This window comes from Diadema antillarum, unplaced genomic scaffold, assembly GCF_040938485.1.
Source record: "Diadema antillarum isolate AM-2024a unplaced genomic scaffold, OU_Dant_1.0 seq00000897_RagTag, whole genome shotgun sequence".
In the NCBI taxonomy this organism is placed as follows: Eukaryota; Metazoa; Echinodermata; class Echinoidea; order Diadematoida; family Diadematidae; genus Diadema; species Diadema antillarum.
In genome coordinates, this window is record NW_027271758.1 from 118,662 (window position 1) to 190,750 (window position 72,089).

Genomic DNA, 72,089 nt, shown 5'->3' on the forward strand with positions numbered 1-72,089 from the left:
CCTCTTGTTGTGCTCCAATATTTTTCAGAGAGTGCTGCAACAATTTCCTCCAACTTTGCCATGTCAGAAACACTACAAAAAATTTTGCTGAAAGTATTCCTTCGATACTGTTATAACCACGGGGATGCGAAAATTTAGGCAAAGACAAGGTACTCTTCCTGGCAAGTTGCGAAACATCTCTGCCATACTGGAAGAGACATTTGTCTTTTTTGCTGAGAAGTTTATCTATGGGTATATATCTGGAAATTTAATCTATGTGGGTCACGCTTGGTCCTCAAGATTTGCAACATCTTCTACCAAACTTTGCAAGCGATCAAGTAGGTCATTAAGAAGATCTACCAAGAGACCATTTGGAATTAAATACCGGGGATTGCCGGTTGTTTGCAGGATATTATTGATCATTAAAGATATTTGGAGGGAAAAATAATCCCCAAAAAAACTTTGTTTTATCTTGTATGTGCATATGTGAGAACATCATGCCATTCACTGAGCAATTACGTATGGCAAACCGAGCCCAAGAGAAATCCTCTCTGTATGAGAGTATTGATGTCTTACAATAAAATACATAGCATATTCGTGTACCAACAATTTTCGTCTTTCCCATTCAAGTGTCATTCCATGTCTTGACTGGTTATACAAAATGGCTTCTTGTTTACAGCACGATATTGCACAGTTCCAAATGAAGTTGTGGTATGCTCGTTAGCAGACCACGTAATTGTATATCATCCCTGGGAGCATCTGTTCTTGACTTCGGTTTGGGGTTTGGGTGAGTAAGCTGTGAGTATAGCGAGTGCAATAGAAATATTAGCCCCCTTCTTTATTTCTCAAACCATCATAACTTACGCTTGTTGGAGTAACATCGTACATACTGCTTAAGGGTACCATTAATTGAGGAACATTATGCTGGGTTCCCTGTAATATAATCAACATGTATAACCTGTTCCCAACTCGCAATGGTAGGTGCTTTTTTAAGAGGCTTGCATAAGAAAAACGCATGATGAATGTTAACCTTTGAACACCAAGGCAACATTCCATGCTGCACGTAATACTTGCTCTGACAGCATTAACTCTTGATTGTTACAGTTACAGTATACAGCTAACACGGCACGGCCATGGCCTTTAAATTACAGAACTCGACAAGTTGATCCAAGACCTTATTATGCACTTTACAAGCATGATTGAATATCACCTGCAAATTCATCCGATGAGATAACAAACACTCTTTTAACACTTCTTTTTTTCTTTCCAGTCACATGAGTATCCAAGATGGCCTCTCCCGAGGGTGGCAACAAGTGTGACGATTTACAAACGCTGACGACGATGCTTTACTGACGAGCGAACAAAGTGGTTTCTCTTTCAATGTTCCATTCCTATACACGGAGAACCAGCACATTTCAAAGTTTGGCCAGGAGAGCTTAGAGCAACGGTCACAGAGGCTAATATTCTCGGGAGTTGGCGGTGACAGGGGTGGTGGTGGTGGTAGTGGTGAGGTGTCTTTTTACGAGACGTCTGGACTAGGGGCGGTGCCCGCAACACCTTTCTTGACTCGGGTCATCCTGTCCAGTTCTGCTGCGGCGTCGTTTCTCACTGCCTTGTCCCCTCCTGCGGGTGCGACAGTAGGAAGATGTAAAGAAATCATAACAATTCTGACATTGACCATTGTGCTTCCCTGCTCACAATTCTTAAATTCTTTACTGCACTGTTGTTTTTTGTGTTTGTTTGTGTTTGTTTGTTTGTTTGTTTGTTTGTTTGTTTGTTTTTTTGGGGGGGCGCTTCAAAGGAATATCTCTAGGTCTCTTTCATTTATGTGTGTATGTATATATATATATAAGAGTATATATATATTTCTTTCTTCCTTTATGCCCCCCCCCAAAAAAAAAAACAAAAAACAAACAAACAAAAAATCAACATCCCACTACACCGAGGTGGCAATAGGCACAGCGGTAAAGTCCTGTAAAGACTAGAACATTGATATTTCCCCCATAGTTTGCGCGATTGTCCAGCAATTCTACAAGTACAGTAACTGATGGATTTCAAGCCATCCTGAACTGATGTTTGCAATAACAAGTCAATCTTGCATCTCCAGCTGAAGAGCTCTGATATTGAAGTGATCTTTGTCATCTACATGAGAATTTCTGTGATTGTCTCTCTCCCTCCTCGTTACAAATGTAAGAACGAGTTTGATATACTCAAACTGCTGGATTCGTCAATTGACAGCTCCATCTGGAGTGCTCCACTACTGTGAGAAAATAAGTTCAATCTGACATGAGAGCTCTTTGAGGAAAGGGAAAGCAGGTTCGCAGAAATGCCAATCTCATACACAGCATTGCAAGTACAAGCACTGCAGTATTCTGAGGGGTGAATAGGGGGTATTTTTGGTAGAAAAACTGTGACTTTACCTTTCCTACAATAGACTTATAGTAAAACAATATGCAAAAAACAGTATTTTCCACAAAAACTGCAGTATTTAGGGCAACAAAAAAAATGACGAAACAAAATACTGCAATAAAAAGGAACAGTTAGCATCTCTGGGTTCCACTTCCATTCACACCTCCGCTATTTCACGCAAACCTCTCTGTCAATCAGTAGTACATATATTCACATAATATTAATCACTGATGTACTACAATAAAGTCCCTCCTGATTCCCTGCCCACACTGGCACAGTGAACTTTTTGCTAGGTCCACACACTGAAAAGGGGCTGCAGCTTTCTTCCTAACATCCTCAGCTACACAAGGCTGCCTGATACAACACTTAACTAGAAAGTGTTAATCTAGAAAGATGAACACTTACCTGTCTTTGGGCCACCAGGCGAGGGCGAGCCAACGCTCTTCTTACTGAGTAGACTGTTGAAGAAGTTTGCTAGCACACCTTCATTGGCGGAGCCTGGCTTTCCTGGATCGATCTGCCACATTCCGGAAATAATCACAAGATGAATGACATGAACATGAGTGTAAGGAATTTGACAAGTTTAACATCATTCCCGCCACAAGTCAGGGTATTTAACTCACTGCAGAGCAAATCTGAGGGTCTTTTGAAACATCAATGGAAAATGAGCAACTACTTGTATCACACCTGCTCATAATGGCAGGAGTGAATGCATCTCAGTGATTGAAAGAACCATTAGCATGAGGATTGATGGGCGGTCTGAATGAATCAATCTTTATTTAATAGTGGTCCACCAAGGTACATTTTGAAAAACATAAATGGAGCCCATTGGCAACTATGTGCATCAAAGCGTATGCTAAGCAGTAACATCCGACTCCAGTCGAAATTCTTCTGCTGTGGTGTGTGTACTTACAAAGATATCAGTGATAAAGCTGCACACATTTCATTTCAGGGATTCTCGCAAATAACTGAACCGGACTGCCTTCCCACTCCGTGTCATTCCCACGCTATAGATCAGGTCTTCAAGAGTATACAGAGCAACATTGCACATGGCACGTGTACTCACTGAACCGATTCAGTGGCATCTCTGATTGAAACAAATACCGTACAGCCTCTACTTTACGCAGGCCACGAGAATTGGGTAAACAAATGAATGGCATACAATGTATCTTACACCTAAATTTGATAGGGCAATCAAACCAACCGGTTTCTTGCCTGTCACAAAACATCAGGCAGATTTTTCCAGCAACTGCACAACAGAAACTTGTTTGTTGACGTTCAAGACTTGGAATGTTAATGCAGTGCAATGACGAACTCACTTTCGTCTTTCCCTGTGGGGTGATCGGCGACACGTTGGCTACATTTTGGACGTTTCTCTTCTCTGGAGTCCTCATGCCCCTGTCTGGTGGTCTCTGTCCTGCTTCCTGTGAATGTAACGAAGAGTTGTGGTGACTTATTACATACCTCAGAGCCCACTGTATGTACTCATGCATAATATGGTTAGTCTGCCTTTCTAATACTAGTAGTACAGCATAGGAGAGAGAGTCTGTGGATCCATAACCCCTTCCATTCCGCTCAGACAAATGAGATTTGACACTAATGGATATTTGAGAAAAATCAGACAAGCAGTACAAAGAAATCTTTGTTACCACACAAACATCTCTCCAGTGCCAAATCATGGTGTCTTCCAGCGCCGTTTCATGAAAGGCGTTAGGATGGCATCTCTTGCTGGAATAGCAACTTTCTGTAGACACAGTCAATCAGGAAGCTAGATTCTTGTTGTTACCATGACAACTACCATTCCAGCAAGAGTTGCTATCATAGCAACTTTTTACGAAATGGGGCCCAGGTCTTCACAAACAACAAAAGGTTGACTGTGACATCGACAACTACTACCACCACTACCACTACCACTGCCACTACCACTACCACTACCCCTACTAATTCCACATTTTCTTGCATTAGTTTTCAGCTTAAAATATAATACAAAACATAAAAAGACAACAGAACAAGAGACCCGCGGGTCTAGCGCTCACCTGAGTATCGCAAGTTCACCTTTCACGCAGTCACTAATCTAAATTATTCACAGCTCTACCAAAATTTGACGAGGCATTCTCAAGTGGAAGATGAAAATGTACAATAAGGGCCCAATTTTTTCAAGATTCCTTAATTTGGGGGAATTGGGGCCCCCTGGGGCCCTCTGGGTGGGGCATGGTGCCCAGTTTGATAAATTGAGATCCTGACCACCTAGGAATGCTACCTGCCAAGTTTGACAAAAATCCATCATGAGGTTTTCAGGAAGAAGATGAAAATGTACAATTCAGGCCCCCATTTGGACCCTTCCAACCACCCCCCTCCCCCTACCCCCAAGAGGGGCACCCCTGGATCTCCTATGAACAAACTTGAAACTACAGTCATTAATGTACTCACTCATAGTATTATCTCAGCTCTATAACTTCTGATTCTAGAGAAGATTTTTAAAGATTCCTTCATTTGGGGGGTTTGGGCCCCCTGGGGGCCCCTTGGGCGGGGCATGGTGCCCATTTTAACAAATTGAGATCCTAACCCCCTAGGAATGCTACCTGCCAAGTTTGGTGAAAATGGGTCATGGGGTTCTCAAGAAGAAGATAAAAATGTACAATTTAGGCCCCATTAGGACCCCTCCTCACCCCCCCCCCCCCCCCCCCCCCCCCCGGGTCCCAAGGGGGGCACCCCTGATTCTGCCATGAACAAACTTGAAACTACAGTCATCAATGTGCTAACTCATAGTATTAACCTAGCTCTATCACTTCTGGTTCTAGAGAAGAAGGTTTTTGCGGATTCCTTAATTTTGGGGGGTTTGGGCCCCCTGGGGGCCCCCTGGGTGGGTCATGGTGCCCATTTTAATAAATGGAGTTCCTAACCCCCTAGGGATGCTACTTGCCAAGTTTGGTGAAAATGGGTCATGGAGTTCTCAAGAAGAAGATGAAAATGTACAATTTAGGCCCCATTAGAACCCTTCCCCACCCCCCTCCCCTGGGTCCCATGGGGGGCACCCCTGATTCTGCCATGAACAAACTTGAAACTACAGTCATCAATGTACTAACTCATAGTATTAACTTCGCTCTATCACTTCTGGTTCTAGAGAAGAAGATTTTTACAGATTCCTTAATTTTGGGGGGTTTGGGCCCCCCTGGGGGCCCCCTGGGTGGGGCATGGTGCCCATTTTAACAAATTGAGTTCCTAACCCCCTAGGGATGCTACCTGCCAAGTTTGATGAAAATCGGTCATGGGGTTTTCAAGAAGAAGATGAAAATGTAAAAAGTTTACGCACGACGCACGACGGACGACGGACGACGGACGACGGACGACGGACGACGGACGACGGACGAAGGGCGATCGCAATAGCTCACTTGAGCCTTTGGCTCAGGTGAGCTAAAAAGCCAGTTTTCTATAACAAACAATCCAAAACAACAACAAACTTACTTGTAATATGTAAAAAAAAAAAATAGACCACTCATATTTGGCATACAGTGTTGTAATGCAAAGCTGGAATGTGATTGGGGAAGTGACATCGGTGGTACCACAACTACTTACCCCAGCTTTCCCCTGAGCGACGTTTCTGAGTGCTGCCTGCTGTTTCATCAAGAAGACTTGCTCATCCTCCGCCACCACTTCTTTGTTGTCTTGAAGCAACTAAAAGTAAAAGCAGGGGAAAAAGCTAACACGGAATGCTTAGAAATATTGTAAAATACGATATATTCGTGGCATGAAAATTTCGTAAATTGGAGCCGATGACCTTTCTTGCGGCATGAAATTTTCTCAAATTGCCACTGGTGTCCAACGCATATTGTGTAGGCAAGAACTTTTGCAAGCATTTTAATTTCGCGAATGTTGGCGCTCATGAAATTTGTGAAATTAAAATGCACGCAAACATTCCTTGTTTTACAGTATTAATTTATAGGGAGCACGACTCTTACAAGTATTTTAACAAATTACATCCTTTTCAACTTGTTTCCATTGGTTGAACTGCTTTCGTGCCACTTAATGATCTCAAATAATTTGTAATGCCCTCCTGGTAGACATAATACATTGCTTTTTAACTAGTTTTAACCTAAAATGTAAGGATGGCTTGCTAAATTCTAAATGCAATAAAAATATACAGTATATCAAACTATAAAAATAAATAGATACACAGGAACAACTCAGCAAGTAAATAAAAACACAGGTGTATACATGTGAATGAACAAATGATAAATACAGCATATGAAATATAAAGATAAGCAGAAATCCATTCAGAAGACATTAAGAGTTCATTTGGTATTCAACAATGATTCTTTACAGTCTACAGGCTTCAGACGTACATGCCTTATCCCTCCTAAATGTCTTCATTACTGTCCAACTACTGGTAATGGCCAGCCCCAACCTGTTAAAAGACAAACACAGTATGTGTCTCTGCGACACTCTCAAGTCACCAACACAAATCAGGAGGCACTTAATAAGTGGGCATTTGGCCAAATAACAGGAAATTGGCACACTTTACAGCTCCCGGTTAACAAGGTGGAAAGCCACAAATAAGAAAAAGTGAAGTGAGTAAACGGGTGGAATAGAGAAAAAAATGAGAAGATTTTGGCTACTCACCCGCCTGACTACCGGTTTGACGATGACTTCATCGAAGGGCTTCTCTGGGTCTATGTTGGACATGTTTTCATACAATATACTGATCTTCTGTAGGTTGTCCCACCCTGAAGGCCTGTAAAGACAAATATTTCAACAAACCTATTTGTAGTAAACACATTACGGAAATATCTCTCGTCAAAAAGTACATCATAAACAGACAGGCAAGCACACATAAAAGAAAAAAAGCACAAGTTTTTACCTCATGGAAGGTAATGCAAGGGGAATGGGTTAAGTTGTTTAATGAATATGAACACCGCTCCCAAAATAGGTTCTCTTTTCTGAGCAGATGTAACATAAAACAGGCACAAGCCAATATTAAAATCAATTCCAGTCTATGCTCTTTAACCCTTGCTTGTGCACATGCACCTTTTTATATATTGCTGGGCTATTTCACTGGCATTAAAGGTAGTCAGTTCCCCTAAAAAAAAAAAAAAAATTTTTAAATTTGGCCTTCAATAAAAATGCTGAGGTAAAACAGAGTGATAGTCTAAATATAAAGACTGTGATGTGATGGGGATTAATTGGATTAGGCAATTCCTCTTTAAAGTGACAGTCAGATTCAAGATGTTCCTGTATACTTGTGAAGGAAGCAGCCATCAGGAATACTGATGGTAAACAGAACCCAGTGATGTTAAGCAGCAGCCTTCAAGGAGCACCCTTCACTTCAGTGATTTGGATAAGAATCCTTTCAGCTGCGCTCCTCTGCATTAATTGTAGGAATATGCAAAATAAAATCACATACTGCAGCACCCCTCAATTTGATTCGACAGACGGTGAAAAATGAAATGATAACTTTTGCTCCAATAAGCTTTGTTTACTGAACACCCAAGTATTGCTGAAATGAGCCAAAAACTTGAGGTGATGCAAAGTGTGAGGGATGAAGGTCTTCAATGATATTTCTGGCCCTCATTAAGGAAGACTTGGTAACCTCTAAACGAAAATTTGGAGGAAACCCTTCCAACTCTTGGCATACTTACACAAACAGGGCATCCTTTTCTACAACTAATGCTGACGTGCTGAAGGGGAAATCATATAACCTATGCAGTAGATACTTGTTTAAGAGATCACAGTTCTTGTTCTCCTTCACTGAAACATAAAATAAAGCTGCACCATCTGGAGATACAATTAATGTTAAGGGAAAAACAGAGTGAAATTTCAGGCTACCATGCAAACACCTTGTAAGCAGATAAATTTGATCAGGCACATAAGGTGCAAACATGCAAACGAAATTACAAGACCATAAACATGGCATGTATTACAGTGAGACCATTTTTTTTTTTTTATCTTGGGCTCTACAGTACCAGCATATATCTAAAATTGGGTAAATACAATTTTTTTTTTTGCTGTATTTTGTCCATAAAAACTAAACCATCTTGTGTAACATGTCAATAGTCAGTGAAACGAACAACTTGCAAAAAATCATCTTACGTGTAAGAGCATGAAAAATTGATCATGCAAAAATGAGGGTGACTACTTTCATAACAGAAGCTAAAAAAATTCCACCTCAGAATTGCCATGTGTGAAACAATTGTACATATTGCTTTCTGATGAGTTGGGGTATAATCAAAGTTGTAACTTCAATAAAAAAACTAGTATGTTGTTTCTCAATAACAGCAAATCTTTGTCTTCCTGATGAAATGATAGACACTTAGCTGTCCAAGATCTGTCTACAACCCAATACTGACCAGAGGGTCTGATACAGTTTTAACACCAGAAGTATCAAATTGACAATTCTCAGCAAATCCCCTCCACCTAACAATGGTAACTATATCCAGTAAACTCACTGCTAAGTGGGGAATTGTAGCATAGTGGATAAGACTCCTGACAATCGATAGGATGTCCCAATTTTGAATCCCTTCAAGTGCCTACATCCCTTAGACGAGGTCTTTTTACCCACCATGTCCCTCTTCACCCGGGTGTATCAATGGGTACCCGGCAATGCTCGGGTAATAATTATGACAGGGCACTCTGGTAGAGAAGTGGTAACACTGAAGAGGCTACCCTGGATAAATAAGACCATATCATTATTACCATCATTATAACATTATGGCAAATAAATGTGCAACACTGCATATCAAACTTTACGAGAATTTTCCATTTCTCAGAGGCACCGCGTTACACAGTGTGGGACCAGACAAAGAAAGGATACAATTGAGACAAAATTTGCGAATGTGTTGCTGCAGGAAGTCTAAATGCTCATCCCTATAGTCCTGTTCCTTCTCCAGACTGCTCACAGCATCACTCTGTACAAATAAGGCAAAAGTAGTAGAGACAATGGTGTACATTTGTAAGGCACAAAGAAGACGACGGGTCTCACAAAGTGTAGTCACACTTTCTACCATCGTAGTTCCTACCGTCGTAAGCTATGCACACTTTTCCAAGTGACTGGCAAACACTAAATATATGCAAGTTTGTTCTATTGCATAACCATATTTCTACACACAACCACATATCTTTTTTGTGTGTCATTCAAAACAATGCATCTTTTAATGAAATTATAGAACTTGCATAGAACTTTGCAACAACTGAACTCCTTGATTTGCCTAAGCTGGGGTAATGGCTCTCTGGGAGAACAGCATTAAAACACATTCATTAGCACAGAAGATGATATCCGTGGTGAACAGGACATGGTTTGTAGTTAATCATTCCCGCAGAAGTAGAAATTTTTGCGCATTTCGCGCAAAAAGAAACTAGCGCAAAAATAAAAGCACGCGAATAGTTTTTGCTCGCATATGTTCCAATTGTTGATGTCTTGATTCCGCGGAATTAAAAACATGTGAAACTCTTCTTACCCGGCCGAGCGCGAAAAATCATTCGTGCGAAAATATCCACTTTTACAGTAAACTATCATTGTCATTAAATGTCATCTTCATCCTTATCATCATTATTATCTTCATCATATTGTGACTCAATGCATGACGACCAATACTTCAATGCATCTTCCAACCACCCTCAAATGCTACAGCCTTGGAAATGAGCTTCGTAATGGTAACTTCCTAATAGCAAAAGAGCAAATGGAAATTGCATGGGTACCTTACACAATGTTATGAAATGCACTACAAACTGCATACTGAAAGGCAGCATTTATCAACATATCAAATGTGTGAGAGTGTGTGTGCATGCATGTGTGAGGCAGATCTGTTCAAATGAAATATCAGCTCTCCCATCAGTAATGACATTCATACAAAATTCAACTGACTATCAATCAAATGTAATGGTCGTAGCACAGTGCAAGAATAAAATCAATAACATATGTATGACTACACACGCAATTAATTTTCTCTTCAAAATGATTCACAGTCTGTATGTGACAGCATGCATGTTTCATTGCTTCAATACACTGATAGCTCTTTGTTTCTCTCTTTTTAATATCATGAGGTTCATAGGTAGACACATGGGTCTGATTGATATTTGGTCAGCTGAATATCTGGGTGAAACAAAAAAAAAACATAAACCTCTAGACACTAAATTATAAAGGTTCATCATCATCAGGTCTTTCAGAAAATCACTGAAATAATTGTATTGAAAAGGATCATTCTCAACAAGCCTCTTGTGTGCTCTTTATGATCCGATAAATTATTTTGAAATTTGTACACGCTGTTATTATGCATCAACATGGAAATGAAAGAAAAAAAGAAAGAAAGAATGAATGAATGCATGCATGAAGGAATGAAGGAATGGAAATAAGAAACAAGTGAAAGACGAGAATATATCATAACAATCTTTGTCATAAGTGCAGAAACCATGTTTTCCAGGACTATAATGGACATTTATTGCAGATACAAGGTATCATAAGTTTTCTCATCTTTCTTTGCATGGTAGAAACAACCTCAAAATCAAACACAGCTAGTCACATGTACCAGACCAGCATATATGAAAATCAAGAATCGAACCATTTCATATAAAGGGTTCTTAAAAAATCATGAAGTTGACAAATTATGCATCAAAGTCTCTCCTTTATTGTATTTGTACACTCCCTGGCAAGTGCGATACATCTTCAAAGGCTCCATGGTAACAAGTTTCACACAAGTATTACATTACACTTTGCAGCAATAAGGAGATACTGCAACAAAAATTATTATATTAGAGTTGTTCCAAAGCCACATACCTTGGTCACAACCACTACGATAGGTACACCAAGGTTATGCGTGAGTGTGGTTTCGCCCAGCGGTAGGACGACTGTCTCTTCATCCCCTGTCGCCGCGCTCTGCGCTGCCGTGGATGTTCTTCTCGTGGCCGACTGGTCCTGGCCGGACTCTGGCTCTGTGTACGCTTGGAATTGTTGGACCACTGTGGGAACGAAAGACAGAAAAGTAGGGGGAAATATCAAGTTAAAAATGAGAAAATCAAACTTGGTATTAGCAACATCTACATGGTAAGGCATGATGCAGCAAAAACAACATTTACACATCACTCAGTATGTTGCATCTGCTCATCATCAGGGGGCATTTCATCAAGCCTTTCTTCAAATATTTCTTTCTGACAAAATTTGCTCTCAGCCAGTCAGATGCAAGGATTTCAGTAGTTTATCGAAAAAATGCTTGATGAAATGCCCCTCCCCCCCCCCCCCCCAGCAAAGTAACACACATACATTGATTACGTGTTCTTGTACACATACATGTACATTCAGACACATTTAAGACATGACCATTTTCATTTCTTGCCCAGCTATTGTTTACACAATTGACCTTATGGAATATTCACTTGCCCCACATTAGTTTTCTAAGATTAGAGGGTCACACTAGACAAATCAATCTACACACACTGTCACATGATATTTTGACATTACTCAACGCTTCACACTCGTACTGGTCCGACGATTCAGGCCAGTAAAAATCACTGTCAGACCAGTAACTTTTTCAAGAATGGACCATCAAAAAATGAAAAAAACTGGGTACACTGGACACACAGGGACAGGTTGGACCAGTACAAAAAATGGGTTAGTGTGCTGCCCTGTATTACTAAAAGTTTTTTGTTTGTGTTTTTAAAAACGAAAGCAATAATGCAATATTACTGAATATTGTAAGTACCAGCAATTGACAACGAGCACACACCGCCTCAAACAAATCATGTGTGAACCTTCAGTTTCTATTCTCAGAATGTTGCTTCCTAACTACAGTATGTGATTTAAAAGTATTCATTGGGGGGGGGGGGGGGGACTATGAATCCAAGAGGCATAACCTTCACTTTTTAATTTAATGTTGCTTGCAGTGAACAACAAAATGTTTTGATTCATTTGTGTGCTCTTGCTTCTTCCTAATTCCGTTTCATAAGAGCATGACTAGTTGAGAGCCCTGGAAGATATGTGATTAAGCTACACAGGTCTGATAAACCCTATTAAGTTCCGAAAATGACGGCAGATCCATTGTAAATTGCTCTGTGAAAATATTGTTTGGAGTTACTGTACACCATACTTGCAAGTACAGATTGACTACACACCCTGTGATACACAGTCAATACCATGAAATATTCTGTGTACCCATTCATGCACATGTGTTTGCACGCCAACACGCTCACACATGTGTGTACCACAGTCACACCACAAACATCTGCAGCCCAATTACCAGTACACAGCAGCTTCTTTATTAAAGAAAAGTCAGGTGGCAACTGGTAGACTAATTAATTTCACCCTTCATGGGAGACAAAGCTGATGACTAGAGCTTGTAGTCAACTTTTGGCACGATTTGCATTTTATCCTGGAAATCCTTCTCTACTGAACTTACTGCTTTCCACTATTTGTGTATTCAAAGGGTTACCTCCACTCCATGAAAATGGTCACATTTACAAAATACCAGCATGCAAATAAGCTATGGTGTCAATACCTCATGGCTTTGACTTAATATTTTACAAAATATAAATAATATCAGTGCTTTTTTCCTGATTGATAAGATACCTTTACCAAGCCACCCCCACCACCCAAAAAAGAAACTCATTACTTTACCATTTTGAAGTGGAATGATTAAATGCACATAATCTAATTTTGCCCTACTTTAATTCTCGTTAAAAACAACTGACAAACAAACAATCAGTGACGATAAATTGTACGTGCACAAGAGAAGGACTTGTGAGCCAACAACATCATGATGTCATCTGATTTGCAAAAACATATTTTTTGTCTGTTACAATTGCTTTGTGAAGACAAATAAGATTTCAAAATTACCTCATTAATAGTTCACCTGATTTTAAGAAGTCTTCACTGTTCTGTTTCTTTGATTCTACACTATATCCATTCAAAGTATCTAATTCATATGGTATAGGCTACGTATGCAATGAAGTTTCCATTCAAGCGCTGCAGCTCATGCAGTTAACATATCCCACAAGTTTTTCCCATATCAAAAATCAAGTCTATATTTAGAGTCCGCCTTCACATAATACGCCAGACTCATCTCTTTTCTGCGGTCGGAGAGCGGCATTACACGTTGGAAGGATTTACACGGTGGGTCAGCCTTCATACAGAACCATATATAGGGCAGATTTCATTACATGCTTCTGGAGTGTGGTTTTTCAATTGTGCTGTAACGTGACCATGCAGCTTACAAGGCACAGACGACGATACATCCTGTCACCTCCTATCTACTGTAAATCTTCAGCACAGTTTGTGAATTCTGTCTCTTCTTTTCTCTGCTTACTGATATTTAACACATTTTACTTGTGTTCCTACACAACATATTACAATGCACATGTTTCCCATCTTACATCTTCTAATTTTGTACTTCACACCTCTAAGAGCTGCTGAAATGAGTAATCAACAAGCTGGTCTGACAAGTTCTATTGAAACTAATATATTATGACTCTCTTCCTTTCTTGCCCTGTCTTGATAAAATGGACCTGCATGAATTGCCTGACTACAAAAGTTTGAATTGTTGTAAATACAGCTATACTATTGTATTTTTTTTTACATGACTACCAGAAGAAATAACATGGCATTTGATAAGAATATGTAGAAGGGTTATATGGGTTTCTATTTTGTTATAATGCTCATTTGATTTTTGTACATGACATTTTTTTTTGTAGAGAAAATATTCTGGAGCAGTCCTGAAATTAATGGCCCGCATTACTAGTACACTAGTATTTCAAATCAAATCCTTGGTTTAACAAATTCAGTCCATGAACTTAAACATGTGTAAAATAGGCATTTTTTGCCCTTGGATGCATACAACCATACTTAATATCTGTGGGCATTCATTATTTGATATTGGTTGTTCAATGCTGTACAAGATGTATGTGATGTTATGATTTATGCTGTCAAATTTGTATCATCCACGGACTATATTTAGACAACCTTTGTGAATTCCTGTCATTGATACTTCCTCACACCGTGTTTTTCTTTCGACACAGTGTACCATTTAGATACAAGGGGGAATACAGCATAATCAGTGAGGTGCCCCTGTTTTGGTAACCAGCCAGCCAGCCAATTTAGTTTTCATTTTGACTAGCTTGCCAAATCACAAGTGGTTGCCTCATCTACGTGTACTTCACAGCTACCATATCAAGCAAGTGTGGAGACCAGCAATTTATGTATCTATGCAAACATGAGGAGAGTATTAGTATGCACAAGACTTTCTCAAATATTTCAAATATCATGATATAACAAAAATAAACAGAAGGGAGTTTATATCATTACAAGTCAGCAGAACTGCAATTTGCAGCAGTACATACAATTTTTCAATTATCAATTGACAGTTTAAATGGCAAGCCAAATTTGTTCAGAGTATTTTGGATCATTCTGCAGTCTTTATGACTAAAATTAACAAAAACATCAGACTACAGACTGTATACAAAACACTCTATGCCTACTGTATGACATCAGTATGAAGTAGAAACATTTAAACAACCAATGAAAATACAGGTCTACGTTGCTTTGAAAAAAAAAAAAGAAGATGATGACAATGTCTACTTTGTCTCTAATATGCTCATCCTGATACTGGGTTGCCAACCTCTGCCAGATCAAAAAAAAAAAAAAAAAAAAAAAAAAAAAGGAAAGAAAACCAAGACCAAAACAAAAAATTACTTGAAATGCATAGAAATGTACATATTTTGAAGGCAATTAATACACTTTTGCTCCAACTGAAAAAAAAAAAATGCACATACCAAGATATTTTGAAATAACATGCTTTTGCCGTTAGAAAACATGTTTCTTAATGAAGAAAAAAAATACATATCATTAAAATCTACTACTGTACATTGTAGTTGGCCACCCTATTACCAGTCTAGCCAAGTGAATGAATTTCATAGAATTTCAGCATGTCTGTCAATTTTTGAAGAAACATGGCCTACGATATAAACTTTATGTCTGACTCATAAAGCCCCAGGCTATATGATCTCAATGAGAAACACCCATCATTCATACAGAACTGTTCATTTGCTTTCATCAAGTTGACACAATGAAGCAATACAGCAGGTTCAACCATAGATTGAGAATTCACCCATCACATCATACCATGTTGACGTCAAGTACAGTACACACATTATTGATCTCACGGAGCAATTGTGCCTGAAATGGGTTGTTCTTCTGCCTGTGGTGCACTTCCACACATCTGCTTCTATGCAACCTGCAGACACACCAGGGAGGCAGGGGGAGCATTTGGACAAATCCAAGGTCTGCCGGGTCAGGCAAACAGGGGCCCTTGATAAACATGCCAGCTGTTCAGGTTTCACCCTGCAATTCAACCCATTCAGTATTCATGGCAATGTGAACACACACAATCACACACCCATCTGCACCAGGCCATGGCATGTTTCCACTCATCAAGGCCCTGGTGAATAAAGTGTATCTACTAGTACTACATTGGGTAAAGATAAAAGGTTGCTAGTACACTCTCCAGTACCACAAACCAAAATCTATTTCTCCTACATTGTACATACATGGTAAAAAAGAGAAGAAAAGCTGTACATGTATTTCAACCATCAACACCACCTTTACCTACATGTAGGTCTACAATTGTATACTACACAAACCTGCATGCAGCATGACATGCATTTGTTCTACATGTAGAAAAACTTCTCAATTAAATCACAATCTGTAGCCACAGTTACTCTCTGTATCATTCCAACTATTTGAACAGTATATGATCTAAAGATCCTCGAGACTATAATCGCATTCACACCTGTTTCATAAAATACATGTGGGGTGATGAATAACCACCTGCCCTTACAAACCAACTGACTTGATGCCCTTCAAACCAGCTATTCATACCTCATGTGTGTGTGTGTGTGAGAGAGTATGGGTACCCTGTCTTCAAAGGTCACCCCTTCCATTTGCACGTAACGGTATTCTTTGTTTTGCTTTTTTTTTAAATAATGTACAGAAGGTTTGACTGGAGTGTAGTGGTGATGAGCAAACCATTACAGGACCAACTAAACAGACTATCAAACAACTACGGGCAGGATAATGGCTGATAAAGAAGGAGTTTCAGGTCTAGAAATGACCTGTATCAATGAACACAGACATCATGCAATCATGCCATGAATACTGTGCATACAACATGTACATTAATTCAAGGAATTGTGACTGCAGGCTAGAGGTGTTCGCCAAAAGCTTGCTTGCTCTAATTCACACATACACACACACACACACACACACACACACATACACACACGCATACATATTCGTACAATAAAAGCTGTTCGGATCTACAGTATAATGACTCAATACTTGGCACCTTGGTCCCCTTACAAATCACACATCAGAGCATGACAGCTGTACAGAAATGAACATAAACATGTAGGCAACCTCTGATGTTGCTGTCATCCACTTGTTACAAAACAGCAACTCATCTTTGTTGTTGTTCAAGAGTTACATGAGCAAATTCAGCACTTCAACAGTTATTTAAGACGGACTTTGATCCTGACGAGTTGCATTTCTTATATATCAAGTTCAACTCAGTTATATTCAAACAAAATTTAAGTTCCCCACCCTCATTATAGTTTGCAACATTTGACGTAAATTTTGGAAGTTTATGAATAGCAAATGATCAACATTCAGATTAATCATGGACTCTCAATTACTGTTTCTGTGAAGATGATGTTTGAGTGTGCATACTTGAATGCAACTCCTCAGGATCAAAGTCCATCTTAAATAAACTGTCAAATTCAACACATAAAAGTACATGGTAATGCAATACATGGTTTGTAAAGTCTTGTAGTCACTGCTAACAGTCAGTTTGTTTGGTCATAAAATTGTCCTTCCTTGCTATTAAAACACCTGCCAAGATTTATGTACCTAAGCCAGCATGTTGTTTATGAGGGTGCATACCACCCATCCCCCATACATGCAGGTTGAACTCTCAACTGAATATGATGAGCATGCCTGCACAATACCCTCATTCCCTCATTTTTTTTTTTCAAGAATACTACATCTGGATATCAACTGCAGATACGTGTATACAATGTGACTTGTAACAAATTTCCCAAAAGAAAAGAGATTGAATTATGATCATTCTACATTTCCTTGGGCTTTGCATTTCATTCCTGTCACCGTCCTGTTGTGCTCACACAGAATGGAAACACAATTTCTGTATTGATGACTCATAGCTTTGGGGTTTCAGGGAGTGCTGCATTGATGAGCACACTTTCACAGTGCGTCAAAACGGTGCACTGTGTGCATGTGTGTTTGCTGTGTGTTTGCTGTGTGTCTGCATACAATGCAATTATGCCTGCTCCACTGACTTTTAATAAAGGATTCTGATGCAGCTACTTATTACATATTTACCAGCATGCCTGCAACATAATTGTCAGTTAGGCCAATAAGTATTGTGTTTTTCAATGTACTTTACATTACCATGCAGCACACAAACTAAATGTCATGTATGAGCCGGCAATATAAAGAGAATCATTATACAGTATGTAGGCCTAATACTTGCGTACAATATATCCTCATTTTGCAAAAATAAGGAAAAAAACACCTTGACTTGGTAATACAAGTCTTTTTCAGAGGCAGAGAGAATACTGTTAAAGGGACATTTCAGACGATTTTCATAATTTCACATCATGTAGTTCATAAATCGACAACTCCCTGTATAGATTTGTGGAATTTATTGTGGTTCTTGAGCAGAGAAACAATACTTTGAAAAACCTTAAACAAATTACACTGAACAAGGATGATGACATAGAAGGTTCACATATTTCAGAAATGATAGCAGTGTAAACAATACCACTTGCTTGCGAGTTCACCTGTCTATAATCTATGCATGCCTTCTTCTTTTGTTCTGCTTCATTGAGCCCCAACTCATACATTTTTATGGTGACTCTGCCATGTCATCATCCTTGTTCATTGCAATTTGTTCTATTTTTTGAAAATATTCTTATTCTTCATCCCAATTATCACAAATCTGAAACTCTGTCCTCAGTATAACTAATTTATAGTTGTACTAACGTAAAAATCTGAGAATCACCTGGAGGTCTCCTTTAAACATCAACTTCACTGATGTGTACAATGTCTGTACAACTAATATTTCTACATTCACTGAATCCACATGTATTTGGGGTAAATTCCCAGTAACTAAACTTGGTCATTCATATGCACCCTACAGACATGTAAGAACAATATTGTTTTAAACAACATAAGTGGGGAATTACCATTAGCACTTTGCTAACCTGCACACAGGTCTCTTGTATGAGCAGTCCTTTATTTTATGCAGTACTGATGTGGACTCACAGTGTTTGGGAAAGCATCTTAAATGTACCAAATGTCAGGCTATGCAGTAAATATCAAAATGTGCAAGAAGAATTACTCCTTTCCAAAGCGGACATGACAAGCGTGCTTGAGCATTTCAATACATTGCTGTTGTTTGGTAGATTGTAGTAAATCCCATTGGGAAAAAACAAAACAAAACAAAACTAATGCTGAATGTAGGCACTCATCTGTGTTTCAAAAATTACAAATGTACACTATCTATCCAAGCCACTAGAAGACAAGTGTTGACTCTAAAGGTGCCAGTTTCATTATGAATATTACAATAATAAGGACGTACATTACATGCTAGGTACATGTAATATTCAATAACCCGGCCTTTAACACAATCACACAGTATCAGTTTACGCACTGTGTGGATTGGGGGCCGCTACATGAAGGGATACTACTTGAATATAATGCACAGTTCTTGTAGCAATCCCAACTCAAGCACTGTAATCCAGTAATCAGACTTTAATCATGAGCTTCCTCACATAGTTGGTAATATCACCTAGAGGAGGAATCTGCCTCTGGCATATACAGGAAAATTCAGGAAAATAACAGGAAAAAGGTTTTTCTAAAATCATGATTAGCTAGTATCAAGTAAAGGTTAATTGAATATGGTGTGATACAATAGGATCATTTCAAGATATAAAATCATTCCTCTAGTGTTTCAAACACATTCAATGTGACTAAATTAATTCCTTATCTGTTTGATAGAAATATTTGCCCACAGTGTCAGTCTATTTTTCTTTATGGCTTCTCAAAATATACTGGCATTGCCATATTATCAAATACATCAACTACAATATACAGGGCAGGTTGAAGTATAAGTCCATTCCATGTTTTTATTTATTTCAATAACTAGAGGGCATGAAACACAAAGAGTGATAGATGATTGTTGAATTTGGAACATAAACTAGAAAAGTTATAAAAATCATAGTGTCAAATGTTTTTTATTTAATGAAAGTGATATTGCTCAAAATCACATATACACAATGTAGTACGGCATATGCACATACATTGTATGAGATAATGTCATCACCTACAAACTCTTCCACTGACCACTATACAAATTTTCACTGTCTTTCAAATTTTAAAACGCATTTGCTGTTCCAGTCTGATTAAAAAAAAAAAAAAAAAAAAAAAAAAAAAAACTCTTTTTGAACAAATTCCACTGTTAGAGTCAATTCAATTCAGAAGTAAATGAAATGCCATTTGACACTACATTGTAGCACACACTTCTGAATGATACATGTACGGCATTCTTTCTGCATGCCTTACATGAACACATTATTCTCTGATCAATTATCTTTTTGGATTTAAAGGCCCGAATTCATGAAGGTGGTACAATTGAAACCATGGTTTAAACCATGGTTTCAATTGTACCACCTTTGTGAATTTGGGCCAAATTGTCTAAAAAGGATTCCTTACCATTCATTCACTAGTCGAAGTCTAGTTTTAAAATGTTTCAGTTATTTGTATACATCTGACCACACAAGTCAAGTACACGTTGTAACACATGCTCAGTCCTTGTAAATGACACATTAACATTTCATTGAATAACATACCATTGACTCTCCCCATTCACATTTATTTTGTTCTTTTCCTGTGGACATGTCATTTTGTTTGTCCTTCAATTGGTTGCAAACTGGGTGCAATCTGGGAGATTAACATCTTCCTTTCCATCGTACAATTTGTTACCCATACAGCAAGTATGTGATGGCAATTTTGGGCAAGTCGGGGTAGTAAAACTTGTTATCTTGACCGAAACAATTTCATTTTTAATAATTCCAACATTGAATAACTAAACATTTCAAGCTATGAACTGATCATATATTCATTTGCATTGCACAATGCCAGTTACAGTTACAGTGCTCTTATCAAAGTGAATCTAGGTGAATAGACATGTCAAAAGAATGAATTACAGTATTACCACCTTTAAATTTCTTTCCAACAATCAGCTGGTCCTTCATTCTGCACCCAGTGAGTAGTACACAACATACACTAGAATCTCAAATACTGTGATTTTGATATATAGTTCACTTTCAAGAATAGATTGATGATGCATTAGAGGAATGCCTAACAATGTCACTTATTATGCAAAATAAATTTTGAATGATTGATTCATAAAATGTACAAAGCTTGAGGCAACTTCTGCTCATGGGACTGTGCCTTGTGATTGATGATCTGTATGTTTCAGACTTTCAAGTAGAAAAACAGTACATGGTCAAGTGTTATGCGTGCTGAAGTGTCATACGTCACAATGTGCTGCTTTGGTACCAAATTTGTCAACTATTGCTAATCACATAAGGTGAACAACAACAGGTCAACATCATTATAAAAGGGGGTATCTCACAGAGCAGCGAATGTTTGAAAATGAAACAAATTTTAGGTTTCCTCAGGGTTCGTAAATAGTTGCAATCATATTCGCAGTTGTCAACATTGCAGTTTTTCTTGTCACAAACAAATAACAAGACAGTCTGTTTGCGACAATGAAAACTGTTGGCGAATATGATTGCAACTGTTTACAAACCCCGATGAACCCTTAAATCTGCTAAAAGAGTCAAAGAATGCTACATTATTCAGCAGCAATGTGATGTGATGACAAAGCCAGTTACAGGTTTCCATAAAACACTTTGTTAAAACAATCACCAGTATTCAAACTCTCCACAGACTTCATTTTTTCCTCCCAATTTTCTGTTTACTAATCAGTGACTTCACATTCTCTTTCAGGGCTCTCACTTAACTTTTTTCCTTGGTTGCCAGCCAGGCAACCTGTAGAGTTTTTTAGGTTGCCAAATGGCAGTTTTAGGTTGCCACAGTGATAATGTTCGAAGAGTATTGCGTAATGCGTAATATTATCTGCAAGGTTATAATTATGACGATAATAAAGAGGGCTGTTTACACTGCTGTTTACACTGCTGTTTACAGTGCTGTCTACAAATTATGAAAAATACAAAGTGAAAAAGCAATTCTAAGTCTCTGATTCTCAACTAGTAACTTACTAGTCAAGTGTTTTTATTCCTTTAGAAGTTTCAAACAGAATACATGATAATCAGTTTAATAAGCAGTGTTGATAAACACTCGATCTTTGTTCAGTCAATAATCCAGTTAATCATGCCGTGCAACATTACACATTTGTGTATCAGTAGGGCCTACTAACTATCACTATCAAAGCCTGGCCTGCAGTATCAACAACTATACTTGACTAGCTAGTCAAGTGATTTCCTACTTTTTAGTCAAGTCTTTTCATTCCTTCAGAAGGTCTAAACAGATAAAAACTTCAGCACTAAAGGAAAATCTATCTATCTTTATTCAGTCAATAATCCAGAAAAGAACTAGTACTCATTTCAATCCAATCTTTCCCCACCCTGGCCTCGATCCCATAGGGAAAAAAAAAGTACCGGTAGAAGAAACGAGGAAAAAAATACACACCCATATTGCAACACACAATAAAAATCTCTCCCCTACACCTCCCTCCGATTTCCGTGTTTCTATCAGGTGAAACAGGGAGGTGGGACCTGTTTGAATACAGCTCTACAAGAATAAAACAACAGTAGATGTTGATTGAAACTCGACACCCATTCATGCCAGCCAGGCCAGGCTGCCATGTACCGTAACTTCAAAGCACATTCCGACAATTGGCTGGCAAAACCACATGGCAGAGAAATTTGCGTGCACGTGTTCATTGCTCGATGGGTGGAGGGCTTGGGAAACAAGGGTGATTTAATAGTCTGTGAGTTATCAACAGCAGACCTTTTGAACAATTGCAAATGTCATGATACCAATTTGTGTTCCTGTTGGACTGAAAGAAAAACATCTCAATGACGAGTTGAGTATCACAATTTTTTACATAGTCATGCAAAAGGATTATTACACTCATGTCATGGCAAGAAATGAATCAATATTCCAAGACAATAAAAAGCAGCCTCGGGTACCTATAAGACGGTGACATCGAGATGCCATGCATTCAACCTTGCGTTGGGGAACAACATGTTGGAGTTGGCAAGGGAGGGGTGATCCTGGAGTTTGTGAGAACTTTCCAATAGCGATACTCAGACAACATGATTGTGACAATCTCAAAACATCACGCCCAGCAAATCTGCGTGCTAGTTCGAAGGAACTTTATATCTGATTTGTTGAGTTGTTTTTGCCGATTCTTAGGAGTTTTTCATGCCTAAGTTCAAATGGTTGGTTGCCAAAAATTTCATGATTCACAAATCTTCAGAATTTACTAAAACATTGCCTACTATATTCATTTGAAATGTCAAATTTAGAGGGTACAAATCAATGTGGATGGCCATGATCATCATCCACATCCGATGATCTTCCACATAGATTTGCATCCTCTAAATTTGACATTTCAAATGCATTTACACAGTCTTTCAGTAATTAATTTTAGGATGTTGATGCTGCAGTAAAAGCATCAGAAATTTCATATGAACTTGGAAGTGTTAGGATAAAGACAAAAAAAGAAAAATGTCTCCGCAAAACAAAGCCTTTTTTTATTGTCACTGGTAGTCACATTCGTGTTTTACAGATTATTGAATCAATAGGTACAAGTGTAGAGTATTGTATTACACGTATTGCAGTAGTTAAATTTGACATTCTAACACCTTTTTTGGCTCCTCAAATATCGCAGGAGAGTGATTTTAAGGAGCTTAAATGAAAGAAATAAAGAATCATTACATTTGTAATTCTCAATTTTCGCCCTGGGGCTTCGACTTGAGCTATCTTTTAATTAACATTCTTTCCCTGTTCATCTCCAACACCCCAGACAGTTCATGACCTCCAAGAATGCGCCAGTGTAAGCGCGGTTTCTTCTGTTGATTGGTCTCTCTCTCTCCACCCCTCCCCATTCCCCAGTCTGGCACCTTGGTATCGTGGGAATTTTCTCTTTTCTGTGAATCATGCACTGTGCTCTATTCTACACAGTCATGTGGAGCATGCACGATGCATAGCAAGTCACCACTCGACTCACCTGCTGGCAGCTTACCGCGAGCAGAAAACGGCAGGCAGTTTCTTCTGTTTTACTGCCAAAATACAGTCTTGATCATCGCGCATTTTTCGGCGAGACACACGTTGTGCTTTGGAATATAAATGGACTTTCTTCAATATGACTGCTGGTGTGGCATTGAGTAAGTGTTCGACAGTTATTGAAATCGTGACATCGCTAGACAGTCCTGTTTTGGTTGCCCGCCGGGAAACCAAAATGGGACTTTTGGGTTGCCCGCTGGCATTTTAGGTTGCCATTGGCACCCGGGCACCCGCTAATTTCGAGCCCTGTCTTAGGGAAACACTATACTTGACGTGGAGTGTCATACCCTGCTTGATTTCAGCTCCACTTCAGGCCTCAATCAATGACCAGCATACAAATGAAAGCGCTTGTACAACACAATCGCCATCATCACCACAACACAACCCAAAACAGTGACAAAACAAGATTTTTGGGTACTCACATCTTTGTTCCAGTTCTCTCAACTGCTCTGGTGGGATTCTGAGGGAGTCCACGTGCCTCCTGATGACCTGTGTCCACTTCTGTAGCGAGTCCATCACCTGCCACGGCCTGGACATGTCCACTGCGATAATGACCAGTGTGTGTTCTAGATTGTCTGCCCGCAGGGCGTACCGTAATAGGTCTTCATGCTCATTCTCCCCTGAGAGAATCCATACACCGCAACGAGTTGTATCTGAAGGGATGTACGAAAACACAACACATATTTAATATCTACTGTCTTTTGCAAACAGAATTAATCTCACATTTTTATCTCACTTCACATTCAATGATTTCGGTTACTTACAATAATTTATGTCTTCACAATTTTCATAAGTGACTGTTTACTCACGGTCAAAATCAAGCTTGTTGCACATACACTGCACACACTTGATTTTCCTGTGGAACATTGTGGGGACAATTCCGGTTTGCAGCACATACTATGTCAAATCAAATCATGATAATGTAGCAGAAAACTTTCATCAGTTGGGGAGATCATACAATAGGAGATTCAGGATGAAAGCTAGCCAGCAATGAGCAAATCACTAAAGGTTGGTAGAAGGCTGAATCTCCTATTGCATGCTAATGTTTTACTTGAAACAAAGTGAAAATACATCTTGCTTGATAGAGAAGAGAACCTTTGGTATTGTGAATGAGGTGTTTGGCTCAAGGGAACAAGTGCTATTGCTGGGCTCAACCATGGACCTTTACAGTAAGGGTGCATGACAAAATCCACTACACCACAACACGATAGGTTATGACCAAGATTACATTTGAGCTTTCTCACTCAAACTACCATTGATTTGCTGTCTTCGTTCTCTGCTTTTATTCCAACACAGCTTACTACTTCACAAGAAATAACCTCAAAAATAAATCTTACCATCTCTGTCTTCATCCCTGACATCAAGATAAAGATACTCCAGTCCATAGCCTTTCTTTGGGTCTTCAATACCTTGTAACCTTGACAGCAGTGTTGTCTTCCCAGTCTCATCCTCACCTTCACAGTGAAAGAAAAAAACAATTTTCTTAATTCATGCTTTTTTAGTGCAGGCAAACGTAGGATTCCAAATAGAAACAAGTTCAGTGCATACTGGGACTGCGCCAGTAGGTTATGCAGCATATTGCTGCAACTCTAAAACATCACATTTGTGGTGGTAACAAAGCTATTCCAGCAAGTGAAATTAGAGTATGTCTGTGTATCGTCTCATGGTCTGCTTTTTACATTCCATCCATATGTGGTTCAATATACACCAATTCTATTGATTATCAAATTGAGCAAAGGGGCAATGAGTTATTTTTTTTCTTTGAAATGCCCTTGGCCTTGGCACAAATATTAGTTTGCCAGTGCAGCTTTGTAATGCAACCTTAATTTGGTGAAATGCCCTTGAGTCAACTCCTTGCAGTATTGAAGAAGGGAAAAAAATGCATGCATGTGTAATGTATATCACAATCATGTCCGGTTAAGAGTTCATGTTTTTGCGTGTTTTTAAATTTGTGAATAGCATGCGACTCATGAACTTCGGGAAAATAAAAAAACGATGTCAAGTAGACGTTCTAGACTATCAAAACTCAGCGCGATCTCCATGTTCTGGGACTTCATGTACTGGGACTGCGCCAGTAGGTTATGCAGCATATTGCTGCAACTCTAAAACATCACATTTGTGGTGGTAACAAAGCTATTCCAGCAAGTGAAATTAGAGTATGTCTGTGTATCGTCTCATGGTCTGCTTTTTACATTCCATCCATATGTGGTTCAATATACACCAATTCTATTGATTATCAAATTGAGCAAAGGGGCAATGAGTTATTTTTTTTCTTTGAAACGCCCTTGGCCTTGGCACAAATATTAGTTTGCCAGTGCAGCTTTGTAATGCAACCTTAATTTGGTGAAATGCCCTTGAGTCAACTCCTTGCAGTATTGAAGAAGGAAAAAAAAATGCATGCATGTGTAATGTATATCACAATCATGTCCGGTTAAGAGTTCATGTTTTTGCGTGTTTTTAAATTTGTGAATAGCATGCGACTCATGAACTTCGGGAAAATAAACAAGAGACCCGCGGGTCTAGCGCTCACCTGAGTATCGCAAGTTCACCTTTCACGCAGTCACTAATCTAAATTATTCACAGCTCTACCAAAATTTGACCAGGCATTCTGAAGTAGAAGATGAAAATGTACAATAAGGGCCCAAATTTTTAAAGATTCCTTAATTTGGGGAATTGGGGGCCCCCTGGGGCCCTCTGGGTGGGGCATGGTGCCCATTTTGATAAATTGAGATCCTGACCCCCTAAGGATGCTTCCTGCCAAGTTTGACAAAAATCTATCATGAGGTTTTCAGGAAGAAGATGACAATGTACGATTCAGGCCCCCATTTGGACCTTCCTAACCAACCCCCCCACCCCTGCCCCCAAGAGGGGCACCCCTGGATCTCCTATGAACAAACTCGAAACTACAGTCATTAATGTACTCACTCATAGTATTATCTTAGCTCTATAACTTCTGATTCTAGAGAAAATTTTTAACGATTCCTTCATTTGGGGGGTTTGGGCCCCCCTGGGGGCCCCCTGGGTGGGACATGGTGCCCATTTTAACAAATTGAGATCCTAACCCCTTAGGGATGCTACCTGCCAAGTTTGGTGAAAATGGGTCATGGGGTTCTAAAAAAGAAGATAAAAATGTACAATTTAGGCCCCATTAGGACCCCTCCTCACCTCCCTCCCCTGGGTCCCAAGGGGGGCACCCCTGATTCTGCCATGAACAAACTTGAAACTGCAGTCATCAATGTACTAACTCATAGTATTAACTTAGCTCCATCACTTCTGGTTCTAGAGAAGAAGATTTTTAAAGATTCCTTAATTTTGGGGGATTTGGGCCCCCTGGGGGTCCCCTGGGGGCCCCCTGGGTGGGGCATGGTGCCCATTTTAACAAATTGAGTTACTAACCCCCTAGGGATGCTACCTGCCAAGTTTGGTGAAAATGGGTCATGGGGTTCTCAAGAAGAAGATGAAAATGTACAATTTAGGCCCCATTAGAACCCCTCCCCACCCCCCTCCCCTGGGTCCCAAGGGGGGCATCCCTGATTCTGCCATGAACAAACTTGAAACTACAGTCATCAATGAACTAACTCATAGTATTAACTTAGCTCTATCACTTCTGGTTCTAGAGAAGAAGATTTTTAAAGATTCCTTAATTTTGGGGGGTTTGGGCCCCCCTGGGGGCCCCCTGGGTGGGTCATGGTGCCCATTTTAACAAATTGAGTTCCTAACCCCCTAGGGATGCTACCTGCCAAGTTTGATGAAAATCGGTCTTGGGGTTTTCAAGAAGAAGATGAAAATGTAAAAAGTTTACGCACGACGCACGACGGACGACGCACGACGGACGACGGACGACGGACGACGGACGACGGACGACGCACGACGCACGACGCACGACGGACGCCGGACGAAGGGCGATCGCAATAGCTCACTTGAGCCTTTGGCTCAGGTGAGCTAAAAAACGATGTCAAGTAGACGTTCTAGACTATCAAAACTCAGCGCGATCTCCATGTTCGCTCTGTTGTTGTGCACCACCATGGTACAGCCCTGTCGCTCTTTTATAGCGACTGGGCTGTGTATGGTCTAGTAGGCCTACTGTTACTGTTGTACTGTTACTGTTACTGTTGGGCATTGTCAGAAGTTTAGTGAATAGAACATTAGATGGGAGCTTTGTTTACTAGATTTTAACGCGCGGACGTTTGAGACGACGCTTGCGCTGGACATTCTCCTCTCCCCTGCGTCGTGTAGAAAAGTAGCTTTAGATTACGCTGGGATGCAACACATAAAAAATAAAATGGCGCCCCCATATGATCGATGCATGAAGTAGTTCTCTACGTTGCAAACTGTGCGGACGTAAAAATAGCCCAGAACGCGTACGGTAGTGAAAAACTCAGGTGACGCAAATCGACTTGACGCGCGCTTCTGCGCATGTTCAGAACATTTTTTTTTCCCTCAGAACGTCCACAAGTCAAAATCTAAAGTTCTCTAACAGTAAACGTTTTGATCTTAAACTACTGACCATTCTATTTCTAATCATCATGATCACTAACGTTATGTTTCACAGTCACACACTGTCAGGAATTTTAGAGTTAGACTGCTGGCAGTGCTGCATGCTGTTCATATCATTTAATTTACAACCTAGCGCTGTTAGGGAGTTTACTTGCTCTACAATCATCAACGAATCACTGCAAAAATGTAGCTTTTTGAAACTGTGGAGTCCCATAACATTTTAAAGAGTTAAACCCTGTTAGTGTCAAAGTGAATGAATGATAAACGGGGACAAATGGGAGGGCAACTTACCCAACACCAATATGGATTTACACGACGGTAACTTCGAGCTCGAATGTGAGGAGACTTCGCTCAATATGGTGGACCTGAAAGAATAAAAGATAACAATTAGATCCAAATTTCACACCATAGAAGCTTGGAATCGGTCTTACGGAATCGTACTCACCATAAATTCTGGGATTCGTCGTCATCATTTTCCCTTTCCGCTGACGCTGCCATCGCCGATTTCTCCCCTATGGGCGCCATGTTGGAAGAATAGAGACGCATGCTCAGAAACAGTTCTCAGCTCATCATCAGGCTTCTGATGCCGTGACGTCACGGGCCCTGCCTTATGTTGTATCGAATACAGTGTGTACTACTCGGTATCCCTTGATATCGGTTAGGGAATGTGTAAGCCATTGAACTAAAATGATAGGCTCCTACGCCTTCAGATTTTTCAGCAGACTGCGTTGGTTATTGATTGATCCGCTATACCGGTTTTGGCATTTAGAATGAATCTCTGTGCTTTTGTATCGATAACTGGTTACATAGGAGGGTAGAAATCAGAAAGGGGGATGGAAAAGGAAAACTAGGGGTATAGGGAAGAGGGAAGAATCGAAGGTATTTCTCTGGCTGGCTGTGTAATAAATTCCGTTTTTTATCAGTGTATACATTGTTTCATTTTTTTCATTTCATTTATTTATTTCATTTCCAACAACATTTTCATACACGAAATAACACAACATCAATACAATGTAGTAACAAAGACAAATACGTGAAGTTAACAATACTATAAACGCATCAAAAAAGCAAATGAAAATTGAATTAAAACTAAAGTTGCAGGAAATGGAGGAGACATGCTAAAAAGCTAAGCTTGTATTTTGCAGTCTCCTCGTGGGCAAAAAGACTAACATCAAAAAGCAATTAGCTAGACTTAATATAAACGGTGCACAACACATACAGACCTACACAAACAAACAAACAAATAAACAAACAAACAGACGGACAAACAAACACAAGCAACCTCTCTTGTAAAGAGAAAGATAGGCCCTAGAGAGAGAAAAACAAAACACAGTGTAGGAAAAAGAGGAAAAGAGGAAATCATTTTGAAAGAAGAAACAGAAAGAGACAAGAGGACAGGAAAAAGGCGAGAAAGGAGAAGAGATGAAGGGTCTGTACCAGCACACGCGAGGCACATGCGATGGATCACCGAGGTATATGTACATATAATGTAGGAAAGTTAAGAATAGATAAAAGAAAAAATGAGTGTAACGAATTAAAAAGAAAGCACAAAATTAAGGGTAACTAAAATATAACTCATTCAACTATATAAGAATTTATGAACAACTCCTTCAGTTTGAATGTGAATGTATTTAAACTTAGAACTTGTTTCATACTATTATCTAGAGAGTTCCAAAATTTGGGGCCAGTAAAAGAAAATATAGATTTAGCAAACATAGTCCTAGTTAATGGCAAATGAAATGAGTTGGATTGCCGGGTAGGATAAAGATGAACAGATCTATTTTTAGTGTCTCAAGTCAACCAAACACTTTGTATGTAACTTTCCTTTGGATATATCAGGCTGTGTACTTTTTACTTGTTTGATTCAACTATTTTCATAGAGGCCGACTTGAACATGGTGTAAAATTGCACTTGATTCCCTGAACAGTTGAGTTTTTTTTTTTCTTATTTCTTATCGACAAAGATATGCCAGGGTTAAAGACTGAGAGCGGGAGCGAAGCGACCACGCGGGGAAACGGGAGTGCATGGAATGATGGGAGGGATGTCTTTTCAAGCTTGTAAAATTGTGCGATCTATCTGGTGTGTGACACACCAAATGTAACATTCTGAACTTCAAATGAAAATAGATTATTATTGTGTTAAAGTTATAAATGTGATTATAGAGGTTGGAAAGTCATGTTTTTGTGTTTTGGGGGTAACGGTTTTGTCAGGCGTGTAAGCGTGAGAAGTCGGACCCCTGAGGAGTGAGAACTTGGGAACTGCATGTGCTTAGAATAAGGTGCACTTAGAATTAGTTAAGGCAACTACAGACAGGAGTTTTGTGCGGCAGCAGAGTATAGCCTACTAATGTATGCATAAGTAGCTGCGCTATAGAAATGCACATTATTAGATCATTATTTCAGGCCCTATTTATTCGAGTTAACTGATTAAGCGACTAAGGACATTTAAATACGTGTAGGCCTTATATACCTTTTGTTGTTCTTTAAAACTGATGAGGAATGGTGGAAAATGAGAAAACGCATAACAAGTATATAAAAGGCCACTTCTGAATGTATCAATGAATCTGCAACAGTGCAAGCTCACGCCCCTCTCTCCCTCCCCCTCTATTATTATACACGAATTATTAACACTTACACACACTAGAAACACGCGCGCGCACACACACACACACACACATAAAGATATATCCTATTATGTGTGTGTGTGAAGAGTCTAAATATTAAAAAAAAACAAATATCAATTTTTATCAGCGACGATTTGAGATGTTTTAAATGGAAGCATCGAAAAAACAAAGGAAATCATTATCTATAGAACCTAAACTATAGTTCGAATCGGCATATTCAAAAATATTTCTCGTTATGAAACGAGTGTAATATCTGTTTTGTTTTCAACTCTTCATGTTATGATATTCATAGTCCGAATTACATGAACATAATTAAGTATAGCTGATTAATGTTTCGTCTGTGACAATAAAGCATATGCATATCGATACTTAATCACGATATCAATTTATTCCACACAATGTTCAAGAAGACTTCAATGAATAAAGTCAGACGAGCAGAATGACACAATGTCATATGACAATCAGTTTTCACAAAACACAATGTTTTGAAATCTACATGTTATTTGGGGTCGATGATTGAGCAACTTCCACCTCTATCCCTTTGGAGTACTGTTTATCATAAAGACCACAATAACTGATGTGTATAGGCCTATACTTCGTTTTGATTCCAAAATCAAAACAAACAGATTAATTGAGAATTTTTGCAAAAGTGAATCTCAAAATTTCCATAAGTTTACAAAGACCGCATGCACTTCACGTCCCGACATCTCTTATGATGTACCAATCTATCTTACTATTTGATTTTGCTACCTGAAAATGTGAAATTGAAATGATATTACTGCAGGTATACCCCCCCCCCCCCCTAAAAAAAAAAAAAAAAAAAAAAAAAAAGAGAGAGAAAAAAAAAATTGCGATTGCATGCACGCACTATCTCCGGAAGACATCTATATGTCTGATGTGATATCAATCGAACACAGCTTGATTGGGACAAAGTGATATAACTAGTTATAGTCTGCTGCTGCAGGGTGACAAAGCATCCCAGGGTCCAGAAAACATAAATCTTTCCTCGGAGGAGTATTTATACCAACCACTCGTAGAACGCATTCTCAGTATAACCTCCCAGACTATGAAATAGACAGAAAGGCCGTCTGTTGAATTTTAGATCTTATTTTCATTTTTTTTTTCTTTTTTGTTGTTGTAACAATCTGTTCTCCTCCTAAACATGATAGGAAATTGAAGCAATATGTTTATAGTCTCCGTGGAACATCCTGGTGGCCGACGATATAACGTGATTTTTTTCGGCCATTTTTTCGGGTGTGTGACTGAGATGTATAGGCCTTTATTGGTTAGAGAACTTATGAAGTTCGAGGGACGAACCATCATGTTCTCGACAGGATGGGCGTTACCTTTCCAGCAACATAAAAGAAACAAAAAGTGTATTGCACTCTCTGGAGATAAACTACGTAAACAATAAGCCCTCGAAAACTGAGTATTGAAATTATAAAGCATGATTTTCGCGGCGTGAAACTGCCCGGCCTTTTTCGCTGCATGAAATTTTCGCAATGCTTAAAGGAAACCAAACCCAAAGAGAAATGTGGCTTAAGTGAAAGCAGCAGCATTAGCAAAACACATTAGTGAAAGTTTGAGGAAAATCGACCGATGCAAAAGTTATGAATTTCTATAGTTTTGGTGTTGGAACCGCCGGATGAGGAGACTACTAGAGGTTATGACGTCATTGTGGACAACAACATAAAGAAAATAATTATAAAAGGGAATTCCACAAAAAATATTTTTTCATGAAAATTATACATTCCATCAATTTGATACTGACATAATATGTTAAGGGTAGTAATTATTTCCCCTGCTTTCTGAAAGCGGTTAGTCACGTGCTCTTTCATTATGATATAGAAAAGTGAAAGCATGTTGAATTTTCTTTGTATTTTCTGAACAATTTTTGTCAACACATTATGTCATAAACTTAAGTAGTCTCCTCATCCAGCGGTTCCAACACCAAAACTTTGAAATTAATTCCTATTATTTTGCATCGATTGTCCGATTTTCCTCAAACTTTCACTGATGTTTCTACTAATGTTGTTATTTCACTCAATCCACATTTCTCTTTGGGTTTGGGTTTCCTTTAAAGTGTATATAGACAACTTTCGCTGGGAGCGTGCTTTCTAATTTTGCGAATCTTGGCTCTCGCGAAATTCACGAAATTAAAATGCACGCGAACGTTTTCCAGTGGTTCCATGCAGTGTGTAATAAGTCTATTCATGATACTTGTACATAGTGAGGATGGGAAGCTCAACAATTCGTTTCTGCACGAGGAAGGGGTCTTCAGTCTACGTGAGGTGTTGACGTCATCACCGTCATTCAGTTTGCATAAAGATTGTTACCGATATCACGGTTTTGTCAGTTATGTAAAACGTACAAATTCTGTTACTTCTCTTGTTGCAATTTATCCTCTATCCACCATCGAGTCAATAGAATTTCTATTCCACAGTTTCATTTTACCATATCTTTACGTGGAGTAGACAGGAGTTTCCTTTCAGAAAAAAAAATAACAAAACAAAACGTGACAAACAAAAACTGTCAATAGTAAGTGCAGCAGCAGCAGCAGCAGCAGCAGCGGGAGCGTATAGTGGCATAATCCATTTGGTGGACATTTAGGAGTTACTGGCAAACAGTGGCATATAATATTATGACATCCCTCGATCTACCAGTAAAGCCCCTGTCACACTTTGCCGGATAGTCCCATACACCGTAATCGATATTTCGCTCATTCGTTTTTCAAATTGTCAATCCCGTGGACAAAGTGTAGATTATTCCGTTTTAGAGGAGCGTATAATGGTCTAGGGCCCAAAGAAAACGCACCTGGGGAGATGGTGTAAGGGACAGTGGAACGTGCGCAAACGCATGAGAAACGAATATGAACCGCATGCCCACAGGACAAAACGCACGTCGAGGAACAAAGGGGCGACGTTTGAGACGTACATCGAACGTCAGAGAACCGTGCGTATGGGTTTGATGTGATACATAGCCGTTCCATCAGTTCCATATCTTGATGCAGCAACGAACTTTACAGGAGGCCTAGCGGATGAAATGTGTATATAGAAAACGCCAAAGTACGATGCAGATACAGGAGAAAACGTACAACTATCGGACAATAAGGACAAGATCGCGCTATCCGTTTTTGGCGAGAAAAAAAACAACTTTGTGTATGCACAAAGTTTTCTAGCCGCTCTGACGGAAATCACCGGAAGATAAAACGTCCATTGAAAGGTTACAAAGGACATGAAACGCATTTTAACGGATATCAACGGATGCCAAAAATGGACATTCGTGTCTCATACGTTTGCCTTATTCGGCAAAGTGTGACAGGGGCATTTAAAGAAGTTTAGTGATACAGACGCCGCGCAACTCATCCAGTGACTGCAAATCAAACCATTACCAAAAGATGGCGCTCTTTCACCAATGAACACAGTGCACGGAAGGAACGCAACGGTGAAGGACAATGCTCTCTATTATTAGATCAATCATGACCTTTTCGACACGGGATTTCGAAGGCATTTATGCTGAATGAGAGGATTAGCTTACGAAATTTAAATGTCTTTTTTTTTTCTTATTCTCAAGGCTATAGAGGCTACGTTATCCTGTCACATTTGAAACAATGAGATATGTTGTTGTGCGGTCAGGATGAGCAGTAACAAAAAATAATAGTTTTCTTCGCAGACTGGAAATGGGAAAATTAATGATAAATGATGCAATCAGAAATACAACCGACTACCCTAAATCTTATAATTATGTAGATAGCATAGTACCTGGTATATTGTATACACTTCTATTGTCAATAAGGGCAAAATTGTAAGCATAAGACAATATTGATTGACATCTCAACGTTTCGTTGACACTATTGTGTCAGTATTATAAAGGCAATTGATTTCAATATGAAATATTGAGTATTGCCCGATAAACGAGGTTTACTCAACCACGACACTTTCTAGCAAGTTGTGTTGGGATATACATAAGGCATTGTTAGTATACTACAACGATTCACATGATACTCGCATATTTCACAATTCAGAAAATGGGGACATGGATTGAAGCAATTATGAGCATAATTAGTATTCTTGTTTGTCATTGTTTCTTTGAGTTTGCGGACAAGCAATAATTTAACCTTGGAGGAAATATCTCCACCCCACCCCCCCCCCCCTTCTCTCTCTCTCTCATCTCTCGTCAGACGGGCGTCAGACTTTTCCTTTTGGATCACAGCATGCATTTGGGTTCGCATTATGAATAATCAATTGTATCAGGGTGATCTGAAGTCTCGACTTTCTTATTGCCTATAAAATGTTTGTTTTGTATTTGGTTTCAGTAAACTTTCTCACTGACAACTCGTGAAAACGCAAAGGTGATCCTGCGAGATCCCATAATTGCGATATTTTGTAGCTGGATAAAGTACCGTAGTAGTAGAAGCTGTTATACGTGTACTAGTAATTGACATAATATAATATGGCAAATGAGTTTTGCCTAGAATCTTGAGACTAGTATACACCTCACTTCTCTCCCTTCCCCTCTCTCCTTAACCTCACACACACTTTTTCCCCTTGATATTTATTGATTTCATTCAAATCATTCATGAATCAACCAATTCTGGATGTAAAACATGAAAAAACAACAATACAAATACAATTCAAAACACAAACAAATCCATTTTTCAACACACACACACACACACACACACTTTTTTTGTTTTTGTCAATCTTTTATTTTTCTTTCTTTTTCATACAAACAATATACCAATTAATTCATGACAAGATATCACAGATTTCATTTTAACAACATAAATTCCACATTTGTCAATATTACGAATGAAAAAGGAAAAGTTTTGTATGTAAAAAACCAAGAAAAAAAAAGGACAAGAAAACACACACACACACACACACACACACACACACACACACACACACACACACACACACAAACACACACACACACACACACACACACACACACACTTGTCCATCTATCACCTACCCTTGTCCAACGTTCCACGAGTGTCTTTAAAAACGTTTTATTCCTCCATGCAATCTGCATACTGAACATGCCGAATATTGACAGTGATAATGATGACTTGAATCGTTTTGGAAGTACGCCATCTTTTGATCAGTTTCTTACATGGGGGGGGGGGGGGGGGGGGGGGTTGACAGCGGCCTGCTGCAGCACTGACTATGAAAAAAATATATATACATGTATTATGTAGAGATCTGTTCAGAGAGCGAACAACGCATAATATGCTGCACAGTTTAATGGGAATAATAAATGTTTATTTTTTTCCTCTTCCTTCTTCTCTTTTTGAAGTTGTCTGTCATTGTTTCCGAAGACTGAACAGAAAAATAAAAATGTGGTCACGCCATTCTGTATTTGGTAAAACTTGTTTACTGCATGTAATGTCATTTAGTTTATCTATCATGTCATGCAGTGAAATTCATGGATATTTTCCCCTCTTAGGACCAACAAGCTATTTCATATTCAATGCAACTGTACAAACGCAATAGTTTGTACATGAATTACTCGTAATCAAAGTGACATTCATTGTGTGTTGTCATGTAGGGTAGGTTTTTCTGGTTGTGAGGAACTATCACTATGAGTGTGTGCATAAAATTTGAATGGTAATTACAGAGAGCTATTACTATCATTATTATTATTATTATCATTATTATTATCATTATTATTATTATTATTATTATTATTATTATTATTATTATTATTATCATTATTATTATTATTATTGTCAGAGAACTATCTCCCCCCCCCCTTCTTTCCATATACAGATTCATGAATAGCATACTGGTCCTGTAAAAACAAGTGTTGTCTGTTGCGTGATTTTGTTATTTTTTGCTTGTTTGTATTTTTGTTTGTTGCTGTAGTTTTTTTTTTTTTTTTTTTTTTTTGTAAACGAACAAGGTTTCCTGGGGCGTATTTTCCCTTCAAACTGTTCAGAAATGTGTATACAAATATAGTTAATTGCATTATTTCTGTGCGCTGTTTTGTCTTCAATCCTGGAAGAGTGAAACTTTCCATTTTTTTTTCCCTCGCCTTAATGCGTTATCTCTACGAAGTATTCGTCATGTTCTCTATCTTTCTTGCGTATGTTATTATGCTCCAACATATTGTTCCGGTATACATACTGCCATTTGTACGTTTCATCGCTCATTTACGCGGTCTTTGAGATGTTGAACATTTCAGGGTAATCACAATCAGGGCCCATTCCATAAAAAGTTGATACCATAGCAGTTCTTGTTGGTATGGCAAATGTCATGGTACCAACAGGAATCCAGCTTCCTAATTGGCTGTTGCTGTTAGTTGCCATTCCAGCCAGTAAGAGTTGCTATCCCAACATGATCTTTTATGAAATGGGGCAAAGATCTGCTTCGATTAGATCGTATCCGGGCAATTACCCTCAGAGGGCAATTACCCCCCGGCTAAATACTAGTTAGTGGTAAGGTTAGAGTTAAGATTAGGGTTTGGGTTAGGGTTAGGGTTAGGATTAGGATTAGGATTAAGGCCAGGGGAAGGGTCCAGGGTAATTGCCCAGGGGGTAATTGCCCTAGACCCCGATCGGATATGTAACTCACATGGCATGTTCCAGTTAGTGTTTGCATACATCTGGAATAGAATTATCACTTGAATATACCAATGTGTGAAATTGTACCGGTTGTTGATATTGTAGTTGCAATGCACAAACGCACACACACACACATACACAGGACCATTCTACTCATAGAATATTCATACGAGTATCTTTTGTAACTGTAATACATGTATACACTGTACAGTCATTTCAGTGTATATTTACACATGTATGAAGAATTTGAATGCAAAAACAGACATCAAATAAAGAGGAATATCTTTTCAACGATATTTCACTCGTTAAATAACTAGAAATATTTGTGAAGATATATCATCAAAATTATGTTCATTATTTCATTTCCTTGTTCTTCAGCAGCTTCAATCTCATAGATCCAAGTTGATCACAAATTGATACATCTGTTTTTGCATCTTAAATGTTCATCAACAAATTATATAATATATACATACTGTATGTATATATATATATATATATATATATATATATATATATATATATACATACACACACACACACAGTACCTGTATATACATAATCGAACAGAAGTATGAACGAGATGAAGTGTGAGATGAGCGTTGCTCTCAAATTCTGCTCCCTATGCAATGTATTCAATCAGGCCCTTGTCCCATGGTCTTCGTCAGGATCTAAGAATGTAGTGCTAGTGACAGTTTTTTGCGGAACAGCAATAATTGTCAGATATTGAAATGATGTAATATTTCTTCTGAAAATTTTTTTTTTTGCCATAAGGATGCAATTTATGTGTGCGTGGTTGTGGTGGTCTTTTTTGTTTTACGAGTGGGACAGGACAACGGGAGAAGAAAACTTATTCTCAGTCCACAAACACATCTCAATCGTGTTCAACCATACACAGACACATCTATCCACTCACCAGACTTGTCAGATATTGATGGTAAACCTTATACAAGGACTGTAATTGTATTTGTTGTGAATTTCATTCTGCAATGTACTAGATGTGCTTTCCGGGATCAAAGACACTGCTGGTTTGCTGACACCCTACAACTGGATACTCGCAACATTGGAGACAAATTTTGATACATTTCATTCAGGCCACACAGCCATACCAGATGATTAAATTCATTTCCACACAACTACATACACTGTATGAATTCAACTAACAGAGATGGAACTGAAAGAATCAACCTACACTGGGCACTTATTTTTATTTTCTTTTAATGCACCATACATGACTTTTGCTGTCTTTTTTTTTTCCATTGCATTCGCATTTTTTTTTCTGTTTACACAGCAGAAAATGTATATTCAGCACAACTTGCATGATAAATAAATAAACAGTGAAAATTTTCTCATAACTTTGCAACATGAATAAAGAGTTCAATTGGCATTCAAACTAATGCTGTGCCGTGTTGGATTTCAAGATGCAAGTCGGCTTTTAAGGTGACAAATGTAACACTGGCATACCCCACAGTCATAAGATAATTTGACTTGCTGAATGGGTAAAAAATGGAACAAAACAAAAAATAAATCATAGTACCCCCCCCCCCCCCCTCAAAAAAAAAAAAAAAGTTTTACCATGGTTGTATCTTGTGGTCTAAAGCGACATGCCAGTCAGAATAGTATTTGTCATGAATTTGTCGGTGCACAATTGTCAAGGCAACTTTTATCACCTGTCACTACCTCAAAATGTATATGTACTTATGATGCTGCCCACAAAGCAGTCCTCCGTAACAGAATACTGTCTAGTCAAGTTACTCAGCAGGTTTGGTTTGGAGAAGGCAACACTCGCTTCAAGTGGAGAGCGAGGGCTTCAATCATGGTCGGAGAATTTGAATTATAATACAAGCTGAATGTGTACTGTAACAATGCCATGCATTCTCCAGTTTCAGAATGGCGGAACATTAGGACTGGACTAGCGTTGTTTTTGGCAATGTGAATGAAAACATGAAAACTTAGTTTGGATCCAGCCTCAATGCAATCCCTGGACGGATGGATGCACAACAGATGATATCAACACTGTACATGTACAAAAAGTTTTTGATGAACCTGCCCTGCTCTGCAAGGGGATACTGTTTTTTCTTTGAACTCTTCTTTTTATACAAAAATGTAACCAAATTGAATAATCAAAATAACAAATCCAACATCAACCTTAGAATCAGGAATACTGTCTTTGCTTTTCCCAAACAAGCTTACAGAAATGTAAGTGGCTTTCTACTTGTCTCCTAGCCTAGCAGACATCCAACTTGACACAAAAAACTATTGGTAACTAAATTAAAGTATCACTATTCAGTCATTTCAGATATGAATAACCACATATGGCAAGCTGTGGGGGAAAAAAAAACTTTTTGAAGAGTTGTTCCGGGATGAATTGCATGTATGTCTGCCAAACTTGTTGTGAATCATATCCTCAAAAACTTTCAGGCTAAAAAGTACTGTTAATAATGCTCACCAGTGCTAAGGCATCCTTTGGAGACTCTACTGATCAATACAAACAAATTGTAGTTTTAACTCCCCCCCCCCCCTTTTTTTTGTGTGTGTGGGGGGGGGGGGGGGGGATGTTCTTTATTTTGTTACATTTTCTCTGTGTTCACTATCTGGCCTCAGAAGCCTTTAATTTGCCAAAATATGCCGATATGACAAAATGGTTAAATGTGAGGGGTAGGAACTCTTTGAAATAGAGCTCAGGCAAATCTCACAGATGTCTATATCACTGGGTTTTGCAAAAGGTGGTGGGTAGACAAAAAGATCTGGACTGTTCTTAGCAAAGACATACAATGCTGTACAAATTTTCACGAATGAGAAAAAAAGAAATGTACTTTTTTTCCTGCACAATTGCAACATAAAAAAGTAAGGGCAAATTCTCTGTATGAATACATTTGGCCCTTGGAATAGCTTGTAGAAATAAATATGTATGTACAGCTTTGGTATCTACATATTCACAAACTTTACAGCCACATAAATCAAAAAGGTGTATGTACAAATATGTACATCCCATCTATTCATGCCGTAAGTAAGAAAAAGAAAAACCCAACAAATAATAATAATAAAAATAATTAAACAGGCACTATTCAGAGTGGGTAATTTACCTCTCCTGAACTGTCCAATCCTATCCCTTTCATAAGTACAAGCTACTAATGCCCCCCCCCCCCCCCCCAAAAAAAAGGGAAAGTAATAAAAATAAAAATCCCTCCTTATAATGCGATTATAAACTAAATTTGTTTCTTCTTCTCAACTTCAGCAGCTGCAGTCTGGTTTCGGCACACCGGATACTTTACCTCAATTATTATTCAGGACATCCAAGACTGAAAGAAATAGAGAAGAGAAAGGACAAAGTAAATACAACATACTGGAGACCAGAACAAAAAGTACCTACGGAAGGGCTAAATTTTCCATCGATTGCAAGGCCATGAGGATTTCTTTCTTATTCTCTCCAGACACCGTATATGACATGAAATCACCTATTTTTCATATCTTTGCTGGAATACTGGTGAAGTTATTAAGTCAACCTCACACGAGCCAAAACACACATGCCAAGAAACTCTATCCTAATACTAAAAGTGTAGAACCCCGTTTTCAACTCGGGGAGTTCAGTGCACGTGGTTTATTGTGTTATTGAAAACACAATTATAAAATGTTGTTATGTAACATTACTCCACGATGGGGAGAAGCAGGATCTTTGATTAACAGAAAATCTTCATGACCTTGTTGGGGACTAAAACAAAATCATGACATGAAAAATGTTAAACCTTATGAAGCCACAACACAGGCACATGCAAACAAGGTGTACAGATTTCTAAAACAAGCTCAATGTACTCTCTCTTCTGTAATTTTCACAGAAGCTGCAAAAAGAAATGGGCACATTAGGTATCACAGCATATTCATGACATGGAAGTTTATACCGTACCATCATCTAGGGCATGGATATCTGTTATGTCTGGAAGGACAAGATCATAGATGTCTGCCAATTCTGGATCAATAGTGGTAAGACCAGGCTCAGTCTTTAATAAATCAGGGCAGTCACTCTCTGCAGTCTTATCACCGGGCAAACCCTCAGCTTGTACTTGGTACACAGTTTTAACAGCACAGTCAGGTCTCTGACGTTGACCATCACCAACCTTCCCTTTTTCCGGCACTTGGCCTAATGAACATGTGTACAGGCACAGAAAGAAAATTGTTAATTCTCTGATATTTAAAAGCATGAAAAAGATTTCCCCCATGCTACAGCCTCATGCCTATAATCAGCACAAATGCTTTCTGTTGCTCCCTTTGATGGCCCTGCAAATATAAAAAATGATGTTAATCCCTTTTATTTGATTTCTCTTCATCCATGGTGCATTTACCTTGTAACGAGTCATCCAGCATGGCGCTCGAGTCCTGTGCTTGTGTCTGCATCAAGAGGTTGTTGTACATATCTCTGTTCTTGAGATATGCGCACGCAAGCATCTGAAGGGCGAGGGAGAACTCGTCTTGAGTTGAGGCTGCATTTGATGAAATCTGGGCGGGAAGCGGGGGACTTTGCTCAGGCTTGACCACTGGGGACAAGGATAGGACCATGGGGGCCTGTGCTGGCGACAGTACAGCTGGCGATGAGCTTGGAGCAGCAGCATTGACATTACCTATGCAAGTGAAGAGGAAGACATGCAAGATATGAGGATCTGCTGGTTTCAATCCTATTGAATAATATTTATCTACAGGCATGCATGCGAACAGTTGACAATCATTTTACCTTTTGAGTAACACGAATTGACCATATCATGTTATTTCTGAGCCTTTTTTAAACCAAGATTCCGCATATATATATATATATATTTTTTTTTTCTTTTTTACCAAATACAGAAAAGAAAAATCAATCAATCATTAAGATCAAGCTTACCTTGATTCTTGGCACCAGTTGCTACAGGTGGGGACTGTATCGCCACAGAATCTGTATTGAGACAAACAGTATATGTCGCGTTAATCAAAGAGCCACTGACCATGTGGTGTATTGAGAAAAACAGTCCGTCAAGTTTAGTCGCTCAGGTGCCTTGATAAATGAGCCCAAAGCTCTTACAGATTTTTTTTAAATGCTTTTCTCAAACATGCTTTTAAAATTCCAAATACATACTGATATTGCTTCCAACCTAAATTTACGGATACACTACTCATACTACACTACTTAATTCCTTGTTTCTGCAATTGCTGGAGTGCCTTCTAAAATAGTAGGTGGATATTTTCAATATACTTTTTAAGTGGGTAAATAGATAAAATATCACTGCTTCAGAAATATAAGCACAATGTGGATGATCAAGCATTGTGGCTTTTCAACGCAACTTTTTTTAAAATAAACTTTTCTTCTTTTTCCCCCTCGAGACATATCTCATCTGAAAAAGTCTTCAAAACCTCCAAATATTGAAGAAACAAGGACTGATGCTAATTCCTGCATTACATATTACAAGGATGCAATACCAGTTTGTATAAGATGTTACAAGGAGTTTTGATTGAGCAAGTAAAAGAAACTTTTATTCTAGCTTTTCCACTTCTACTTGCTGGGCATAATCAGCCTTGAGAGGTAAGTGCTTTGGTTGCTGAAATTCTTTGGAGAATTTCAATAATTCCAGGTGCAGGCGCATTGAGGCTGCACAGACACTAAATAATGTATTAAAATCATTGCAAACATTTAACAAGGCCCTGAAAGTCCGAGATAAGTCTGACAGATTCCTGTGATGTGATGTAGCAGCATTCCCTTGAAGAGGACAGACTCTGCAAACAAATGGAAGGGTGGTGGGGAGTGTGGGGGAGTTGGTTTAGAATGTTTGAAGAGTGGAGGGGGAAAAAAAGAAGTGGAAGTTTACAAGTTTTGAAAAAAAAAAAGGCAGAAAAAAAAGGAAGAAAAAAAAAGGGCAGAAAAAAAAGTAAAAAAAGCGAGCTAAGTAGGGAAGGGGATGTGGGGGATAGTGGGTGAAAAAAAAAAATGGAAAAAAAATATGGAGGGGGAGGGGGAAGGACAGCGCTTGAACACCAGGACCTGCTGAAAGAACATATGTTCAACATTACATGGAAAAAGAAAGCAAGCAATGGAAAAACAAAAAAGACAGAAAAAACGCTTACTTCACACCCCTACAATACTGTTGTCTGTTTTTTTTTTTCTCTCAAAGCATTTTGCCCAAAACATGCACTACTGTTTTTCAAGTTGTCTTTTTACTCGACTAATTTCTACAATGAAGATAATTTAGCAGATTGTGATGAACTTGTGTGATTGTTATTTAAGTTTTTCGTTGTTTATTCATGTTTATTTCACTATGTTCTTTTCCTTGTTGTCACTGTACCAAGAAACATCAGCTGGTAGGAGACAACATTGTCTGTCTCTTTCTGTCAAATGAAAGTCAACTAGCTCATCCATTTCAGAGGGGAAAAAAAAAAGAAAAGAAAAAGAAGCACTACCAGCATCAGTGTTCTCTACTTAGGTACTTCGCCAACTAAGGTAAAGACAAGGATTTGTAGAATGATTAAAAATAAACTTTTGCTGTACTGTACTGTCTGCCGAGCCTTGCGACCTGCTGAGGGCCCAGAAGTACGTTAACAGGATGGCCTGTTAACGCCTCAGCCGGAGTGCTACAAGAGCACTGAACAATGCGTGCATTATCCGAAAGGCACTGAGGGGGAAGAGCAAAGTTCATGTGATGAATACGCAACCCACCCCACAGCTACTACATTAACTAGACCCAACCCACGGGGGCAATTTTAACAGGGATGGGGACATATACTATTCTACCATGTATAATGCAGGACAGGTCTTTCATCACTTCACATAGGTTTTGGTAGTCAATTTTTATCAACACTTTTCTGAAGAAATGAAGTGTGCACTTTGACACATATAAAAGAACATAGAAACTTTGTTCAATGGTTGAAATTTTTGTTGAAAGTTGTATGCTCTTGCAATTTTATCATTCTAAATAAATCTATATGTATTTTTGAAAGATAGACAAGAAATTTGCATATTAAAAGAGCATTCATGAGGCTTGCTCTAGCCAATTATTCCTTGAGATAATAGTAAACCTTAAGAAAAAAAGAAAGAACACTGGTGAAAGATATGCAAGTGTAGACCTGTCTTGCAACTACTGACCCACTTAAATTTGCAACATTTTATACAACAATGAATATGCATCCAGTAATCCTGTGACATGGTGAGCATTGAGACATATAAAATGGCGGAAAATGACGCTTGTATGAACTATGGCATACTCAATGTACGCCAGTTAGCCATGATGCCTCTAATTCCATCGAATTTCCAAAAGCGTGTCGATTGTTTTTTTTTCTGACTTAGTCTTGCTCAAGCTACAGGGGTCTACTGCATGCATACCCTTGTCAACACATTTCCACTGTCAATTACAGTAACAGACAAGTTCAAGAGAGAAGAATGCTGCCAATTATGATCTTGATGTTGTCGTCGTGAAAATTTTTCCCCTATAATGAAACCGAAGAGGCAGGGGATAACAACTGCCAAATGGCCAACTTGGCTACTGCTTTCACATACTCTTACTGAAGAAATAAAATTAATTTAGTGTAAGCCCTGCAGCTTTCCGAGAAAGGGCTTCTTGGCTTTTCAGCAAATATATTCTCGACACTTTTAAGGGTGGTGGCTTATAAGAAATGAGAAAAGGAACGTATTACTCAGTAAAGGTTTGAAAATTGGCAGCATGCTTTTCCCTTCATGGGTCGCACATAATGGATTTGCAGGTTACTTGAAGCACCCATATCAAAGCTCTAGGAAGTGGCAATTTTTAGGATTTTCATTTCACTTCTCTCTGGTCAAATTCTTTCAATCAAAAAAATGTGCTCTATCAATTTTGAGCATTCTGCTTACTACAGTACAAAAGGTCCTGATGTAATTGATTTCAGAGGGTAACTGCAATGGAAAAGTGACGTTCTTAATTTTGTATTCCATTAAGACCATTGAGGCCTAGGAGCAAAACAGAAGTCTACATAATTCCCTTTCCTAGATGGCTTCTTACTTTAATATGGGTGCCTCATAACATATAACAAACCAAGTCCAGAAATAACATTGGCTGAAAATATTCTCTGCTTTTCAGAGAGTGATGATGGGCTTTGTATTAGTTGAGTATCACAAACTCTTTCAATATCGTTTCACCACCGGCACTGCTTGCCTGTTAACGATTTTTCAAAGAACAGTCGTCTTGCATACAAGAATAAAACAAAGTAAAAATTAAGTAAAAAAAAAAAAGTTTTTGAAAAAAAGAAATTTTGGAGAAAAAAGGTTTTAAAAAAGTTTTCGTTAAAAGAAGTTTTTGAAAAAAAAAGACTGCCTATCAGACAAGAAAAAACAAAAAAAACAAAAAAAAAAAAAAAAAAAGAAGAAGAAAAGGACAAAAAAGGGCATAAATGATGCCTCAGGATTCATTCATACCAATATTATTGCTGGACATGATTCCACATTACTGAAACCACCACCATCCTGCAAATCCAAGAAATTCTTGTCAGTAGATACAATGTGTCTCTTGCAGGATCATGTTGTTTTGGAAATTTTGCTGCTGCAGTAGTTTTTTGATGCAGTCATATGTCTGTCTCCATACGAGATATCTCAAATACACAATCAAGTTTTGCTCCAGAGCCCGGAAAACCATTTGAGTCCAAAATATACTTGTTTCCCAGAAGCCTTGCATTTGCTGCGTTCAGTTTTTCTGAAGCAGTTCCTTACAAAGTCTAATAGAGAAAGACTTGCGTTTTCACAGCATGCTACCATTCAGCTGCTTTTGCTTCTGCAATTTTTCTTCTGATTTTCCAAGAGTGGTAAGGTATTGATAGCAGTCTAAAGTCAAGAGACACATTGGCCTTGAGTCATGCACATTGTAGTGAGCTGACAAGAATGACCTGCACGACCAAAATTTCTCCTGGTCAATGAAATGTTGAAGTGGTGTTCCTTACCAGGCTTGGGGATGTAATCGATTGGGTGGGCTTCCAGTTCACTGCAGTGATTTGGTTTGCCAACGACCACCAGGTATACACGGACAGGAACGGTGACCTTCTGGTTTGCGTACGGTGGGATCTTGCACACAATGTGTGTCTGTGAACAAGCAAAGGTATAAGATTTATATTAGATTTGTACTGACGTCAGCTTAGAAACACGCATAATGGAAACATAATGTGAAGTGATTGGCTTGCTTATTATCAAAAGTTGGTAGTATACCTTGCAAATTCTATGAAACTCTGCCAGATTTCATTCACACCAGGAAATCTTTGAACACACAAGTCAGCTTCTTGTTCAGATTTCCTGTTACAATCTTCACTATGGCTGTAAAGGTATCACAGACATGCATACACACACACACTGATCTGGTCAACTTACATTCTGGAAGAGGGCCTTGTCAATCTCACAGTCGCCTTCCCAGGTAACTTTGCCATTGTCATCCAGTTGTCTCAGTTTGACTTCTGTGGTGGCCTTTGATGTGAAGTTCTTGCCGATAATGAAGAGCTCTTCTCCACCAGCTACTGAGCACTGCGTCAAACTCTTCTTTACTATCTCAGGGTGACCAAGTGGTTGAGCTGTAACACATTAAAATAATCTTAGTTAATCTTAGTCTCGCGTACATTGCCACTGCCAAGAGCAATAAGAATTAAATTCTTAAATTGACAATACACTGGAGCATTTTCCGTCACTTACATCTGGCAAAGAGTGATAACATTTCCATCCCTTACTTATATCTAAGCTTAGGGCAAACACTGCAACACAAGGATATATGCTCACAAACAGTGTGATGTAATAGGGTAGGGTATATAAATTAGTTCAAAATACACTCACTACATGTAATTGGTCTGGACAATGCTTGCAAGGTGAAGAATCCATCATTTGAAGGCACGTAAACTCTGAAGACCAGACGGACACATGTGCTCTTCCTCTTTGATCGGATTGGCCCTATCCTCTGCTCCACATCTGCGTTGCGAAGTTTCAGGATGCCAATGCAGTCAACGCTGAAATGACACAAGTATTTCATAAAAGTTGAGAACACCAGGCTAGCCATACAATTGTAAAGAACTAATATGATAAGAATCTTATTAATATTACACAATGCACATTACTTTGAAATCTTTTGTTACAGCCATTACGAAGGAGATTGCAGAAAAATGGCACTCTCACCTGAGTTCCATTTTCCCATCGCTAGGTTCCCAAGGTACCTCCAGGACAGTGGTGCCATCGATGTCGTTCTCTTCGCAAGGTGTGGTGTTACGACCCGTCACCTTACAGGCCTGGTAGTAGCCATGTGGTCGGATCTTTCCTTGGTCGATGCCCACAAACACCTGCAGCATAACTGGTTGATTGACCCCTTCCAGCTACAAATCAGTAAGAATATATGAAGAATTAGGAGCAACGGTTCCTCAAAATAAAATGAAGTTGGCATCTATATTTTCCTACAATACATTTCTCATCAACATACCGTGGTAATTTTGCTTATTACACCAAGTTCACATTTGTCTTGATAAAGTGAGTTGTGCCTGGAGCAAAAGCATACAAGTGACATATTGCATGATAAATTTTTTCTGAGGGGGCAGGGGGACCAATCTTAATTTGGTTGAAAATTTCCAAATGCTTGTACTGAGATCAGTTTAATTCCAACAGCTGTCAGGATATACTTGCATTTCCTCACAAATCTAAAATACTTGATAATTTATTCCAGAATTCATGGAGGTTTTCAGAGAGTTGCAGTACCATGGAGAAAGCAGAAAGGGCCTTCTCACACAGAGCAAAAACGAGCTTGGCTCACCTGGAGCTTTGGATAGCAGTCACCACTCTCATCCTTGACGCTTCCCCTACTGCCTTCTGTCCTGTAGCGAGCTCTGTGGTGCTTTTCTGGCTGAATGTTGATGCGCAATGCTGCACCATTCAACTTGTCCGGCAGTGCCTGGAGAAGACTCGGATACTGCTGCTTCCTGGGCCTTTTACCGGGGGCTAGTCCACAGGTGCTAAATGAGGAGGACAAACAACCAAGGTTAAGATATAAATTCAAGGTAAGGTAGTGATTTATGTAAGGTATCCTCTTACTGGTGCTAGAGCTGTGTTGGGAAAAAATGGGAAGAAAGTATGTAATGTTAAGTGAGTACATAGTCATTAGTTCACACAGCATGAAAGGAGCATTCATGACTGTATGATTTAAAACCATTACAAACATAGGGGGTTAGCTGTACCTTGTAGAAGCTGCAGCTCGTTTCCTACTAGGCTTGGCTGTCTGCAAAAGAGTAGTGGTCCCCTCGGTTACTGGACTGCTTGGCTGCAACAGATTTCGATCTCGCAGAGCACTTGTAAAGTCAACATGTGAAGTGGTGGTAGCGTTAGGGACCTGGCCTACCATGGGACTCCTTGGGGATTGGTCCTGAGTGGATCCTCCCCAGATTGGTTTGATATGGGAGGACCACTTAGTGACTTGTTCCACTCTTTGTCATCGTCCAGAATGGAAATCAGGGAGGTCCTTGTTTCTTCCTCAAAATCCGGGAAGAGATCTTCCTCGGTGCATGATCCAACAGAACTGGATGGCGTAGATGCGTCTCCCCAAAGACTTTTGGCAGACATGGGTGATGCAATTTCAGAGTTTGTGTCATACCCAAGATCCACCAAATCTTCAGCCACTCCACTTACCTCATCAGCAACTGACACAAGTTCTGCACTTTCAGTATCTGGATATTATAAAATGTAATAATGTATAACCTATGAGTGTGTGTTTCTTTGAAAAAAAAAAATACTCTTCTATCAATATGGTATTGAAAAGAGGTACCTAACTCAACCATTTATTCTTAAAGATCCCTAAATCTTTTCAATCTGAATATCACTGTCGACAGCTTTACACATACGATAACAAAGTTTGACTACACTGAATATCAGAATGGCTACCCTGCAACAAAATGCTTGAAGTTATAGTTGCCCATGGCCTATGATTTTGTGATTCTGTTTTGCATTTCTTTCCTCCTCTTGGACTATCACCTTTTTGAGGTATTGTATGTGCTGAATACAGTAGATCCAATCAGTAATCATCGAAGAAGTTGTCCAGAATGATCATAAATGCATTAAATTTGTGGGCAGGGCAATCATTCTCACTTCATTTTCAATGTAGTACACAATTCAATTCTCTCAATGTACACTCATGTGGCTTACAACTTGTAACTACCAATTCATAGACATGTTGTAGCTCTAGTTATAAAAACAACCTTTTGCATAAGGCAATGCACATGTTTAGTCCTAAAAGAATGCAAGTCTCACCTTCAGCAAAAAATGACAGCCCTTGCATCATATTTGGATCTGAAATGAAAACACAAACAAAAAAGAAATGTATAGCGTGGCGTCTTCTCTTATAGCGGTACACACGAGTAAATACCACACGACTGTGGCTATTGACACGGCTTTGACAAAAGGCATAGTACGCAGACATTCTGGAAAGTAATGTCCTTACGTTGAAATCTTCACACAAAATATAAATAAGTGGAGTGATTAATAAAAATCCTAGGAACATTCTTCAAGATATAGTACATAAGTGTGGCTCGAGGAAGCAAAGCAATTGAGTAGGGGAGGGGGTTATGTTGTCCCTCCTGTTTGCTTTGCAGTATTTTTAAGCTTTTAATTCTGCAATCTTGTGCATGCTATACAGAACTAAAATATTTGCCTTTTTCAAATAAAATGAAAACAGAGTGCCACAAATGTGACATTTTTGGTGGTTGGAAATTAATTTTACACATTTTGGGGTTTCTTCTATTTTTGAGGAGGGGAGGGGGAACAAGACATGAGAAAGATTGTATTGTCAGGCCGGTGTACGACTGAAATGTGAGCACGAGACTGAGGGACTTCTGAGGTGCGAGAGTTTGGAAGGTTTTTAAGTATGTACGGTACCCTTCTTGAACTTCCATAATTAGCAAGCTCAATATCTACCCTACAACATTATGGGGGGGGGGTCAAAACTCAAGTCTTGGATGTGAAAAAAAAAGCTAATGTTACAAGTGCCCTTACAGTCTTAAACTAAAAATGAAATACAAAGTCAACAAAAAAGTACAATGTGTACATTATGTCACAGAGGCTCAGTACAGTATCAAGATTGGGATGTAATTTGATTTTTAGTCGAGAACTCACAGCCACACTCACATTACCCAAGATTTAGCAGATACATAACAAAAAGTTTTAACTAAATCAAACTGAAACTTCAGACCTCTAACATGTTACATGACCATGGCAAAAAAAGAAAAGAAAAAAATAATGAAATACAAAAATAAAAGAACACTAACATTAGGGCGCAAGTTAAGGAAAACTGCTTTCAACCGTGCATCAGTTATTACTTTTCTTGTAGACAATAAAAAACCTACTTATTCACCTTTTAAATCTTTAAAAAAACATGTTAAATTTACCACAAACATTTAACAACAAGGCGGATTCTAAATAAAATTAGATCTCTGAAAGGTAGCTGTTGTCAAGACCCACAACGACAAGAGCTAGCAACGAGGCCCCAAGTGCAAGATTCTTTCTGTTCTTTCAAGCGGAATTGTTAGACCTAACGTTAGTAGAGTCTATTTATAATGTGAGAATGTTCAGTAGACTAGATTTTCTACCCAGACATTTCATATGCCAGGGGCTTTTACTGACATTGCTTTGCTTTGCTTTAGTAGTTAGCAAGGTTAGTTAATTAGACTGATGTGAAAAATATTGCCCTGCTCCCAGATTCTATTCCAATCTCATTCACATTTCAGTTCACAACTTCACACTCAGACAGAAGTCGGTGTATGCAACATACACCCGCGCTCGCAGGGCGAAGAATTGCGCGCGCGCCGACAACGGTTACAGAAGAGAAGTCAGTATTCTGCCGCTGCACCAATGCAACAAGAACAATGTGCTCGCCTGGCGTTGTGCATACTGTACACTGTAATTTGCATATGAAAGTCACGTGACTACATCAACACGCTCCCTCCGTTCCCGCGGTCGCCATGTTTAACAACCGCCTGCCGCACCCCAAAATACACTTGTTTCTCCTGTTTATTTCATCATGTCAAAATAGCTGGTACTTCCACGCAAGTATTTGTAAGCTTTTATCAATCCTGACTCGTGAGAACAACTTCAAAATCATTCACACACAGAGAAATATCCTAATTGTCAGAAAATAACGTAAATTTTCACCAACCTTTCAGTAAATCGCTGGGCGGCGTGGAAAATAGATTTACCGACAACGAGTGCTTTTGAAGAGTCAAAAAGCCAGACGAATCGATTTGATGACATTCCATGGACATTTTCCTTTCAGATCCAGTCAATGGAAATATTGAAAAGTTTTGAAAAACGTGAAATATAGGCTTGGATGTGTCTTTCACTAAGGTGGCGTAGTTCCGACAGCAATGAGAGACAGAGCACAACTGATTAGGAATAAGAGTGCGCTCATGATAAAAAGCACCAATATTCCTGGATGACATCATACATCTCATCGATGATTGGTCAATGGTGATGTAATGAGAAAATGACCAATCAGAGACAGAAAGGGAGCCATAGCCACGGAATGTGATTGGTCTCATTGTAGTTATGCTTCAACCAATCACGATCCTTGTGTGAAGGGGTAACGAAGGGGTATGTCCCCTACGTCAGATAATGGAATGCGCGGTCGGGGTCTCTGTCGTGGCACAAGCTATTCCGACTCTTCGTATTCAGCAACGCCACAAAATGCCTGGATGGAGTATGATGTGATTGTATCTCGTCGAGCATGCTGCATTCGCAGCGCAGGCGTGGCGTGAACCGAACAACTTTTTATTTTCAGTATATTCTTCCGCCTTACATTTTACGACTAGGCGAGGACCTCGATCCTATGGTTCTATCAAATATTGACGTGCTCTTCATGCATTCCGTCGAAAAGTTTTATTGCATGTTTCGAGTGATATTTTTCCCTTTAAATTGTAATGACTGAATCGATACGATCAGGTATTTCATTCGTTTACATGATTATCCTCTGTATATGACATAAATTCTGCATGAAAAAGTAAAGACACTTTCACAAGGAAAATAAAACTTGATCATGATCAACTAAAATTGCAACTCGATAACGTAGCTCCTAATAGTCTGCCTACGTCGAGTACAATGTAGTGATAAAACGATATGTAATTACATAAACATAACATGATATAATATAATATGATATAATATAATATAATATAATATAATATGATATAATATAATATAACATACTCATATTGCACGATTTTGTTGAACAATCGCCTTCTGAACAAGTTCTTCAATTTCGATCATTTGCCTTTTCCTTTGGTATAGGGGCCTATATAAACTTAGATCCAAAACATTGTCCTCAATTCAAGCCATTCTCAGACGGAAAATAAGAGACATGACTAGGCCTAATTACACGAATGAACTCTAGTGCAATGAGGCTACGATTTGCTGGATTGTACAAATCTTGGAAGCCCTATATGATATAATCACACATGATCACAATATGAGTAGGCCTAGGGCCTATGCCCATACCGTTTGGAAGGTTGTAGAATGTTATATGCGGTTTTGGTAAACTTCGAAAGACATTTAAGTGGTGTTGTCATGTTTTGTGTGTGATAAAGTCTGTAGGGAAAGATCAATTTCATGATCTTGATACACATTTGATACAATAAGAGTCGGACATCAATAACGCGGGTGATGTTGAAAAACACCCTTACAGACACAGAAATTAAAACTACAAAGTGCTATTGAAGAATAATGATTTGAAGAGAGAGAGTTAACCTTGATGAGTAACTTAATATATGGCCTCTGTTGTGTGCGGTGTTTTTTTCTTGGGGGTGCAGAAGAACAGAGCATTATAAACAATTGTCTGTTAGATCACTTTTCTTTGCGATACTATCTCATCATATTATCCCACTCGATGTATGAGCCATTAAGCAAAGACCATCACATGATAATGAGCCACCTCGTCCACCTGCCTCGTACAACATTTTATTTTATTTTATTTTTATTTTTATTTTATTCTTATTATTCATTATTTTTATTTATTTATTTATTCATTAATTTTTTATTATCATTATTATTATTATTATTATTATCATCATTTTTTATTTTTTATTTTTTTTTAATTTTTAATTTTTTATTTTATTTTTTTTTTTTTTTATGGGGGGGGGGGACCTCCGGGGGTAGAGAATAGAGGGTTTGAGAGGGGAAGTTCATGCAAAAATGGTGGGGGGTTTTTTGTCAAAGGGACAGAGGAGGGATGAAGACCATCTTTGACAAAAATCTCAATTCCGTATAGTGATTCTGATTACACTTTTACATATACCCGACCGTCGATTTTCTGTACTCATTTATAGTGAGACAGTCTTGTGTAATCAAGCAATGACCAAATCGTTAAAGTCATATTTTTTTCGTCTACCTATATATGAGATCTATGTATATATTTGACGGAACTTTCAGGAATTGAGAATTGGGAAATTAAAAAGATATATTGAAGTACAGCCTAAATTCCCATTAATCGTATTGAAGATGCTATCATCATTTGCATCTGTGCTATTCGATCTATACTATCTGAACATCTGCACTAGCTTTCATTCGCGGCATAGACCTAATTTTTCTCAGCATTTATTTCTTGGACATTTGAATGGCTGAGAATACTTCGATAGCGCCAAAGAGACGTTGCTGACATGTGAATCGATAGTTCAGATTAAATATTAATAATAGAGAAAGAGCACGGAAGGAGTAAAGGAATTGAGAAGTGAAAGGAGACTAGAAGTCTTATAATCAGTAATGATTGTATACAATATAGTATAATGTATTAAAACAATTGTGTTTCCTCCTCTTTCCCACAAAGGAAACAGGAGTTAGGATCTGATGAACAAAAATTATTCGTTTTGACGCCATGTAACAACTTATTGAAACTCACGGAATCGACTATTCAAAGTGCATTATCTCAGTCCCCAAAATATCTTCTCAATCTCTTCGGAGAAAAACATACTCTCTTGTAAGTCTATATATACTTGTATCCATTACAATCGACATAAGATTTTCATCACTTTTCACACTCTGCATAATAGTATGACCATTCATCTCAACTCTTCTCCCTCTCAAAAAAAAAATACATAAGTTTATTTAATCCCTCTGTCTTTAAGAACATAATAATCTTCCAATTCAAGGTGGGTGTACAAATTTGTGGGGGTGTGAAGCCCCCATAATAGGTGTGAAACCCTCGGAAAGAGAGGGAGAGAGAGAGAGGGGGGGGGGGAGGGGGAGGGGGAGGGTTAAGTTCGTGCATGCACATAACGAGTGCCGAGTAGACCGAGACGCTTTTGTTTGGCAGTCACAAAACATTTCCACCGCGCCTTATGTAAATAGAAGAAACAAAACAAAATGTGAAAAATGTGAAAAGAATAACCAAAGGGCGAGTAGAAATTTCCTAATCATACAAGTATATAATTCGCTCTATATCCTGTCTCGCAGCCACTTCCCAAAAGAGGAAGTAAATGACATAACACTCAAATAAAATGATAATGATTTTTCTTTTTGCAAAATAATACTGTTTAGTTGATTTTAACATGATGTATATGTGCATCTGGTTTTATACCCTTGTTATAATTATATGGGCTCCATCGATACAAAAATTAGGATGCATTTAATGTGTTATAGATGGGAAATGTATAAGTAACATTGGTAAAACGAGTCATCTAAAGGGAGAAGTGAACCAGTAATTTGCAGAACAAACCAGAAAGACGATATAATTTTTGCTTTGCAATGCTTGCTTGGGTCTTCGACCATCCGAAACAACCAGAAAATTGCTATATCAATTTGATTACTTTCGGAACTGTAGCCCTAAAACACACGAGATTTCTTAAATGAAATGCTTAAAATTGAAGTGAGAAAATATTAAATCGAATCTTTACTTTTTTTGTTTTTTTTTTCTCTCTCTCTCTTTGCGTTGACCAAGCAGCCTTATCCAGAACTGATGAAAATCAGCTGGTTCATGATGGCCAAAAAAAGAATTGCATTCGGGTAAAAAGGCATAATTATATTTGTTGAAGAATGAAACAGAGACATATACTATCATAATACAGAAAAATTGAGGGTGGTTTATCATAATATATTGAGAGAAATAACTGATGGATGCCCTGTCGAGTACAGTAACTTAAATTTTTGTTTCATTAATTTTGCACTATACATTCGCGCATCCTTGTGTCTTTATTTTTTCACTCATCTTTATGAGTATATACTATAGTAGCCTATACGCGCTTGACATAAAAACATAATTTTCCTTGTTATAGAGAGTGGTAGGTCATTATGTAATGAGACATGAATCAATTGTCTTCCCATACATGTGTATGATCTGTGAGGCAGATCCAGGTTGGCATATAGTAGGCTACTTTGAATGTGGCTGCATAAAACATGGGTTCAAAGCAGGGAGGTGTGCTCTCTGGCTCAAAGGGGATAAAACTGTTAAAACTCCATCTCTTGAACCTCGTTTGTTCTATCAGGGAGATGAGAATTTCATCTCTGGTTCTACAAGTCACGCCAGGTATATATACATAGACACAACAATATACACTGTTGTACAGCACTTATACATAGCGAGAAGAGAGAGAGAGAGACGGGGAGAGAGAGAGGGAGAGAAACACCACACATTGTGCAAATGAACGAGAGAAGGCGCTTTCCCGGTCGTTTACAGGTAAGATAAAAGGTTCAAAACTTCACGTGAAATGAAACGTGTTTGTAACGATAGATGCATGTTCTCTAAACGTCGGTTATCATATGATCTACGAAGATGAAAGCAAATTTATTAGGTAAACAAAGATGCCTTTTATACATAGCAGTGTCATGTTCGAAATTGATGCACGTAAGACACAAACACACATCATGCGAAGGCATATTTGCCCTAATAAAAAGTTCAATTATGAGTACATGCAAATACTCTCAGGTACTGTGTAAATCGTGACTGTACGATAAGGGGAGAAGTGAAACGGATGAGGTAAATCATAACAGATGGCGGTATATTTCTTAGCTTTACTTTGAGACATTATTTTGTTGTCTGGGTGAGAGATAATAAAGGGCAAAGTTCATCTTTTTAGACATTATTGTCAATAGACGTCACAAAATCAGCTAGTAAACGTCGACAAGAAAATGGTGCAATAGCATTTGCAATATACGCAGTATACGTGTCATCACTTTATCTTTCAAAGGTACAATATACATGTATTACTTTAATACACCTGATAGTGAATTATCATTGCGGTGTCTTTAATGACTGTGAACCTCTACATCTAAAATTGTCGATGATGTCTGTACTATAAGTTCCGAAAGTTTAACTCATGTAGGCATATACCTGCTCTTCAATACGTCAAATCAACCTCATACTCCCTACATGATTGTGTTTGTGGATTTTAATTGGTGGTGATTTCAATGTCTGTTTTACGTAATATTTTGATACTCAATTAACTAACAAATTTCGTTGAGAGACAAACTGTTAATATTCGAGTTTCGTCAAATCTATACCTGAGAGTAGAGAGAAAGAGAGAGAGAGAGGGGGGGGGGGGGGCGACGGGGGAGGGGGAGGCAATCGAGAATCAAAACCTTTGAGATTCGCATTGGCCTATTTCGCATTAAAACTAATTGCCGAATCGTAATTACAAGAGTTATGTAGAGAAAATCCACCAGATTGGTTATCGTCACCCACACAAGTCTCAAACTATCAATATTTATACGGAATTGCTATATACAGTTAAAAAATATATATACAATCTATTATAGTATAAGAACCTTGCTTACATAATATAGGAAATGAATTGCCGGCGTTTGTTCTGAATTATGGGTTTTTATAGCCCTATAAGCAGCATTGCAGACGGTCGTGTAGCCATGTTATACACATTATAGTTATAGCCTGGTATACTGTTATGTTTGATTATGTTCTATTGTGAGAAGCTATTAAACTTCATAAACTGCCATCTTTCCCCACCCCACCCCCCCCCCAAAAAAAAGACCAAAGTAAGAAGGCCTGTAAACAATAACAATCATAAGTCCCTGGACGCGGAATTTTTTGGCAAGAGCCAAATTTTCATGTCTTTTATGCTTTTGTAAATTTTCTGTTTATTATGAAGAGCAAACACTCTGCAGCACGCTTGATAGTCAAGCATACCATATTGTTATTACTTTGTGCATACCCATCAGGTACATTACGTTGCATTATTGGCAAAAATCAAGAGAATGTATTAATAACAACACAAATCAATTGAAAAAGAGATGGATTTCTCTACTCTGTGGAAATTTTCCATATCCTGCGAATCAATGTTTTCGTGATCACTCAGGCATTCTGTAGCCTATTATACTCTAGGGTATATACATTGTATACTGAAAAATAGAACCCAAAGTTTGCTCGATGCGCGATGTCTGTACATGCTCTCCAACGCGATGATCCTATACACAGGACAAAAAAAAACAGAAGTAGAAATATCGCCGCGTTTATTTTCATCTATTACGTAATCTTGTAACCAACCATGAACTGTAGCTGTTCAACTGTACCTCGATGAGAAAATATTTTGTCATGCCTCAGTGATCCAGGTGAACTAACTTGTGTAAGCCTTTAGTGAAAGGAGACAGACCTTTCCTTTCCCTTTCTCCTTTTATCCTATCCCTACACGCAAGTCATCCCTCCCTCCTATTTGTTTTATGTGTATTATGTACGAGGGCTGCACGCAAATCAATTAGCCATGCTTGAGCTGTAGCCTTACTGTATAATATAATAATTGTATTGCTGATAGTATTCTGATGTATAATGCAATGAAGAAAAAAATATTTTGTTAACAATTGATGTTTATGTGTATATGTATGGCACCAACAATGCATGTGTAACACATGTACATGATTGTTCATATTGTACTGAGTAAAATGATAATACAGGAACCAATAAATCAAATCAAATCAAATCAAATCAAAGTATATATAACTGAGGAAATGCAGCAATATTAGTCGAGCACTCAAGCATACCTCTCTAAAAAAAAATCGAGTGAAAATTTTCACTCTTAAAGGAGTGAATACAAAAAAGAATGAATTTAGAGTGAAATTGGAGTGAATTTTGAGTGAAAATGTTCATTTTCACTCGTTTTAGAGTGACGTCAGGGATCACTCCAAAATCTTCGAGTGATCCCTGAGGTCACTCCAAGATGAGTGAATATGAACATTTTCACTCGAAATTCACTCCAATTTCAATCTAAATTCACTCTTTTTTGTATTCACTCCTTTAAGAGTGAATATTTTCACTCGATTTTTTAGTGAATATTTTCACTCGATTTTTTTTAGACGGATACTATACCCACAAAGTATAGAACCCCAACCCTACTCTTAATCCTCAAAAACTTAATGCCCTATAACACAACCCTTAACCCAAGCTCGGACATGACATAGTAAGTCCTAAAGAAAACAAGAAAGACCAGAGCAATTGTCGCAGATGCAAATGTCTTGTCATCATCAGCGTATTCTGTGTGGTTTGACTCGGAGCAGCGAATCAAGCGCAGTTCATAAAGTATAACCGCAAAACATTGAGTAAACACTCTGGAACACTCTCCGTTAGAGTATACTTTGTTTGAATGATCAAATTTGGCAGATTGAATGATGATAGGAAACTATGGAATTTTAATGCACATTATAAATGTGCCCATCTTCCGTGGAAAGTATTTTACGATTTTTAAATTGAAATAATTTTCATTTCATTTCGATGGCGCATTACGAGGAGAATGGAAATGTAACCATAAAGAAATAATGATAGTTTTCGTCTTATGAGATTTTTTTTTTTTTTTTTGCGGTTGACATATAATTATACTGGTTTACTAACGCGTAATTAAAATCATTATATTAGGGGAAAGTGCCCACGATCGAGGTGATTTTTGCATTCATTCTTTTTTAGCTTCCAGTTATTTAACGATAGTCGGAAAGCCTGATAATTATTATGACAGGGAAACTCGCATGCAAAGTCTCTGTACTTATCATGTCTGAGGTATTTGTGGAGTATGATAACAAAACTTCCGATGTGAATATTTGAAATGACTGAAAATGATGTTTTGCCACTTAAAACTTCGAATGACATTCAGTGAATAAGGCAACAACCTACAGGATATAACCACGTTATAAAACACTCATTTTCTGGCTTTCAGTCTCAAAATTGATATGTATCTCTACAAATTTGGATGTACGCATCAAACATGCAAAGTAAAGTTCCTTATTGCATCAACCACTGATATCATTGTGTAGTTTCATTTCCTTATGAAAACAAACACTCTTGGAGTGTATTTCACAATAAGTATCGTTCTGAGAAAAAAAGGTCATCTCTCAGTGGTGAGTATAGCATTCTCACGCAACTTCCATGTTCAGTCGCTTGTTGACGTTTTTCGGAATCAAAGATGTGAATTACTCATTTTCTACATATACCGAGTTTTGAAAGGAACATGTTTAGAAGATCGCATGTACTTTACCATAATAAATATTTGCTTTACGGTCACATGTCCATGATGGCATTTGATCCAATTCGATCGAATTTTTCTTTTTTCTTTTTTTTCCCGCTGGCCATATACACATTTTATACAAGTCTGACCCTTTTTTCTCGTATTTAACTTGTCTGATCCTTTTTTTAAGTCTTTTTCTGTCATTTTGGCTTGCCATCATGAGCACTCTTCCTTGATAAAGTCACTAACTGCTGCAATTATTGGCATGTCTGAACAGCCCTGATATATACATAATGATGATGCATTATATACATAATGATGATGCATAATACAGTTGTCCGGAAATAAAGTATTCATAATGTCGACAATCTCAATCAAGATACAGTCATGATAATCGATGACATAAATCTGAATAAGATAACTACTCTTCTCCGGTGAAATAATCATTGCCAAGTTATCACAAACCTTGAATGATTTCATGCAAATAATGTAATTTCTCTTTCCTTGTTCTTCCTTTTCATTCTATAGAAAGTATACAAATAAAGAATCCCGCTGGAAGCCAAAGCCTTGCTTATATCGGATAGACAGGATGTAAAGCGCGACATGATTATATTGATAATATTGAACGTGCATTCAAAATGTTAGGACAAATAGAAAGTCCATGAAGGCCGATTTTCTGAATGATTATTCTTTCCCCTCTGAAGACGCGCTAACGCGCAATATTATTTATCCACCTGTATACACTTAATGTATTTGAATAATATAGGAATCTGGTTTGTATGGCTGTGTACTACCTGATGCAATGTTGGGTAAGTCGCGAGCAAGCTTTCAGCTTGTCGGGACCACTATTAATGTAGGGATTTGCATAAAATTCATTTGGAATCTGCTATATACCGGTCTATTTCATAGAATATATGACACGTGAGAAAATATTGTTTTCAAGACGAGTTTTCAAAGTGAAACATCTGCAGTGTGCAGAGTCGAAACTTGCCTTTTCCAAGTACTTATCAAGTCAATGAATTCTATAGTACTTTTAAGAATCCAGTTTGAGTGCACTGCTATATAGTTGCAGTGTCGGATAACCTCAAACAAGCTTCTTCTTTTTTTTTGGGGGGGGGGGGGGCGGTAAGGAGCAGCCCTTGTCAATATAGACCTATATAATGCTATACAATCCTTATAATGAGAGTTTAAATGTATAATTTAATTATATTCGTAAATCGGTCTATTTCTTGCAGCACCTGTGTACACGGCAACCAGAACTTAATAGCATGACACTCTCTACACAGGGTAAAAACAGAACATTCCAGATTTGTCGGGTTTTTTTGATAATCTTCGAAGCAGTCTAACAACAGGAGAAGTCATGACAGTCTGTGAAGAAGATCAAGCTGCATGAGATTGGTTTTAGATAGGTTCGAAAAAGGGTCAAGTAAGCGGCTCACAGCGGTGATATCGGGTCTGCCTCCCCGGATCCCCGGGGCCAAGTACTTCCCGTCTCACGTCCACACGAACGGATAATGACAGGCAAATAATATGACCTGCCATGACTGACTTGAGTCGAAACGACGTGTGGAAACATTCTCTGGTCGCCTGTTTCCGCCCGAAATGATAAAACAGGAGCAAGTAATGACGTCGACCGTCGAAGATATCATTTGCAGATAAAACGATTCCCAGGGAGAGAAAACCCCCAAATATAGTTAAATGTATAGGATAATTGGCCCTATCTATAGCCGCCGGTGTTCTGACAAAATAATGAACTCTGTAAGATAACAGAGATGAGATGAGAAATATTGTAGTCGGCCTAGTTTTTCGTCGGTTTAATATAAGAATACAACGAATTCTTACAAACAGAATACTATGCGGATTCGGAACCATTAGGCCTTTCTATAATTATGTAGAAACAAGTTCAACTCTACATCATGAAATCAATAACAGAGTATATACGATTATGCTATTTAAATTAACTTTGGGATCCATGGGAGTATTAGGCTTTGCCATGTTTGCGATATCCACTCAGGCTAAAATGTAGCGGTTAATGTCAATATTATGTCCCATGAACGGAACAGCGTGAATACATGCATTCAAACAAACATGCACACGTACACACGCACACAGTTCATGTATCAGTTGTATTTCATAATAATCTCATCCATAGCACTCTTGAATTCATTCATTAATTCATTTTTCCATTTTTCGCATGTGAAATGCGATTTTTGTGTTTACTGCAGAAGATATAAGTGCATATATATATATATATATGCATGTATATCGATATCACAAAATATGATACGTGAAATTTATGGATATATGATAAGGTATAAAAAGAAGAATAAAACATTCTGAAATATTAAAAATGCTGAGGAGAAGGGGGATGCTAAAAAAACCAATGCTTGTAAAGGGTGCATTCCCTCAATCATAGTAAAACAATTATAAATAGGGCCCATATCATTTAGGGGCCTATACCTTCCATTTTTTGTACATGAAAACTGGAATGACAAACCCGAATTATAGACGAACTAAGAGTACAAACCTAACCTGCCCTAAACAAACATCCAGACAAATCCCAATTAAAATCATGCAGAAAAGTAATGGAACAGGAGAGAGAGAGAGAGAGAGAGAGAGAGAAGGAAGATAAAGAGAACGAGAGAAGAAGAATAGCTGATAACATGGTTTGAAAAAAAAAAGCTATCACCGAATCTATTCCAACACTTGGGTCCAACACAAGTAACGTGGATTGAGTATAAAGTTAATAGTCCTGGTTAAAGACTAATGAAATTCATTATTGTAGTATAAGTGGAAAGGGTTGTTTTCACAAACATGCCAGTGAAGGTGGAAGGTAATAAATTATTACTGAATTTGTACATAAAATTGATGATCAGTTACCTTTAGAATCTTATTTTCAAAAAATAAAACGTTAGTATGAGATCTCCAAGATATATTACAAATTACGAACAGCTAACGAAGGGTTTTTTTTTTGTTTTGTTTTTTCTGGAGACGTAACAGTCTATCAATTGAAGATACATTGAATGAGTGTCTCCTCAAGCTACATACGGTAATTAAAATAAGGCAGAGTCAAAGTTGAATATAACATTAAGAGGGTTGGGTGGGAAAATAAAACTTAGATTTATGACACCAATATCTGGAACTTGCTGAAATAGAGGGAAATTCCCTTTATAAGTTTTGAAATTGCACCTGCATGCCCAACAGTGCATGCTTGGAAGAATTCCTCGAACGAAAAAACTGGGCAAGGCGCCATGATATTAATTGTGCTTAACGTGAGAAACTTCCCCTCCAAATTATTGTGAGTATAGAAGTCATTATGGAGAAATATATTGCGCCATCGACTTCACTATACAGAGAACAAAGAAATCGTGGTCGTATAACAGTTACTAGTATGTCACATAAAAATTGAAACTATACGTACACAAAAAAAAAACCAACAACTTTGTTTACAACAGGAAGATCACGCATCATCGATCATGGAATTTTCTTTATTTTGTGATTATACAGAGACACTTTGCATGCCTATGCAGCGTATATTTTTGTTGTTAATACAGAATAACATGCAAGTGCATAATCTAATGCAGGTGTGTGCAGTTTTCATAGACTAATTTCACTAGTTTCATTAATTTCACACTGCCGCTTTAAATTTATTCGACTTTGATGATAGAAGACTCAATAAAAAATCGTTGTAATCGCCTGGACTTATTTATTGATCTTTTTTTTAAAACATTCATTTTGTTCCCACCCGTAACCCTGTTTTCTCTTCACAAAGAACATTCGAACGGGGGGGGGGGGGGGAGAGATTCGACATCTTCTCCTGACCAAGAAAAAACATCTTTCCATAGTATGCCTATCAGCAACTTATATTATGTAATTAACTTCTCGATATTACTACAGATAACTACATCGGACCTGTTGAACATGAGAGCGCGCGGCCATGTTCGCGGCCATGTTCGCGGCTAAAGTTCGGTGACCCCCAAGTTAGTTTATAAAGATTGTTGCCAAAATTCGTTTGTGTCAATATTGTTACAGCAAAAATTGGCAGGCTTCTCATTATAGGAAAGTACGCGTGTTTCCTTTTAAGCTTGCGAATTAGGAAACAATGTTATGTTTAGCAGTTTTGCAGTGGGTGAGTCTTGAAAGTGGAAAGGGGAATACAACAGCCCTGCTCAACGTCCGTTTGATTTATTTGAACTTCATCTCTCTTGGCAGAAACCGCCACCCCTATACTATGATGATTAATGTTTGATTTCGTTTCAGATCATTTTGTAGGCTACCTACCAACGTAAATCATATGTCAATAATGCTTAGCTCATTTTGTCACGAACCAAAGCTTGGCTCAATTTCTTCCTCGTTCTCAAAGGTATTTTTTTTTTCAGGTACATTATTCGTGCCCAGAACTTCCCTGCCCTCGCTTTCAGATCCGGACACGTAATCAAGTCACCTCACAGTATTTAGTTAAATATTCTATAGTCATGTTGATGATTCAAAGTCCATCAAAGCTCAGTGTTTGTCAGACAATAAGGACCGATTACTTTAGACTATCTTAAGCCGTGAAAGTCCCATTAATTGAAATTTTTCGATGCTTTCCGAGAGGGGACCACTACCTTTAAAGTCTTATTTGATCATGTTGATCAAGCAGTATATGGAAGCGACAACCTGTGACAAAATTAATTAGTTTCTCTGTTCTCCAGCGTTTGAGTCATTAAGCAGACCAGCGACGCACCACACATTAATGTCACCATAAATGTACAGCATAGTAGACAGTTTATTGCTCCGCGACCTCTGGAATGCAGAAGATGGAATGTGTGTAAAAATGCGTGTAGGTATAACTTTTTAAGTTATTCATTGCGTGATAATTACCGTGTTCTTAATATTGTGCATATGTATCAAATTCTCTGCCAAGCACGTTAATAATATATCGGTAGAAACCTATATAATGAACAAGCTGAATAGAGCAAATAGCTCAGCCTCTGATTTCAGAAAGCACTGCATGAGCAAGGGCGTTTGTTCGTTATATAAAACGTCCGACTACAGCTCCTCGATTGGTTTGGTATAGTTCGTTGTTTTTATTTCTGCGTTTTTCAAACTCTAACAAATTATACGTTACATTATACTAAAATAATTGGACATACTTATTACGTTGGATACAGTACATAACTGAATGTAACGTACAATGATGACAAACCAATATAGTTAGATGCCTTACAAAATAATATCTATACCATTTCCATGCAATCATGTCATTAACCTCTTAGAGAAGATAATCGAACTATACAGATTTTTTTTCTTTAGGTATAGTCTTTTACCAGTCATTTCTTTTTAAAATGAAATCGATCATCCTCGTCGCCTTGACGCAAGACTATCATTGGCTCAGCTGCGACGGCATTCCCGTCGTTCCTGCACGCTCTCTAGCTGTTAACCTATGAATACTTCCTCAGAAGTCTGGCATTATAAACCCATCTCTCGAACGCATCGTCACCAAGATCTCGTTTGCTAAATTTAACGAAGTGAATGTGATGGAAAAATGGGGTCGACCCAACACGCAGTGGACGGGGAAAACATCAAACCAATCACGCACAGGTGTTGGACTATACATGATATAGTCTCTCGCACTGACGTTTTTACCGCCACAGACAGGCGAAGAATGACATTAAGTCACATCCGCTGTGAAAAAAAAAAATAAGACATCAGAGTCCATGCAGATGTAACTGAAGGTATAAATTCTGTTTGGTTGTTTTTTTTTTTTCACACAATGAAGAGTTCAAAGCCAAACGAAGCTGTCAACACAATGGTCGATATGCGTACTTACACTTCATGGGGTCACACTTCACCCTTTGATTAACGCAATTAACGATTTTCAGACTCAACAGACAATAGCGCAGATGCATATACACAAAACATTCACGTTAAAAAAAAATGTATATGCGTGGCATGCATGCTCACAATATATTATCACCTGCATTCCTACGCACATGCAGCAACATCGAGGCAAGCAAATCAATCAACCAAACAAAAAGAATCGTTCGCGAAAGCTCAGACTATAGGAAGGATTTCCACCTCCCTGCACAGACCATGTAGTTTAGGAGTTGCTTGGTGATAACAAATTACTGAATGTGTAATAGTATTGGTCGGACAGACAAAGAAAGCCATAAAACGTGCTTCAGCTATGCACATCTGCACTTTGAAAAGCTCTTCGTACTGTCTGATTTTGTGGCTGAAAGGAGTCACTCAGCTCTAGAATTCCTGATATGTGGATCTTTAATGTATATTAGATGCCTTTAAACGAAAAAGGTAACATAATGCATGCTCTATTTTTGTCTATAACGGCTGAAATTCCATAAACTACGGAATGTCAGATCCATCATAATTAAACAATGGATTGTCACGTGACTAGAGAGGGATGAAAAGGTACTGTTTGACTTTCCATGTTTTGTTTTCGTGTTGTTTTGTACAGGGACTTGAAAAAGGATTTGCTGTGAATATTATAAATAATAGAGCAAACATAATATCACAGGGAAAAAAAACCCAATCAATTCTAAAATCTACTTCAACGCTGCGATACAAGAAGTAAAAACAAAGAACAAAGCTATAACGTAACTAACTGATATTTTTTTACACATATTTAAGTTAATCTGCAGCAATGTGATTTCGGCAAACTCTGTGGCTACTTTTATTCAGGATACTATATTTGCAAGAAAAAAAAAGAAAAGAAACGGGAATCAAGGAGGAGAAACACACCTTCCTGCAAAAATCAACGCTATTTCCTGTGGCGTCTCGACATCCCCCATGTTACACAATGTGTGCCCGATTCCAGTAAGGAGAGAATGACATGGGGCGTTTTGAATCATACACTGTAGTCTCTAAGAAAATGCATAAGGTGTGCGAAGATTTGTTTTGGCCAAAATGTATTCACTACGTTCATCGTTGTCTGCGTCCTTCATTGGAAAGGACGAGAATACAAAATGCTTTCTGCCACTGCGAAAACACGACAGCCTGCGCGAGAGGCCTGAAAAAAAAAAGGTTACCATTCGACGATTACATAAATACGTTTAGTCCAGGAAAGTATCGCTTCACTACAAGAAGTGTCCACGCCCTCATCGTATGATAATCTTTATTTCCAGTCAGCATTTATGTAACACTTTCAACAACCATCCATCCAAACTGGATTTCCATTATACTAAATGATTTTAGGAGAGAGGACGGCTCGTTTCTTGTTTCCCAAGGGAAAATGACCATGCATTGTGAAAACATCAGTTTGTAAACGTGTCACTGAAACTGATTTAACTTTGTTCTAGCCCAATGTCTCGAAATTGCATTAACGATGTGTACATAGGAGGGCCCTCCTTCGTGATAGTATTGTATGAGTGGCATGGTTAATCTGCATTTCAAACTAACATTGTATCCGGGTACTGAGTATTACATATTTCCATGTTTGCTTGCTCATTTCTATCTCTCACTTTCTGTTCACGGTCATGGGCTTCCAATTCCTATTCTTGTATTACTGATGTCATTGTTATCATCATTATCATTATTATTATTATTATTATTTATCATGATTATGATGATGATGATGATGATGATGATGATGATTATTATTATTATCACTATGATTTTGATTACGATTATGATCATGATTATTATCATTACTATCATCATTTTTATTATTTGTATTATTATCATCATCGTCATCACCATCATCGCTATCATTTACCAAGAGTAATCTAATGCTTTGTCATCATCGGCATCATCGTATCTGGTATAGAGCTGCGCTGTCAAACAGAAATGAGACCTCATTTCGCTGAAGGACAAGATGACGAGCGAACAACGCGAACTAGAGACAGCTCCGTCCTAACACACTAAGTACACGTTTTGATTGTAGTGGTCATCCTATACCTGGCACCTGGCAAAATAGGTCGCCTGCGTGCGCCTCTCTCATCTTGCACTCCTCAACGAAATGTCATATCGAATGGTTTTGTGCGTGCGCATTATTCTTTTGTTTCACAATATGTCAAAATGTCACTTTGAATAAGTTTTTGTTCGGGTATAATACGCGCGCCTAACCAGTACAATATTTACCTTCACATATTATGCTGTTTTGTATAGATAGGCCCTACCGGGCGAATGTCAAATTAAATGGGACGGCTTTCGTGTGGCACGAATATGAGTACGTGACAAGCTCCCTTCTGTATATTATTACATCGACATCAACCAGGGTCGGAGAAGTATTACTGCGCGCTGGAGGGTATTCTTATAGCTGATGGCATCTATAGGTCGGCATGCATGCGTGCGGGATAGAAGGATAAAAGCGAAATGTGAGGAACAGCACAGAAGACAGTTTCTTATCATGCACGTGGGGGCGTAATTGTCTCACGTCTACTGCTGAAGTAAAGCAACCGCAAGAACTAATCGTGGGCCACGTTTCTAAAAACATGTCCGTTCAGCAAGTGCAAATCAGGCGACAACTTAACCTTTCAGATGGCAGCACCTATAGTTTGTCAAAGATCAATCAGCTCTGCGTGACCTTTAGACTTCTTTCCATACAGTGGTAACTGTCATCGTGCTTACCAATAAAAATGGCCGTAACCCTCTTCGCGAAAAGGGTTCAAGACGTCCCGTGAACATTACATGGGATGTGCGCCAGCAGTGCGCAAAATTATGGTTATGTATGTCATTAAAAGAATATAGGGCCCAAGGAGTTCTAGGGAACACCCTCTTGACTCAATAAGTTAACCTGGTTTTATATTGCAGGTGCGATTTAAGCACAGAGGGGAGCGGTGACGCAGGTTAAAAGCTGTCGGGTCAGTCTGCGACGATAAAAAAAAAGTCCATTGGCAAGAATTCCATTTATGTGGTGAATGTGCATACGTCATAGGTAGTTCACGTCAAAGCTTTTCCGATCGCTGCCGCTGCTGCTGCTGCTGCTGCACTAAACACACTCCAGCAAAAACTGCCACCCATCAAACTATATCAGATAAAAGATAACAAACCGCACTCTGTCGAGAGATGCTTGATACATATCATGCTGCAATAGAAAGGGAATGAGGGACGGAAATAGAGAGAGAAGGGGAGGGGGAGCTAAAGGGGGAAAAAGGACAGACGGGATGTGCATTTTTTCTTCATTTTGGGTTCCTGCACCGACATAAGCTTTCAACAAAAATATTTCCGTCAATGACTTTCCTTCCTCTATCATTCAGTTTATTCATTATTCTATCAATTCACAAAATTACCCACGTAACGCAAGGGATATTGGATTAGAGAACATATCAATGGGGAAAAGTATTCTGATGGCTTATATGATTTATGACAATGCAGCAACGTTGTGCCCAGATGGCAGATAGACTTGTAGAAGAAAAAAAAAAAAAAGCTTACATGCACGCTTGGAGAGGTAATGTTACGCGGTATAATACGAAGGAACGGACAATATGTTGCATGATTTACCCATACGGAGAAAACAAAATGGAGACATGAAGCATAATGATCTTTATTGCTGTATGTAGTAAAACATATATTTATATTCATATTTCATATTTCACAGATTTATTGTAACAGGTAATGAGTTTCGTATAAAATCTATGTAACCATAGTGACTGAAAAAGAAACACACACAACATACACACAACGCACACACAATCCTTGATATCGGGGGAGCTTTCATGAAGCGTTTTGTGAGTTCTTTTTTCTGACAAACTGTTATAAGATAGTGAAATCCTTGCATCTATTTGACTAAGAACAAATTGTCCGACAAATTTGTCGGATTTTTTTAATTTGCCAATTCTTTTAAACATTTTTTTTTTTGGGCTGTTTTGACTATTTTTTTTTGTTCCAAATCTTTTTGTTCCTGTTCTGATGCCGATTTTCACCAATGTTTTCATTGATTCTTTCCTTCATGAGGGACCCACACTTTTACAAACTTTGTCTTTTCAGTGGGTCCCTCCGTTTTTCGCCTAGTGTACATTGATATTATATTTCAATTTATTTCATTTTACTTCAGGCATTGTAATGTATCTTTACTGTTTAAGTATGCAAGTATTGTTTACTCTGTTAAATTCACATTGTTTTGTTGATACGATTTCTATCACTGAAGAAAGTGTGATCTGATATATGTTATGTTTTTTTTTTTCATTGTCGAAAAACAGAAATGAATTTGAATTGAAACTGAAATTGGCAAAACGCTTCATGAGATGCCCCCATCCTTCTTTATCGTTCTTTCCTTTGTGTCTTTCCACTGATCCATTCCGGAGTAAACACATGGTTAAGCGTTTTACAAGAGCAGTTTACAATGTATTTAGAAAGAGGAAAATATTTGACTTCGTCAGCGGAGTTTAACGAGTATTATATAGATAGAAGAGTGTCATGAAAAGGTCTCATACCAGTTTCTATATTCAAATACCGATTTCTGCTATTGCAGGGCCTACCAATATTTTCTGTTCAAATCAGTCTGAAAGAGGCCTACACGCTTTAAACACGATTGTCATTGTATTATGATGGATACACCATCTACATCAGTGATCGAATCAAATTAACACTATAATCATATACTATAGTGATGTATATATTATATTTCACTAACACAGCGAAGGAAATTCCCCCAAAACGCATTTGTCTTAATTAGTACGGATGTTTAGATTGTCGAAATAATGTCCATATCTCTCCCTTTCATTGTCGTTGTTGTTTTCCTGGTCGAAATAGATGCAAGACCACAAAATATTACATGACTGTGTTTCCTTCCTTTTCCCAGGGGGTTTTTGCACGCTGTATTTGTATATAGGAAATTATTTAGACCCCCCCCCCAAAAAAAAAAAAGAAAAAGAAAAAAAAGAATATTGAAGCTTCAGGATTCATCTCTTACACATCGCAGGAACGCAAGGGCCAAGACGTATAGCGTAAATAGACCACACACGTAACTATATATTATAATGAATTCTCTCATATTAAGAAAAGCAAACCGTGGAGAGGGATAAGGGGGGGGGGGAGGAGAGGAAGAGATAGATAGACAGACAGACAGACAGACAGACAGATAGGATTATAGAGCATGGAGATTGAAGAGAGAAAGAGTGAGAGAGATGTTATGTTCACTGCATAAAATTTGTATTTCTGAGGAAACTTCCATCAGCTTTATGAAAGGTTTGGCTATACCACCAATTCGTGCTGAGATTAAGATTTTCTGAGTCATGTGTATATTCTGTTCACGCCAATTATAACAGCAGGACGAGTGATAGGCTATATTACGTGACATCTCTTTATACTGACAAAATAAAACCTAGGTTTGCACCTATCGTTCATGATGGGTTCTGGTGTACGTTGTCTTAAGGAGTTGTTCCTCTCAATTGCAGGTTTCAGGGGGCAAGAAATATACAGTATAGATTGGGTAAATATACAACACTATCGTCATTATGACTAAACGCGAAGAGCATGCACAACAAAATATATGCCAGGGCCCCATTTTATCAAAAGATAAAATCGAAATCAATTTCCGTACCACACAGGCTGCCATTAGACTTACAGTTCAAATCAACTGTATCTTCAATTTCAACTCTTCATAAAACAGGGCCCTGGTCATCTACACACAGTGCATGCAATTACTTCCATGTTCCATTCGTAATCTCTTTCATGCAATGGGGGGGGGGGGGGAGGTGAAGAGAGAGAGAGAGAGAGAGGGAGAGAGAGAGAGAGAGAGGGAAGGGGGAACGCATCAGTTGTTCCGACCACACGTGAAAAAACAAGCACATGAATCTGGGTCATTGCCGCCTGACTCACGATATTATAATCAAAACTAAACTCTTACGATGTCATCATTATCACAACGTCATGGTCACCTGATGTACAGTGTGATCACATGACACTCTTTGTATGGCAGCAATCAGCCCCCCCCCCCCCCCCCCCGTCAACTGCGTTCACATGCCTTTCTCCTGTATACATCAAAACGCACCGTCATTTCGTATTCCCCCGGGTACAGTATATCTCTTCAAATTTTTGTCGATGAGTCACTTTCATTGAGTGCACCCTTGTCCCATGAACATCCCATTGCACTAAAAGGGAAAAAATATATATTTTGAAGAAAAAAACAACATCCATACTAAAGAATGAATTATGAATCGTGCGCCACATTTTGTATATGACTATCATTTCAATAGTCAGCTATAGCTCTATTACATGGGAAAACTGAGCGAATGAATAACAATCGCATATACGCGTATTATGGTCATATTAGAGCAGAGAGAAATAATTCTATG

General features: G+C 38.4%; 1 protein-coding gene and 1 pseudogene across 1 annotated transcript; both read right to left on the minus strand.

Annotated features, from left to right (window-relative positions):
- Positions 1-442: 442 nt before the first annotated feature.
- On the minus strand, positions 443-28,801 carry LOC139741005 (cytoplasmic dynein 1 light intermediate chain 2-like). Its single transcript, XM_071651596.1, has 12 exons — positions 28,701-28,801; positions 28,547-28,620; positions 25,096-25,212; positions 24,181-24,411; positions 11,156-11,337; positions 9,197-9,290; positions 8,025-8,160; positions 7,009-7,120; positions 5,965-6,063; positions 3,708-3,812; positions 2,794-2,905; positions 443-1,602 (listed from the first exon to the last, which is right to left on the minus strand). Exons 1-12 carry the CDS (start codon positions 28,799-28,801, stop codon positions 1,499-1,501), a joined length of 1,467 nt encoding a protein of 488 aa, XP_071507697.1. The 3' UTR covers positions 443-1,498.
- Positions 28,802-40,610: 11,809 nt separating this feature from the next.
- LOC139741006 (uncharacterized) lies at positions 40,611-51,809 on the minus strand (annotated as a pseudogene).
- Positions 51,810-72,089: the final 20,280 nt, after the last annotated feature.

Coding starts and splice junctions, on each gene's coding strand:
- LOC139741005 (XM_071651596.1), bottom strand. CDS start 28,801: ATGCGTCTCTATTCTTCCAACATGGCGCCCATAGGGGAGAAATCGGCG. Junction 28,621..28,700: donor GACGAATCCCAGAATTTATG/GTGAGTACGATT, acceptor TTATTCTTTCAG/GTCCACCATATTGAGCGAAG. Junction 6,064..7,008: donor TCAAACCGGTAGTCAGGCGG/GTGAGTAGCCAA, acceptor TTTTACTTTTAG/TTGCTTCAAGACAACAAAGA.